Raw genomic sequence first — 72,089 nt, forward strand, 5'->3', positions numbered from 1 at the left:
GTCTGTCACTTGTTATTTTTTATCTATCTATCTATCTATCTATCTATCTATCTATCTATCTATCTATCTATCTATCTATCTGTCTGTCTGTCTGTCTGTCTGTCACTTGTTATTTTTTATCTATCTATCTATCTATCTATCTATCTATCTATCTATCTATATCTATCTATCTATCTATCTATCTATCATCTGTCTGTCTGTCTGTCCATCCGTCCATCCGTCCATCCATCCATCTATAAGAGACAAGTCTTTATCAAGCCAAGTTTTTCTTGACAATCTTAACTTATGTAGTTGTCTATCAAATTTAAATGTGCCGATGGCATAAGATTCCCAGTTAGCAACAAAAACAGTACATCAGTGCGTGACACACAAAACAGTGACAATTAACAGGGCAAGTGCAGCAGATTTAAATGAGGCATGTGAATGGACACTATTGAGAGAAAGCTGGCGGCTCTCTCAGCTCAGGGACTTACACAGTACTCTCTTGAAACCTATGGTGCACAATGCACTGTTCAGTTCCAGCAGGAAAATAAATATGTTCTGCGTTGTCCAAAAATACCATTGCCGCCTGTGAAAGAAAGCCCATTTCCAGACAGCAGGGAGACACTGAGTGCAAAATAACTAGGGACAGATTATGTTGGATATAGTAGTAGAAAAACTAACCGAGGTGTCCCCTACATAATTGCATAACCAAATACTCATCTATGTAGAATATGAGTCACATGAACATGTGTCATAGACGTATAACTGGACAACTCACCAGTGCTCAATTTTATGCTTTTTTAATTATTATTTATTACAACATTTTCAAAGTTCCAAAATGCCTGTCTGTGTTGGAGGGGAGGCCATGTTTCACCTCTCCTTATTCTTCTTGGCAGGCAGAAGGGCATAGTCCAGTGCCACCATGCAGAATTTCAGAAAGCACCTGGAGTGAAGAACTGCCCTCAGGAATTCTGTTTTCTCACACAGGCTTGCGAAGAAGCTTTTGAATCTCCCCTGACACCTGAGTTTTCTCTTCCTCTGTATAAACAAGATTGTCAGTCAAGAGAACGCCTCACGTCTTTCAAACGTTTGGCCTTTTTAATGAAAAGAGCTCTTCAGCACAGTGAAATGTCCACAGGTCCCCTAAGACTTTACTTGAAACTGTGCATGTTGTCAATGTAAGTCAACTAACATAAGCTCGATTGCTTAAAAACCTACGGACACGTTGTACCTTGCAATATTTAATATTTTGCCCACCATTGCTTTTTCTCTGAAGGGTTTGACCTTGTACTCTATTACACAAATATCGTCTGAAGCACAGACATGTTCAGTTACTGTGCCAGTGCAAATTAATGTTTTTTATCATAATTTAAAATGTTTTATTTTTATTTTTTGTATTAATGCTTTCTGAAAGTAATATGAATAAATACAAAATATTTAGTGCTTTAAAGAGGCTGTTGTTTTAAACACACCTGGTCTGATTATACTGTACATACTGATCAGTTCAGTTTGTTATTTTTACTCTTATTTTAATTAAATGTGATGTCCAAATAGTACTACACAGGGTGATAAAGGGAACCAGGGCAAATTTTAAACATACCTTTGCATCTCATTTCATATACTGTACACAGACTGCAGAATAAAAGCACAGAGGACAAAGTACTTGCACAAACTCGAAGTGGGATCCTCCTCTTTGAAGTCCAATCCAAGCAGTTCAGTTACAGTTTTTAATCACCATCCAAAGCAAATAGAAAGAATACGTCCCTCCCACTTAAACCTAAACTGAGCTTAAACACCAGTCATGCTTGACTGGTTCTCCTTGTTTAGCTCTGAAGTGTGATTGGTAAAGTAAAGATTGACAGTTGAAAAAGGTGAGAACACATGATCTTGTATAGGCCACAACAAAACCTTTCAGAAGCGTTGTGTTTAGAATGACTCAACACAAATCAAGACTGATTTTGATCTGTCATGGTTAAATATTCATTTATTAGTGTAAACTTGTATGATAGAGATTTTTTCAGCACTCTGAAGCAAAGTACATACAGTGCTCTGTTTATTATTTAGCTTATGTCTATGAGACATGGCAGACTTCTCACATTTAGAATGGTGACTGTCTTCAATGGGATACGTTGTCATGTTTCTCTAAGAGGAAAGTTTGAGAGCAACAACGGGGTGGGCCAGACTGCTGAATGAAGCCTTGTGTTTCTGCTTTCTGGCAGTGTTGCTTACTCCTGCACACTAATTAATATGATGGATGTTTGTAACCAAGAAAAACGGTACAAACATTATTCTGGCATTTTAGGAAGATATGAGAATAGGAAGCAAATCTCCACTTTAATATCTCAATTGAAAAGATATGGCGTACAACCGGGCTAAAGGCACACCTTAAGGAAAATGTGCTTTTTTCTGGTCAATATTATTTATACAGCATATGCCTTTTGAATCTATTTATACTATTTTTTTATTTGTTATTTTTATTATTAGTAGTAGTATTTATTTATTTATTTTTAGCATTTTGCTTTCTGCATATATATATAACACGTTCTTGCGCTTAAAAAAATAAAATAAATAAATAAATAAATAAAAAACCTTGACGCAACGTGACGCATGTAGTTGATGTTCATTTCTTTTATTTGACACTGCTGCGCTCTTGCGCGAGACGCTGAAAAAACAGCTGGAAGGGGCGCAACAATCAAAGAAGTCCGTCTAATGCATGTTTATGTAGAAGAAGGAAAAAACGGCTCTTTATAGGCATTTTTCCCCCCAGAAAGTTTAAATTCAGGTAGAAAAGTAGGCCTACATTTGCAATTTTGGCATAGCCTACAGAACTGGACAAAAGGCATATTGTAATGGAAATATTAAATAACGTTATATTAGATATAAATAGGAATCTGGATGGACTGTTGACATTTATGATCGTCAGGATTTGCGCATGTTTTGCCACACACGTTTTGGAGAATCTTTGTTTAGCCAAATTACATCATACATGGAAATTTTATGTGTGCCGCTTTTCTCCACCCCAGCCCCCCCCCCCCCCCCCCCCCAATCCATTCGCCCTCTCAAAAGCGCTTCTTTCTGCTTCCCACTCTTCAGCGAGACGCACCAGTGAACAGCTGGACAGCGCATAAGACCCTTTTATAGCAGCTTTAGATTGAGAGACGCTTGCTATTGGAAAGTAAACGGAGCAAAACGCATTTGTCATCCGCAATCAAGAAGGACTACGAGCGTTTCAGGTGTTCTTCAGAGTGATTCTCCATCAAACAGGTAATGTAAAAGTTTGCTTTCGGCTGTGCAATGGGATTCAATTAAATGCTATACAGAAGCTGTACCAATTTAGCATCCCCGCAGCATCTTCGGCTTATTAAGGTGTACCCAAATATTCTGCAAGCACAATGTCACTGCAGATTAAAGGTATGTAATATTATAAAATACACACTAAAAGGTTTGAAGCATCAGTCATTTTCACAAAAGGAAACGTTGACAGTTGATTGGACATAGACCTTAAAGTTATCATAGGAGCAAACTGATATTTTTGCTGATTCTAATTCAGATTCGTAAATCTGAATAATGATCACGTTATTTTCTATATCTGGACTAGTGGTTTTGTAGGAAAGGCACATTTCAGAAAGAGTTATATCTCTTAGCTTGAGGAATCTATTGAAGTGGACTGTAATATGGAAGTGGCCTACTATAAAAAGATAAATGTTATTGATTATTACACAATTGTATTACATTCTATAATGATTGTTTCACAAATTGTGTTGATCTCTGGAAGTTTTGGTCTTGGATCTCTCCAATTTGAACACAAAGTGACAACATGCAAAGATCTGTTATTTTATAGGCTATAGCAGACCTCATAAAGGAAAATCAATACAAGTTAAGCTCAATCAACAGAATTACTGGCATAATGTTGATTACCACAACAACTAATTTTGGCTCGTCCCAGTGGCGAGGCCAGAAATCTCCAGGTGGGTGGACCTTGGTGAATCAGGGTGGACCTCTATTCTGTGCCAACTTTCAAACTTCATTGTGAATATTATGAAGCATACCCCTTTCCTCAGCCGTTACGAGTCAATACTGGCTCATTTAAACCAATGTAAAACGTAGTTGCATTATTACTGGTACAAAAACAATAACTGGTAACACTTTACAATAAGGTTCCATTTGTTAACATTAGTTAACAGCATTAGTTAACTAACAATGAACAATATTTTTTAAGTATATATTAATCTTAAATTCAACATATAGTAATACATTTTTAAAATCAAAAGTTATATATGTTAACATAAGTTACTGTGCTATGAACTAACATAAACTAGCAATGAACAATTGTATTCTTAATTATTAACATTAACAAAGATTAATAAAAGCTGTAAATAATATATTGTTCATTTTTAGTTCATGATACCTAATTCATTAACTAATGTTAATGAATTATTGTAAAGTGTTACCCAATAATTAGTACTAAAATAATCATTTAAACAATGATTAAGTTTATTTTGAGTAATTTACCCTTATAGGTCATAGAGATGAGATGAAAAAATTAAATGGCCATTTTATTAAATTTAATAAAATGATATAAAAGATCAAATGCAATGAATATCATTAATACACTATTATGTGTATCTAGTTCCCTGAAGATCACATCTTTAATTTGGCTGACAAACTCTCTCCTTTGATTGTTTTGTGCTTCGTGGATCTATTGTAATGTCGCATAATATTTATTTTAAATAGTATGTAAAATGAGAGGGCTTTTTCCTCCCCTCACTTTTTTTTTCTACTGAGAAGTGCCATATTACACACAGACGTTGCCCTATACAAATGATCTTTTATATGTAAATTGGACAGACTTGACAGATTTTTACCATATTTGTTTTCATTTCCCCAATAAATACTATTTGATAAAGTCTTTACAGTAAATAGCCAATATAACATTTTTTACTATAAAAACTTTTTTAACAATTTACAGAGTTGGGGAATATTAGCTACTTTCAGAAGTAATGCTACATGATTTTGTTATTGATAACGAAAATAATTTTTCATTAAAATTGACTTTTTTCCTCACGGTCTCTTCATTTGGCTGGGAGCAGTATCAGTTACAGTTTTAAGGTACAATACTTTATTGACAAGACAAATAATTGTAGATTCATATTGCCAAAGAAAACAAAGCCAAATCCCAGACATATAGGCAATTTAGACATTTTTAATAGGGGACATTTGGTCACCCTGTTACTGTATATGCTAGTGGTTTGTGTTGCATGTTAAGTACCCAGCATGCCAAACCACAGAAATGCCATGCCATCTACAGAAACTTCTAATGCACTCCCACGTTAATGTTCAAAAACTTAAGTGTGTCAAATCCATGCACCGTAGATTAATTATCTGGATGCTGCATGGATTTGTTTACACACATGTGTGCCAAAATCTGACTCCCCGCGAGATTTGTACTCCCCGCAACCTGATTGTTCCCTATCCCTAAACCCTACCCCTACTCCCATCCCTAACCCAAACCATAGTAGCCTAAAGGCCTCACCTACACTTACCCCTAACCATACTTGGGAGTCAAAAATCGGCACGACATCACTAAATGACTTGGTGAGTTAAAGTAAATTTTTATAAACTATATTTTATAACAGGAATATGATGATTTTCAAGCATGTGAACTAGCTGGAGTGCTACAAATTAACTATTAGTGTATTCCAGCAGTTTTGACCAGCCGTCAATCTGAGTGGACCAGTACCACCCTGGCCATTATGTGGCCCTGCCCCTTGCTTGTCCCTTGCTTATTTAAAAGAAGCAAAAATCATGGTTACAGTGAGGGACTTACAATGGAAGTGTGTTGTCCATAAACACTAAAATACATATTGTATCAAAAGTATAGCCACAAAACGTAAATATAGAATTTTTAATTGCATTAATTGTATCCTTGACTCAGGCCTGTATCTTTTCATGCCTTGTAAACCTTTAGGATTATTTCCATTTGTACTTGCTTATATTGGGAGAAACACTTTTAAAGGACTTTAAAGGAAAAATTAAGATCAACACGTAAGCCATTCAGCTTGTTTCCCATGAAACCAACTTTGGCATCTGATAATATCTTATCTGACTCTTTCCTTTGCTCACTCTCTAAACACAATCCAGAACACTTTACAAAGTAACACAAACATTACGTATATTTTTAAATAGCCTAATTGTTTTTCTCTGCTTTATATACATCTTTATATACTGTATATCTACATACACTTCAAGATATTTCCTTATAAAGAAATTCAGTGCAATTATAGGGGCCTCATACATTAAAAAGGGCTTGTTTAAAGTCACAGAGTGTGTGCATGTTTGTTACACTGTCTCAGAGATATTTTTATGTTGTTTGCTATATGATTTCAACTGGACTAGGAGAGATGTGGGTGAGGGCAAACTGGATAAAGTATATGGAGTATAAAAAGCACTTATAGAAACAGTGAGTTTCCCTAGCTATGAATAAGTGGATTTTGTGTAGATAAGTCTATGTATAGGAAGAGCTGCATGCTCCGGAGCAAGGCTAATAAATAAAGCATAATTCCTAAAAGTGGATTTATGAATCTTGTATGTTTGTCCAGTGATCCAAACCTTTTGAGACCCTTTTTGCCCCACAACTCTGTGAACTGCACAGACAGTAGTTCTTTCTCTATCCATGCATGGCAGTTAATGACGAGTAAATTCCTAAACTGTCTGGTGAGTTGGAATAGATAGAACCAACACACTCTAGCATGAGAACTATACCCTTTCTGTGGTATTTTTAGGAATTTCAAATTGAATGTATCCCCCATTCACCCCCCCCCCTGTTTTGAACCTGGAAATCCACAGTTTGCTCATTTGATACAACTGCATATGTTACCTGAATCTAATCTTTTGAACAGTATACGTACAAGTCATCTTCTCACTTATTCATTGTTGCTCAATATGTCTGCAAACATGATTTTATCTTAAACTTGTAGGTGAACCATGCGGTCCTTGCTTCTCCTGAGTGTATGTATCTGCATCTCCTCAGAGATTTACACTGGTGTGTATTCGTTCTGTAAATTGCATATTGAATTTGTACTCATGAAAATAATTTCACAGTCTAACTCACCCAACTTATCTTCTTTGTCTGTTTTTGTGATGTCAAAGTGTTGTGTTAGATTTCTATTCATAGAAGTCCATGTCCTTGTATTTCCCATGCATGTGTATATCATCACAGAGCCTGAAAGCATGTTCACAGTCAGCATACCCAATGAGCTTCCTCTACAGCCTCTGATGGGTGACACAATAGTTCTACCATGCTACTTCCAGGACAACACAGTCAATGACCCCGGTGCCCCCACCATTGCCCCTTTGTCTCACCGGATAAAATGGAGTCTGGTCACCACAGAAAAGACCACAAACATTTTAGTGGCATCCGAGGGCATAGTAAACATAGAAGAAAGGTATCTGGACAGGGTCTCCATGGTGGGATACCCAATGACACCCACAGACGCCACCATTAAGATCACAGAGCTCCATTCCAATGACTCAGGAGTGTACCGCTGTGAGGTCATGCATGGGATAGAGGATAATTATGATATTGTTGATGTTCAAGTTCAAGGTACTGTTTGTGCAAAGATCCTTAAAAATATATACACACATGTTGTTCATAAATTTGAGATAAATATAGTACTTATTTTTCTTAGGTATTGTTTTTCACTATCGTGCAATCACCACACGATATACCCTCAACTTTGAGAAGGCCAAGGCAGCCTGTATTCAAAACAGTGCAGTCATCGCCACTCCAGAGCAACTCCAAGCAGCTTATGATGAGGGCTTGCACCAGTGTGATGCAGGATGGCTTTCAGATCAGTCAGTCAGGTCAGTTAACTTACATTAGCAGTTGTACTGTATATTTAGTTGATATGGTTGAAAATAGTAATGCTGATTTAAATAATAAGGCTAATTGATTCTTTGTGTAACAAAGGTACCCTATTCATGACCCTCGTGAGGCTTGCTATGGCGACAAGTATGAATTTCCAGGAGTGAGGACATATGGAGTGAAAGACGTGAATGAGACTTATGATGTGTACTGCTTTGCTGAGAAAATGACAGGTACATTCCAGTTGCATTTTTTAGATGGTGGAAAACCATTTATTTTCTCACTTGAACATATTACAATGTTTCGACTTAGCAACATTCCATTTTGTCTTACAGGAAAAGTAGTACACACAACTTCCCCTAAAAAATTCACTTTTAAGGAGGCAGAAGCTGAATGTACAAAGCAGGGTGCACAGTTGGCTACCACAGGACAGCTGTACATGGCTTGGAAGGGAGGCATGGATGTTTGTAATGCAGGCTGGTTGGCTGACAGGAGTGTCCGCTACCCCATCAACATCGCCCGACCACAGTGTGGAGGAGGCCTTCTAGGAGTGCGTACCATCTATCTTTTTCCCAATCAGACCGGCTACCCTCTCCCAGACTCCCGCTACGATGCATTTTGCTACTCTGGTAAACAAATCTGTAGATTTTACCTTTTTTTTGTATTTTTTATTTTTTTTTTTACTTTTTCTGAAAATCTTATATTTTTAATTGTTATATGTTTGAATTCATTTGTGAGAATTTGCTCATGGAACGTTTAATGATAGCTATTTGTGCTTTTTGATTAGGAATGGTATACTTACAGGTGTGCTGTTTTTTGTTTTTTCTTTCATTCAGAAAATAATGAGGAGAGTTCAGGTTTCCCTGACATATTTCCAGACATGCAGATTACTACAGAGGTGGGGAGTGGTGTCCTGAGCGTTGGCACAATCACAGACAGCTCCCAGGTCTTTTTAAAGCATGCCTCCACTGAGAGTGAACTAAAGGGGGAAGTTGTAACACATAAGCCCTCAATGACCACCAGTGTTGACTCCTCATACACTGTGCTAAATATTACCCAGCTGCCTCTTTTGCCACCTCTCAGTTCCACTGGGGTGATCACTGACATTGTGGAAGGGGTCAGTAACAGGACTGATCTTGAGTCAGAGGTTTCCCGTATGAATGAAACTGAAGCTATCATGTCTGCCACAGGTATGTGTATCACATTTGGGAATGTACTGTAAAAGTTGATGAATTTACTATGTAATGAACCTGATCTATAGACCTGGACTGCTGATGACGTCATAACATTGAAGCCACTGCGTTGCCATATTGGTATGCCAGAACATTCCAGTGCCTATTGACTTAATAGGAAAACATCTCATTTCAAAGAGTAAACGTTAGTCGTTCAACCACCACTTGTATATCTGAAATATGCCTGTAAATCCTTACAACACAAACTTCCTACGCATCTAATTGTTGTTTATTTAGAGTCGGGAAATTTTTCTGCTTCTTGAAAGCCTGAGCAAGTATATCTATAAAGTAGTTCTAACTAAGTACAGTGGCGAACATATCAAGCTGAATGTAAACAAGTTAACTGAAAATGAGGTAAGATACAGACATTTTCAGACATATATATGGTGAACATCGAAGTGTTTGTTCTGAGTCACTTTTGCGTAAATAGTTTCATTTAAAACTGCCTTTTTCACACGCATTCTCGCTTGCTCTCTCTCTCATTCTTCTTCTATTTACCCACACACAGCAGGGCTTGCAGACAGAAAGGGAGATAAGCCATGCAAAGATGGATAAAATTAAACTGATCAGCTCACACAGAAAGTATGGCATGTATCTATGACCATAGAGCATGTCAATATGAAAACAGGCATTTTAGGCAATTTAAAAATCCCAGTCTGACTTTTTTAAGGTACTAAAAAGAGGCTGTCCAGGGAAAAGGACATGTTGTCACCTTGTAACTTGCAGATATTGCGGCTTTTCCTACTTCCATTATGACTTGTTGACAGGTTTGCATTCCTTGGTGAACGTTGTGTTGCACTGATAAGCTGCACACCGGGGCAGGTGAATGGACTAACATTGCAGTCCTCAAAAATCTTCTCCATTACAGCGAATATTATCTATAACAAGCAAATTAAAAGTCAGTCACCACTGACACTAGGGAGCGAAATGCGACTGTTGTATACGGAGCCCAGAGACAGTGAAACGGTGACGTTATTGCCTATCAGTCACTGAGACTCTTTGGCAGTTGGGGAATACCAATATGACCATTGGAATTTATTGTTGCATCAGCAATCCAGTTCTATACAGTATATATATATCAGTGACTGTACAACAAGTAGCACCTTATGTGCTAGATTCTTTTGGGAATTGGAAGGAGGTCAACTCATTATGTCATGAATCTATCAGTATATTGTGAACACGAATTCAGGCACTGGCAAGGGTGTTGATCCAATGAACATTGGGATACTTATAACTTAATTATCTGCAGCACGATTAGGAGGTTGCATCCTGCTATTAATCGACAACATTGCTGTATAAATGACACTACAGTGCAATTTAATGGTAGATGTTAAAACGTGTTATTATGAAAGATAAGTGACATAAATGAAGAAATAATCTCCTTCTAAAAACTTATATTTAAAAGCTTTTTACTTTTCATGCAAATTATGGATGAAAGATATTACAAACAACATCTCATCGGTTTGACTTCATAATTTTAGACTTGTGCTTGCCTTCTAACGACATGAAAGAATTCAGATGACAACATTTCTGGTAAAGGAATGTACTGTAGTGAGCAACAATGCTCCATGGTTATTACGGTGCATTCTGGGAATTTTTAGGGAGCGAACATTTCAGTGCACTGGTAATGGGACAGAAATGGCCGACTCCCTGGCCAGTGCCCTTATTACTAAACTAGGGAGCTGAGTGAGACACCCATAATTCAAAACCTGTGTGATTATCTTTCTTCTGTGTAAGTGGAACACAAAAGTAGATATTAGGCAGAATGTCAGCCTCAGTCACCATTCACTTTCATTTCATGTTCATACAATGAAAGTGAATGGTGACTGAGACTAACATTCTGCCTAACATCTCCTGTTGTGTCCCAAAGAAGAAAAAAAAAACATTCTGGTTTGAAACAACAGAAATGTGAAATTTTTCATAAAGAAATTGACTTTGTGGTATACAGAAATGTTCTGATGGCCATTTTAAATGTTCCAATTTCACCCTAGGAGTTTGTTTTTCCTCAGTGATAGATGTTCATGATAAGTGGGATAAGTCTCTTGACACTTGCTGTCTCTTATTCTGTGCACAGGGGTGGTGTTCCATTACCGCTCAAGCTCCAGTCGTTATGCCTTTAACTTTGTGGAGGCTCAGCTTGCATGCCAGAGCATCGGTGCAGTCATTGCCAGCCCTCAGCAGCTCCTGGCTGCCTATGAGGCTGGTTACCATCAGTGTGATGCTGGCTGGCTCTTGGATCAGTCTGTCAGGTTAGATTCATTGCAGTATTGTTGCCTCACTTGTTGTTGAACTGTTCAAAATTCTTTGAATTTTTTTTGTCTGTATAACTAAAGAAAAGTATTATAAAGCCAATTATTTGTTGCTGGGCTGATGACAGATGTGACTAGTGGAATTATCCCTCTTAGACTGTTGACAAGGTGAACTTGCATTAAAAATAGGGTCAATCAATTAAAAATTGTAATTGAATTAATTACATGGTGTGCTGATCAATTAATCGAATTAATTGCATATATAAATATAAGCCCCTCAAATAACAATAATTCAATATATAATGATGAAATAATTGTAAATAGTTATATTTAAATAATTATAAATATTATAGATAGATAGATAGATAGATAGATAGATAGATAGATAGATAGATAGATAGATAGATAGATGGATAAAAAGTGGCTTTAGAATCCAATGTATTGTTTATTTGCATATTATTGAACATAAGCTAATCATTGGCCTACAATTCACAGCAATCCATTTTGCAACTGAATTTGTCAATCAGTCTGAGATTTATTTTGAGGGCTTGTCTAAGGACCCATCAATCTACACCTGCGTCAAACAGATGCTTTTGGGGCATCTCACTTTGGTTGCAACTTGTCATAAACATACCATTTTTAGGTCGCTGTGTCAAGTTAAACGTAGTTTAATACTTAGAAAATCACATCTTGAGATCCCTAAGTTTGAATTTTGAACGCGCCCTCATGTTGTGTTGTCTGCTAAAGGGTTGGTTTTTTCTCTGTATCAGCTGCATAATCGCACTGATTTAACACATTCATTTGACAGTGCTAATTAAAAAATATAACATGCAAATTATGGATATGCAGGTATCCCATTGTGTCTCCACGTGAGAAATGCTCTGGTGATTTGGAACATGTTCCTGGTGTGAGGTCTTATGGACTGCGTCCTGCTGATGAGCGCTATGATGTATACTGCTATGTGGACAAACCAAGGGGTAAGAGCCTTTTCATTAAATATTACATTTTATTTATATTGCACTTTTACAATACATATTGTTCAAAAGCAGCTTTACAGCAAATAGAAAAATAGAAAGGCAATACAATTTGACTTCAGTGTAGAACTTTGAGAGTTTCTTTTTTCCACAAACATTTCACTCTCAACTGGATTCTCTCTTGGGATACAGAATTATTCTATGTAGCTTGAACATAAGATACTTTTTAAAGTAAATATTCACACTTGTGGGTTTTTCTAGGTGAAATTTTCCATGCAAGTTCATTCGAGGGATTCACTTACGATGAAGCAGTGGCTTACTGCCAGGGCCAGAACGCCTCCCTGGCCTCCACTGGAGACCTGTATGCAGCCTGGAAGCAGGGCTTTGATAAGTGTCGTGCTGGCTGGCTTCTTGACCGCAGTGTACGTTACTCCATTAATAACCCCCGGCATCAGTGTGGTAGAGGGAAGGCTGGAGTTCACACAGTTTACTTGTTCCCCAACCAGACGGGCTCTCCTGACCTGCACACCAAATTTGATGCGTATTGCTTCAAGGGTGAATATAGCATCTGTAGTTGGATACAGGCAATAAAGCAAAGCATGCAAAGTAATGGTTGTTGTAATTTTTTATGTAAAACATGTAAAGTGGTAATTCACCTAAAAATCTATTTTTTTATTTACTCACACTCCTATATGATTTTCTCTCTTTCAATGAACACAAAAGGAGATGTCAGGGAGCATGTTAGCCTCATTTACCATTCACTTTCATTGTATAGAGAAAAAAATGCAAATTTAACTGAATGTTGACCAGTGTTGGGTAAGTTACTTAAAAAAGTAATCCACAAAATTATTACGAATTACTAACTACTTCTCTAAAATTATAATCAGATTACTTTACTGATTATTTAATTGAAAAGTAATCCCATTGCTAATTACTTTTAAATTACTTTCTAAACACTTGTCACGAACATTTTTTAGTTGTTGCTCTCAACAAATTCAAAATAATGTCTATTTTCTCCTTGTTCATTGTCGCACACCCTTCAGCTGTCACAGAAACGCAAACAGACATAAATATAAACATATGAATTCACATTTGAATTGTATTACACATTAATGCTATTTTTTTTTTGTTTATATTAGTAACCCAAGTAATGTACTTAAAAAAATTACTTTAAATGAAAGTCAGTAACCTGTAATCTGATTACAATTTAAAATGTTCTACATTACAAATACAACTTTTTGTGCCTTAAAGTAATTATATTACAGTAACTAATTACTTTGTAATCCAATTACACCCAACACTGATGGTGACTGAGATGTACATTCTGCTTAAAATCTCCTTTTGTGTTTCATGGAAAAAAGAAAGTTATAGGGCTATGGAACGAGTGAATAATGACAGAATTTTCTTTTTTTTTTGGTGAACTATCCTTTTCAGTTTGTGTATTTGTATTTTTTATATATAGTTCATCTGGATATGTCTCTAAATGAAAGCGAACCAAACTTAACTGTGACAGAAGAAGTGATAGTGAACATCACATCCTTCCCTAGTCTTTTCAGACCTGGTAATATTATGTATCTCAAGATACACTCATTGTTTAATTTTCAACACAATTGACTTATGCATGACTAGAAAGCTGACTATATTTCTGTTTTCTAAGTATTTCCCCCTATTACTCCTCCCATCCCTGTGGAACCGTCTGGATCTGGCTCTGGCTCATCCGGGGCCAGTGGCACCGATGATCTATTGAGCAGTGGAAGTGGGGATCAACCGAGTGGGTCATCAAGTTCCAGTGTAGACCTGTCAGGATCTTGGTCCAGTGGTGATGTTTCAGGGTCAGGTATCAGCGGTGATGGCTCAGCTATCCTTGTAATCTTCTCAGGAAGTGGCAAAGTTTTGTCAGGAGTTGGATCTACTTCAGGGAGATGCGAGGAGGCTGGGGAAGGAAGCACAGAGATCCTCACCTTTCCCTCAGGCCAGGGCTCAGGATCAGGGAGTGGGTCGGGGTGTAGCTCTGAGGAGAGTGCATCTACTTCAGACATTTCCAGCAGCTCAGGTGAGAGCGTCAAGATTGGAGAACTTTCCGGCATCTCCTCAGGATCAGGTTCCATTGAGGAGTCCACAGGTTTCAGTGGTTTCTCATCAGGAGTTTTTCCCTCTGGAGGCTTTAGTGGCATTTCACTGGTTGATGGCAGTGGTGTTATCATGGTGGATAGCCAGTGGGTTCCATCTTTAACAGAACAGGATTTGGGTGGAAGCCATGTGGATTTCAGCGGATCAGGGCATATCTCAGGGTCTGGGGTGAGTGGAGATTTCTCTGGAATGAGCGGTGACCACAGCGGCTCTGGAAGTGGTTTGGAGTTTTCTGGAATGACATTTTTGGGGTCAGGATTAACTGATCTCACAAAACAATCTCGTGAGGAGGAAGTGTATGGGGTTTTGTTATTCGGGTCTGGTGAAGGGAGTGGATTTACATCTGGAGGCTATACCATCGAATCAGGAGAAAGATCAGGGGCATCAGCTAGTGGTGATATCACCCTCTTCACCAATGGTGCCGTGATAGAAATGTCTAACAAGCCCTTCCAAGGCATGGAGCTGGGACGGGAGGAGGTGGAGTATAGTGGCAATGTCAGACTGTCCTCAGCGAGTGGAGATGACCAAACTGTCTATTCTAGTGGACAAGAATATGAGTGGAGCCCAGCAACTGGTAACACACCACAGTTGAACACCAGTGATGATCCCTTAGCTCTTCTATCAGCTCAAGGATCATCAGGGCTGTACAGTGATGCTGCAGTGCCTGTGCATTATTCAGAACCAGAGGGGATCATCAGTAAACATGATGCCATTACTTCTGCACCTTTACTTATCAAACCTGCCATCACTTCACAAACCCCTTCTGTCAATGAAGGCCCTTTTGTGAAAGGTAAGATTTCTGTTGCATAAACCTTAAAGGAATAATTCACCCAAAATTTTATTCACCCTCATGTTGTTTCATATTTGGCAGTTTAATTAAATTTTATCATCAAAATGGTGTCTAAACAACTGAATTCATTAAAATGCTAATTAAATGAAAATAGACCAATTCTTATTCAACATAACATTGCATTACTTTTATCAAATGAAGTGCTTTTATACAGATCCTCATAGCACAATCCAAAATAAACCACTGCCATTATTTTAGTCAAATTAAGTGCTGCGCACAGATGTGAGGTATTGCTTAAATTATAATAGTGAATACTACATAACTTTACAGTGATTATTTAATTCTGTCATATTTTTTCCCATATTAATCAAGCTTTTATTTTGGCGGAAAACATCTCCGGTTACACGTGTATCCTTGGTTCCCTGAGATGAAGGAAAAGAGACATTGCTGTAAACACTATGGGGAGTGTCCTTCTACACGACCTTGTTGAAACCCTTAAACAATCACACCAATCCTCTGATTGGCAATGGTGTCTGAGCCCCGCCCCTTCAGGTGCATAGTTGGCCTATATAAGCGGGCGCTCAGTCACCATTTCTTCAGAATTTTATGACTGAGGGACAAGAGTTTCACTCGTATTATGAAACTCTGAACTCCCTTCATCTCAGGGAGCCGAGGTTACATGTGTAAATGGAGACGTTACCTTTCGATTAATTTCACTCGACATTACTGTAAGCACTATGGGGAACGATATCCCATCACGGCGCACTACGTGACATCACACTCCCAGAGTTATAACACTAAATAGAGATATTCATAAGGAGTCACAGGCCGATGACTTATAAGTCATATTTTAGTGTATATGTATAGTCCCACGTGGTAGATGCCAAATAGTAATGAATGTAGTCTGAGGTTTATATGAACCATATAGATATACACAGTATGGTTTATTAACTCTCTCACAACATGGTTAGGAAAGTAGGCTTTATTTCTTATGGGAGTGCTTATGACTTTAGTTCTGCAGCATATAATTAGGTGGCTGTGTTGACTAGAGTTGGTTGACTATACTCACCTGCTTGAATGTAAGAAGCGCTCTATACAGAGAGGACTTGTGAGGAGATGGACACCATGTCCAGGTTATAAAATCTCACGAGCGTGTTTTGTGAGGACCATCCTGCTGCCAAACATATGTCCTGTAAGGACACACTGTATGTCCATGTCCATGACGAGGCCATGCTTCTGGTTGAATGCGCTTTGACACCAATGGTCAATTCAAGCCCTGTGATTCATAAGCGAGGGCGATTGCATCAACAATCCAGTGAGAGAGAATTGTTTGGAGATGGACATTCCTTTTGTTCATCCTCCATAACAAATAAAGAGCTGATCCGACAGCCTAAACTGACAGGTGCACTCGACATACTGTATGTATGCAATGCCCTCACCTGGCACAACATATGCATAGATTGCTCTTCATCTGCATTAAATGGTGTGGGGAAAAAGGCTTGCAAACGAACCACCTGAGCCCTGAAGGGCATTGATAAAACCTTAGGCACTTAGCCTTTTCTAGATTTAGCGGTGGCTTTTGACAGATCTGGACAAAACTCCAGGCATGAGCTGTCATTCTACAGCGCCTGCATGTCACCCACCCGTTTAAATGAGGCCAAAGCAAATAGGAGTGTGGTTTTTAAGGAAAGCACCCACAGCTCAACTGATTCCAACGGCTTGAACAGGGAGTTTGAGAGTACATTCAGCACCAGATTTAAGTCACAAGTTGGTACCATAGCAGTGCGAAAGGGGTTCAAATGCCTCACTCCCCTAAGGAACTTTATGACTAGATTATGTTTGCCTATCGAAGAGCCAGCCTCCAGGGCGTGGTATGCTGAGATAGTCGCTAAATAAACCATGAGTGTTGACAGGGTAAGACCAGCATCCAGCCGCTCTTGAAGGAATGTCAAAATCTCAGCTATGGGACAATTCACCGGGTCTTTACCATGTGAAGAACACCAATTTGCAAACGTGCCATTTAAATGCGTAGAGGCATCTCGTGGAAGGTGCTCCAGCCTGTAAAATAGTGTTCATCATTGACTGAGCCAATTCTGGCTCATTTGATGTGCTCCATTCAGGGGCCACACATGTAGGTTCCACAGCTCTGGCTGGGGATGCCAAATCATGCCTTGTGCTTGAGAGAGAAGGTCTCTCCTCAGTGGTATTTCCCATGGAGGGCCGTCTAGTATTTCTATCATCTCCGGAAACCAGGACTGATTGGGTCATTTCAGTGCAATTAACAGAAGTGTTTCCATGTCCACTTGGACTTTGCTGATGACAGAATGAAGGAGGCGCACCGGTGGAAATGCATGTGAGCCAGTGTGTCCACGCCCAGCAGGACTTGGGACATGGAGTACCAAAGGGGACAGTGGGTGTTCTCCATGGAGGTGAATACATCAACTCCCACTTTGCCGAATATTTCCTCAACACTGTCTGAGGATGAAGTCTCCATTTCCCTGATAATGCTTCCTGGCATGACAATAGATCTGCTCTGAAACTCAGACGGGCTGAGACATGTGTTGCACGTAATGAGAGGAAATGACGCCCACTCCATTGGAGGAGGCAATGCGTCAGGTTCATTAATTGTGGCGATCGGAGTCCTGCCGATTTATGTACGCCACTACTGTTGTATTGTCTGAACGAATCAGAACAGTATTCACAATGTCGGAAGAAATGTGCATGTGCCTGTGGCTCCAGGCGTGATGTGGAATGTGTCGCTTGAGCCAGTACTGTAGAGGTCTCATGTGTAACAGACTAACGGTATGACGATGTATGCTGCCGCCATAAAATCCAGCATTCTCTGAAATTACTTCAGTGGCAATGTTTTCCCAGTTTGAACTGAGACAGACACCGAAGAATGGTCTGTACGTGCTCGTTTGTGAGGTGCACACGCATGCTCACAGAATAGAAATGAACTCCTAAAAAGGAGATTTGCTGGCTGGGGAAAAGTGTCCTTTCACCCAGTTGACAATCACACCCAGATTTTTCAGATTCAGATTTCAAGTCTCTGTGTTCGCTCAGTAGTGCCTCTGATTTGACTAGTAATAACTAATAGTCAAGGTAATTAAAAACATGCACATCGTTCATTTTCAATGGGGCGAGTGTTGCATCGATACTTTTTGTGAATGTGCAGGGAGCCAGTGACAGACCGAAAGGTAGGACTTTTAATTGATACGCAGTTCCCTCGAACGCAAATCTCAAAATCTGAGTTAACGTTTTGAAGGGCGCTTCGCGAGCACGCAATTCAAGCGTCTCAAATCTAGAATTGGCCGAAGCCCGCTGTAAATGGCTGTAAACCTTCTGTGTGTCGCAGTCTGGGACAGTCTCTGTCATATTTTTTTGCTAGGAGACTGTGAATCTCTGCACGTAACACCGGCGCATCCTGTGGTCAGACCATAGATTGCAAAACGCCAGTGAAATGAGGTGGCGGCATACAAACTGAATCGTATAACGTGCTAGATCATTTTTACCACCCAGTCTGGTGTCATCTGTTAATATGGGTGCCAAAATGAAAATGCACCACTCACATCTCGCTCATGGAGGATGTGTGAACTCGCCGAAAGTCTCAGTCAGCTGCCTATGTTTTCGGATGCAGCTCTCCAAAATATGTAGTGTTATGGGGGCTCCTGGAACAGGGTTGAGAACCACAAAAAAAATTTTTTTCAATTTAAATAGATTTAGAATATCTAAAGATAAAACCTGCTCCCTTTCCTATTTAGTGTATTTCTACTATGGTTTTAATGCTTTGCTCTGTGTCTTTTTCAAAAAACTTGTTAGCTTCTGTCAACCCATGTGATCCAAACCCCTGTGGTGCCGGATCGTGTTCAGTGCAGGATGGTGTGGGCCTTTGTCATTGCCCACCTGGACTGCATGGAGAAGAGTGCCAGTTTGGTGAGTCAGACAGCATTTATTCTGCTATAAATTATCTTAAAGGGATAGTTTACCCAAAAATGAAATCATTTACTCACCCTCATGCCATCCCAGATGCGTATGTCTTTCTTTCTTCTGCTAAACACAAACAATGATTTTTTGAAGAGTATTTCAGCTCTGTTGGTCCATACAATGCAAGTGAATGGTGGCCAGAACTCTGAAGGCCCAAAATGCAAAAAGGCATAAAAGTAATCCATAAGTCTCCAGTGGTTAAATTCATGTCTTCAGAAGTGATATGATAGGTGTGGGTGAGAATCAGATCAATAATTAAATCCCTTTTTTCACTATAAATCTCTGTAAATCTCACTTTCACACTCACTACCAAATTCTTCTTATTTTGTTTTTTTAGCGATTAACATTCTTCTTGCATATTGCCACCTACTAGTTAGTGCTGGTCAAAGGTGGAGATTTATGGTATACAAGGACTTAAATATTGCTCTGTTTTTCACCCACACCTGTCATATCACTTCTAAAGATATGGATTTAACAACTGGAGTATGGATTACTTTTATGTTGTCTTTTATGTGCTTTTTGGACTTTCAAAGTTCTGGTCACCATTCACTTGCATTGTATGGACCCACAGAGCTGAACTATTCTTCTAAAAATCTTTGTTAGTGTTCAGCAGAAGAAAGAAAGTCATACACATCAGTGATGGCATGAGGGTGAGTAAATGATGAGATGGAACTCCTATACATTTTTGGATTGTAAGGTGACATAAATGTATGATAAATTTGAGAGGATGCTGCAAAACTGTTGTTTTTGTTGTCCTTTTAGGCTGATGATTTAATATGAATCAACCAACAGTCTGACTGCTTCACTGTATACATTTAATTTGTGAATAACTTTGTTCACTTCTGTTACATTTTGCCCATGCCTGATTCATGTCCTCACAATCAATTTTACAGGTTATTTGCATGCGTGCGTGGTTACTGTAATTTACATTCAGAGCCAAATGACATTTAAGTGACTGTTCACCTATGTTGTTTTTGTTCAGCTGTGCCTTTCCTGCAGTCTGGTTTAACCAGCACGCCTGCTAACTTCTGGTACATGCTCATATTCAAATTCGTCACTCTTCATATGAATCTGAACTCTTAAATTCTGCTTCTTTATTTCTGGGACTGTAAGAGTGTTTGACTCCAATACTCTGTTGTTAATTTATCTCATTTATAAGGATATGGGAGGTATGAAAACTGACCCTTGGCCAGCACTCTTACAGTAACCACAACTTTCTCTTATCTATCTTTCTATTTACCCCAGAATTCATTTAGTATATCACTAAAACTTCTCAGCTTATCAAAATCATTTGATAAGGTGTTATGATCGACTTACGATATACAAGCAGCTCCAAGAGTTCTGATTCAGTTATGCTCTCTGCTAAGCTTGGCCCACCTCAGGGCATCTTCATAGCCAGTCTTAACTGCTAAACCTTTATTTGCAGAGGTTGATGTTTGCCATTCAAACCCTTGTGCCAATGGAGCCACCTGTGTGGAGGTGGAGGACACTTTCAAATGCTTATGTCTGCCCAGCTACGAAGGAAACCGCTGTGAGATTGGTACGGGGCTTGCTTCAGCTAATTCTACTAACCGTTAAATGCAAGCTTAAAGGTGACGCAACTCTAGCTGCTGTGGTTCAGTGAAATGGGCATCCTTGGGCACATGAAAATGCCTTGGGGGCAAACAGTATTGTATGTCTTTTCTGTGTGCTTTTCAGGGATTGGAAATATTTATTCTTTTTCTGTGAGAGACTTTTGCCAGTCCATTTTTTGAAATCTGTTGTCAATGAGAGTTTTGCAGTTGAAAACTCTCAAACTCTACATCATTCAGTTGTGGTAAAGGAATCAATGACACATGTAATTTGCAGGTCATGTAAAAATCTAGAGGGAGAATACAACCCTTCATTAACTCATGGGGCTGACTTTCTGAACCAAGGGGAAAATTTTACAAAATATAAATATTGTATAAAAAATTTGTTTATATTTTACATATGACTAGTCCAAAAAAATATCCCTGTACCAGTTATGTTAGTTGTAGATGTTCTGTGGGATGTTTGCTCTTGGCCTAGATGAAGTTCAGTCATCAGTCGATTAGAATTCATGGGATTGTTGAAAACTCACATTATCTGTTAAAGGGTTAGTTCACTCAAAAATTAAAATTCTTTTATTATTTACATGCCATCTAAGATGTGTATGACTTACTTTCTTCTGCAGAACACAAACAAAGATTTATAGAAGAATATCTCAGTCCTGTAGGTCCATTCAATGCAAGTGAGTGGTGATCAGGGCTTTGAAGCTCCAAAAATGAGCCCTGCGCATGTGTCAAGCACTAGGAAGTGTAATCGAGCTTGAAATCATGATCGTGCCTAGAGCCTTCAATTGCAAGGTGTACAGTGAAAAAGTTATATTTTAGTCTGCTCTTACCCAAAACCAACTGGATCGCTTCAGAAGATTCATTAACTGGAGTCATTTGGATTAAGTTTATGCTGACTTTATCTCATTGTTGAAACTTCAAAGTTCTGGTTGCCATTCACTTACATTGTATGAACCTACAGAGCTGAGATATTTTTCTAAAAATCTTTGTGTTCAGCAAAAAAAGGAAGTCATACACATATGGGATGGCATGAGGGTAAGTAATTGATTAAGGAATTACAATTTTTGGGTGAACTATCCCTTTAAAGCTGAATTCATTAATACCTTTGCCACGTACTGTATGATGCATTTGTCGCTTGCTTAAAGAGGCCCTATTATGCTTTTTGGGATTTTGCCTTTCTTTTAGTGTGTAATATAGCTGTTTGTACATGTAAAAGTCCATGCCAAAGGTAGTTACTCTCTCCCACAGAAAACACTGCTCTTGAACTGCCTGAAACACCTGGTTTGCAGTCCAGCCATTACTTCCGTAACATAGCTACATCACTATGTAACAAATTTGCATAATGTCCGCCCCAGGAATGTGCTGCTCAGGAAGCCTCGAGAGCTGAAACTCGGTTATAGTAAGGGGTGTTATATTTCTGACACACGCTCTAAGCGGTTGACCAATCACAACAGACTGGGCCAGCTGACAAATCAGAGCAGGGGGCTTTAAAGAGACAGGAGCTACAACAGAGCGTTTCAGACAGGGGGTGAAAAGAGGTGCTGTAGCAATGTACAGTATGAGAAATATATATATATATTTTTTTTTTACATTTAAGCATGTAAACCTATTCTAGTAGACCCCCCCAAAAACATTATGAACCTGTAAATGAGCATAATATGGGCTCTTTAAAACTCTTAAGAAAGATAAAGTGACTTTATCCAAAACAATCCCTCAGACACTTCCCCATATGTATTTCTCATTTATTTCTGAAATAGCATGTACAGTCATTTTTGTGTCATTTGTGATTGTCTTTTTAATCAGTGACTATATACATTTGCAATAGTAGCTATGTTGTAAAATCCCAGAGGAAAATTACTGCTAAGAAGTTTATATTTTATCACTCAGGAGACTTAATGGAGTTCTCAATTAAATTTAAAGGGGTCATGGCATGAGGAATCACATTTTCCTTGATCTTTTGACATATAAGAGGTCATTGTACTATAAAAACATACTGTAAGTTTCAGAACTCAAAACTTCCCCCTCACTTCAAAAAGAGCATTCATTGAAACCAAGCTATCAAATGACTCATTCTCTACTTCCTCCACATTGTGATGTCACACTGTGGTAGACATTTGCATCTGACCAGCTCCTCAACAACACATCAATGCCGACTTTACCTTTAATCAATTCCATAGCACCGCTTAGTAGTGGTGAGCAGTGAATGGCAAATAGAGAGAGCAGGTCAGTCAAGAGCAGAGAGCCAATAATAACAGAGGGTGTTTACTGTCAAGTCTTAAAGGAGAAACAGCACCAAAACCAAGCGTTTCTGACAGAGGGTCAGAATGAGGGTGGAAAATGGTCATGTTTTACAAATATATGACTACGGTAATATTATAATTTAACCTCAAGGAACATTAAAAGAATTAAAAAAAAAAAAAAAAAAGGAATGTTATGACCCGTTTAAGTATCAACTTTGTCTCATGTTTCTGTTAAAATTCCTTAGAAGAAATAATGACAAATGATACAATTGTTGACATACAATAAGAGTATAGAGCTATAAAATTATAATGGGGATAGATAGCTCAGATAATTAGGTTTTGGAATAAGAATGTTTTAGTTCATATTGAAATCTCTGACTTTTGATTGCAGACTTTGGTATCAAATGATGGACATTGTTGAGATCTCTTCTAAAACTAGAGGAGACACAAGTGTGTGCCTTTTTCTCCTTTTCCTCCTGCTTTCAAAGAGAAAACAAAAAGATTTTAACAATATCTAATTTGGGGTTTTATTTCCTATGGGATATATCATCCGACTTTGCTTCAGATGTACACAGCTGTAAGGAGGGCTGGACTAAGTTTCAGGGCAACTGTTATTTGCACATGTCGGAGAGAGAGACCTGGGTGGATGCTGAGCAGCACTGTCGAGACTTAAACGCTCACCTGGTTAGCATTACCACTCCAGAGGAGCAATCCTTCTTCAACTGTGAGTGTCATTTATGTGTCCATGTGTGTATGTGTTTATGCACTTAAGTGTTTGCTGTGTTTCTGATTGCAAGTAATCCTCCTTTTATTGTAACAGCGTATGCACAAGACTATCAGTGGATTGGATTGAATGATAAAACAGTGGAAAATGACTTCCGCTGGTCAGATGGGACCCCACTGGTAAGCTTGCTGAGAAATTGTAATCTAAATAATAGAGCTAATTGGCACTAATTGAATGAAGACTTGATTTTTTTAACCTATTTTTCTGCTTAGCAATATGAGAACTGGAGGCCTAACCAGCCTGACAATTATTTCAACTCTGGTGAAGACTGTGTTGTAATGATCTGGCATGAAAATGGCCAATGGAATGACGTGCCTTGCAACTACCTCCTACCTTTCACATGCAAAACAGGACCAGGTACGCACCCCACCAAATGTAAATGAATACCTTCATTGATAGAAACTGTGATGTAATTCAGTTCAAGAAATAGTTCACCCAAAAACGAACATGCGGTTATTATTTTCTCACTGTAATGTTGTTCCAAACCCATATGATTTTCTTTCATCTGTGGAACTCAAGAAGTACATTTTTAAAGTCTTCACAGGGTTTACTTACCATACTCTAAGTGAATAGTGACTTGGATGTATCAAGCTCAAAAGAGGACAAAAAAGCTCTTAAAAAAATATGGTAAAATTCAAACCTCATTGGTCATGATGTCATGTTGCACGTTTGGTCATTAAACATGATGAGAACCAATGAGGTTTGATGTTACCAATGTAGCCATATTTGCTTTTTATTTATATATACACTGATCAGCCACAACATTAAAACAACTGACAGGTGAAGTGAAGGAAGTTGGAAGCAGGAAAATGGGCAAGCATAAGGATCTGAGCAACTTTGACAAGGGCCAAATTGTGATGGCTAGACGACTGGGTCAGAGCATCTCCAAAACAGCAGGCCTTGTGAGCTGTTCCCAGTATGCAGTGGTTAATACCTACCAAAAGAGGTCCAAGGAAGGACAACCAGTGAACTGGAGATAGGGTCATGGGCACCCAAGGCTCATTGATGCGCGTGGGGAGCGAAGGCTAGCCCATTTGTTCCAGTCCTACAGAAGAGCTACTGTAGCACAAATTGCTGAAAAACGTAATGCTGGCCATGATAGAAAGGTGTCAGAACACACAGTGCATCGCAGCTTGCTGCGTCTGGGGCTGCGTAGCCACAGACCGGTCAGAGTGCCCATGCTGACCCCGGTCCACTGCTGAAAGTGCCTACAATGGGCATGTGAGCGTCAGAACTGGACCATGGAGCAATGGAAAAAGGTGGCCTGGTCTGATGAATCACGTTTTCCTTAAGATCATGTGGACGGCCGGGTGCGTGTGTGTCATTTATCTGGGCAAGAGATGGCAGCAGGATGCACCATGGGAAGAAGGCAGGCCGGTGGAGGCAGTATGATGTTCTGGGCAATGTTCTGCTGGGAAACCTTGGGTCCTTGCATTCATGTGGATGTTCCTTTGACATGTACCACCTACCTAAAGATTGTTGCAGACTAAGTACACCCCTTCATGGCAACGGTATTCCCTGATGGCAGTGGCCTCTTTCAGCAGGATAATGCACCCTGCCACACTGCGAAAATTGTTCAAGAATGGTTTGAGGAACATGACAAAGAGTTCAAGAGTTCAGTGTGCTGGGTCAACAAGTCCGGTCCATGGGGTCCCACCTCGCAATTTATAGGACTTAAAGGATCTGCTGCTAACGTCTTGGTGCCATGTCTTGGAGTCCATGCCTCGATGGGTCAGAGCTGTTTTAGATATCAGGCAGGTGGTTTTAATGTTGTAGCTGATTGGTGTGTGTGTGTGTGTGTATATATATATTTATTGTATATTTAATATATATATTTGCTTTACTTTTTTAATGTTGTATCATGTCAGAAGACTTGGAATATAGTGCATGAGTCATATCAATTACTTTTACTGTGGTGCTTTTGGTCCTTTTTCGAGCTTGACAGACCAGAGTCACTGTTCATTGTCATAATGGCAAATAAACCTTTTTAAAAAATTTGCTTTTGTGTTCCACCAAAGATAAAAAGTAATATGGGTTTGGAGAGAAGTTGGGGGGGTAAATAATAACAGAATTTTCATTTTGAGGTGAACTATTCCTTTAAAATCCATCATTTCAATTAATAACTTATTGTCCTCTTTCAGTATCATGTGACCAACCTCCTAAAGTGGAGAATGCCAGGATGTTTGGAAACAAGAAAGAACGTTACCAGGTGAATTCCATTATCAGATACCAGTGCAACGAAAACTTCACACAGCGCCACCTTCCTGTGATCCGCTGTATGGCAGATGGACAGTGGGAGAAGCCACAAGTGGAATGCATAGCCAGTAAGCTACTCGGGCATGGCCATGAGTCTTTTAAAAGCTTAGAATTTCCCTAGAAAGACTGTCTTTAATATTTAGGGATTTTTTTATATTATAGATTTGCCAAAACAAAAGTGCAAGCAAATACTTTTAATAAAAAGCATAGAAGATATTAGTTAATAATCTAAGTTTAACGGGTTTAATACAAGTTGAGCTCAATCGACAGCATTTGTGGCATAATGTTGATTACCACAAAAATGTATTCTGACTTGCCCCTTGTTTTAAAAAAAAAAAAAAAAAAAGCACAAATCTGGGTTCCAGTGGGGCACTTACAATGGAAGTGAATGGGGCCAATCCGTAAACGTTAAAATACTCACTGTTTCTAAAGTATAGCCGCAAAACACAAACAATATTTGTGTTCACATGATTTTAGTTTAATAAAATCACTCACAAACCTTTTCTGTGTAAAGTTATTGCCAATTTTACAACTTTGTGCCATGATGATGTAATGTCAACAATCCCTTAAACTCTAAAATAACTGTAAAAATGATGATTTAAACAACTTTACAGCTCAAAAAACACATGAGTTTTAAAAGAAGAATTAATGCTTTTATAAAGTTCTAAGCTTCACATTTCTGTCTTTTAACTCTCCAAAAATTGGACCCATTCACTTCCATTGTAAGTGCCTTGTATTGAACCTGTAATATTCCTTTAATCACATTCTAATCTAACCTAATTTCCAAAGGAAATATCTATTCATATCATGTCTTTTGCAATAATGCCTTTAAACTTTATTGTTTGTACATTGTTGTATGAGGAGTACTGACATTATTTATTTTGTGTTTATAGAGATCAACACAAGGCCGCAAAAGAAATCCACAGCTCATCACTCACATAAAGCTAATAGCACAACATTGGAGAAGCGTCTTTAAGGAGATTTGATAGAGATGAGTTTTATATTTATTTTCCAAGCACCTGAATTATCCAGCATATATACCTAATTAAAAAGTGTAAGTGCCTATTTTGTATATATTGCTGCCCCCTAACACATTAGATCACCATATTTTAAATCTCAGTTCTTGGCCTTTACCCATGATGCAGTGCTACATCTCATCACTGCTGCAAAAGATGAGAGACCAAAATATCAAAGACCACCAACATTATTAAAGATGTCTGTAAATATTTGCTGAAGGCTTTTCTTTTGGACTAGCTAGTGTTATATGGTGAAAAGGCACCGAGGTGCCCAGTCCTTTCTCTATGAAGGATTTTTTGTCTGTGCCAGTAAGCAAAATTTTAATGTATGATAGAGGAGGTCATGAAATGTGAAGCATTATCTTTATCTATAGTTTTTGGAGAGGAGTTAGAACATAGAAAACTCCATAGCCATAAAAGACGTTTACAAAAATAAATTATTTAACCAGGCAGATGAAAAAAAAAAAAAACTTGCATGAGGATGTCATTCATTTATGTCTGAGTAGGACATCATAATGTGAAATGAGATCTATTTATTGATTTCTCACAACACAGCACAAAGTACATCCATCTTTGACTGGGTGTGTCCATCTTTTTTCATGTTTAGTCACAAAAGCCATATACTGTATATTTTAAACAACATTAAATCTAGGTGTCCAAATCCAGTCAGATTATGAATGTAATCCAATGGAAATGTACTTGTATGTTACATAGTATCTGTGTTTTCCCAAGACTGTGCAGGGCATAGTACTACATGGGGACCAGAATGACCCTGGATCAGATAACAGCTATTATTTTCTAATAAGCTTAATAAGAGCTCTTAGTTCATATAGAACTATTAATGACAAGTGCCTTGTAAATATTTTGCGTTTTGCCTGTTTCTGTTCTGAGACCTCTTACTTGGCACTTTTGTCTTCTCGAAAAAAAAAGTACAAGAGGCTGTGCCTCTTTCATCCCAATGGCAGAACTGTTTTTTTGTATTTTTATTTTTTTTAAGGACAATAGCTTTATTTTTCATCTGACACAGCTGAAATGACGATTGCAGTATACACTGCAGAAGAACATGCACAAACATTTCCTCATCAAGCAAATAGACATTTTAGAAAGGAATAGAAACTTGTGGCATGGAAGTCCCACCTTTTTTCATTTACTGTTGAAGGTAACTGTGTTATCCTTCATGCCATACATGACTATGCCTTTAAGACTTCCTAAATGCTGACAGTACAGTCTTGAGGTCATATTGAGGGGGACCTGGAGTTTTGGGATGAGTGACTAAGTGAACCCATCAATGAAGATCTGTTGTTGTCTTCTAAGCTGTTTTCACTTCTGTGAAATATAGTTTAAATTTAGCCAAAAAATGTCTTCAGGCAAACTTTGTGTTTGAATAATTGTATTAAAGCAAATGCAACAACTTTCCCAATAAAAAATTAAATCCATAATTTTTAACACAGGACTGATTTGTGTGTTGGCCAGTCTGGTGTCACACAGACCAAGATTCAAGAGCAACATTTGTAATAGCAGTACAGAGCACTTGTATTCAGAGAGGTTACTTACAGTATACAGGTAATGGAAATAAAACGGTTTTAACCTCACCCAGCCCAGTCTAGAAATGTATTATGAATAAATAAGATTCCTTTAAAAAATTACAGTTGATAATGTTTGCTTAATTGGGTGGAGTGGAAAGACTGAATGGCCTTGTGACTGAATGGACCCTTTTAGGCCACTTCTGATGTCCTCACCTATTTCTCCCCAGTTGCCTAGAGAGCCTGGTTGTGTATAGCCAGGAAGCTCATACCTACAGTAGAGCCCTCCTGTGGTCGATTTAAAGCATGACATTGACACTTTGGTGTGCAACTGTAACTAACAAGTGTAAAAAAAAAAAAAAAACAACAAAACAAATGACACTCTGATTTATACAATAATACACCATACTGACAATTTTTTTACTCATCAACAGCCAACAAAGAAATCAACATATTTCATTTTGATAATATGTTGATGTAAAAAACTCTACTATGTCATAATGCATGCATGTAATTATGTTAACTGTAGTAAAATATAGTAAGAAAACAGAAAAATGTTTGCTGTGACTGAAATTTTGATAAAATTTTTATTTTTTTTTTGATAACTGACAGTTTAATTGTCTCAGGTCATAGGATCAAACATACAATATTAAAATGTGCTATAAAAAATGTTGATCTCTTATGCACAGCTTCCTTTTCTGTGAGTATTTGGGTTTAATTAGCCATTTTTTGGGGACAAAAGTGTTCCCAGAAGTTGAATGAATCTAACTAAATAAAAAATGATAAGTAAATAATGTTTTTTATTTATTTATTTATTTATTTATTATTATTATTATTATGATTATTATTATAAATAGAGGGTTTGGGTTTGTCTGTAGTAAGTATAATTAGCATATATAGTCTGTGTGTGTGTGTGTGTACAGTGCATCCGGAAAGTATTCACAGCGCTTCACTTTTTCCACATTTTGTTATGTTACAGCCTTATTCCAAAATGGATTAAATTCATTATTTTCCTCAAAATTCTACAAACAATACCCCATAATGACAATGTGAAAGAAGTTTGTTTGAAATCTTTGCAAATTTATTAAAAATAAAAAACAAAACAAAAATCACATGTACATAAGTATTCACAGCCTTTGCCATGACACTCAAAATTGAGCTCAGGTGCATCCTGTTTCCACTGATCATCCTTGAGATGTTTCTACAACTTGATTGGAGTCCACCTGTGGTAAATTCAGTTGATTGGACATGATTTGGAAAGGCACACACCAGTCTATATAAGGTCCCACAGTTAACAGTGCATGTCAGAGCACAAACCAATCCATAAAGTCCAAGGAATTGTCTGTAGACCTCCGAGACAGGATTGTATCGAGGCACAGATCTGGGGAAGGGTACAGAAAAATTTCTTCAGCATTGAAGGTCCCAATGAGCACAGTGGCCTCCATCATCCGTAAATGGGAGAAGTTTGGAACCACCAGGACTCTTCCTAGAGCTGGCCGCCTGGCCAAACTGAGTGATCGGGGGAGAAGGGCCTTAGTCAGGGAGGTGACCAAGAACCTGATGGTCACTCTGACAGAGCTCCAGCGTTTCTCTGTGGAGAGAGGAGAACCTTCCAGAAGAACAACCATCTCTGCAGCACTCCACCAATCAGGCCTGTATGGTAGAGTGGCCAGACGGAAGCCACTTCTCAGTAAAAGGCACATGACAGCCCGCCTGGAGTTTGCCAAAAGGCACCTGAAGGACTCTCAGACCATGAGAAACAAAGATTGAACTCTTTGGCCTGAATGGCAAGCGTCATGTCTGGAGGAAACCAAGCACCGCTCATCACCTGGCCAATACCATCCCTACAGTGAAGCATGGTGGTGGCAGCTTTTTTTTTTTTTTAAATTCGCAAAGATTTCAAACAAACTTTCACGTTGTCATTATGGGGTATTGTTTGTAGAATTGAGGAAAATAATGAATTTAATCCATTTTGGAATAAGGCTGTAACATAACAAAAAGTGAAGCGCTGTGAATACTTTCCGGATGCGTGTGTGCGCGTGTGTACACACACAACAGAAATCTATGGTATGTCCTTATTTGATAAGTTTTGTGTCTCGCAGCTGTATCTATAAAACACACCTGAGAAATCAGTGAGATTAGGAAATGTTAAATGAACTTGAGGAACAAAAAGACGATACAAAGGTCATTCCTACTGGCTATGCCTGGAACTCCTCGATGTACAGTATAGCTGTATAAGTTGTGTCCTCACAAAACAATATATGTGCTGCCTTGCAGAACTCACTTTGGAATGAAGATAAACATCATTGTAAAATACATAAAGAAGAGTGGCTTCAAGGAATATTCCAGGTTCAATACAAGTTGAGCTCAATCAACAGCATTTGTGGCATAATGTTGATTACCACAGAAACTAAGTTAAACTCGTCCCTCCTTTTCATTGTAAAAAGCAAAAATCAAGGTAACAGTGTCATCTGTCACAGTGTCAGTGTCATTCTCTTACAATGGAATTGAATGGGGCCAATTTTTGGAAGGTTTAAAAGGCAGAAATGTGAAGCTTTAATTTTATGAAAGCACTTTTGTTTATTTTTCTGTTAAAACTTGTGTATTATTTGAGCTGTAAAGTTGTTTAAATTGTTTTACGATCATTTACGACATTATGTCATCATGGCAACGAAGTTGTAAAATTGGATAAAACATCACACAGAAAAGGTTAGTAAGCATGCATATTGTTTGTCTTGTGGCTATACATTTGAAACAGTGAGTATTTTAATATTTACGGTTTGGCCCCATTCACTTCCCTTGTAAGTGCCTCACTATAACACAGGTTTTTGCTTTTTACAAAGAAAAGGAGGGACAAGTCTAAATTAATTTTTGTGGTAATCAACATTATACCACAAATGGTGTTGATTGAGCTTAACTTGTATTGAACACAAAATATTCCTTTATAAGTTCCCTTTTGAAAAGTCTATTATTGAAAACTAGAAAGAAACATAATAATCAAGGAATTCAATGAATGAATGAGATAAATATCCACAGGAGTCTCCGATCCCATTGTAATTATTTTTAGATAAGTGTACCAGTAATAGTAAAAAGTGATGTGGAAACAAATGGTTCTTGTCATTGCACCATGTCATATGAACTCATTACATGTTTTAATGTACTGAAAACTAGAATCATGATTTATATGACCAGCTGTAGTAACAGTTAACCAAACATCCAGTTTAATCAAGAGCACTTGTGACCAGTATTAGGTTCTAGTTCTATAGTATTGAGGTTCCAGTCAGTGAAAAGTCATACATCACAGTCCCTATGTGATTAACTTTAGCTGGCACTGTAGCAATACACTCCATGCTTTTGGCTTGAAGAAGGGAATCCAAAGCTACGAACACCAGGCTCTGTAGGGCCACAATTTGGTCGTGGATTAATAATGGGATAGCGTATACTTCCATCAGCAAGCCAACCAGCATCGCACCGGTCTAACCTCATGAACTTCCAAGCTGCATACAAATGACCCACTTTGGCTATTAAGGCTCCATCCTCAATGCAGGCCTGCACTGCTTCAGTGAAATTGAGCTTTTGAGGGTGTTGAAGGTAATACACTTTCCCTAAAAAAGAAAAGTAGTGAGTCTAGAAGGCATATACTCAAATGCAAATGATCTCACATAAAATAAATATGATGTTTTTAATAGGAAGTGATTTATGTCATGGAAATGATCTATGAATAGTAAAAAGAACAGATGTTCACCCCTGAGAATGGAGGAGAAACAGAACACATCATAATGGTTCAGGCGCCGGTGTCTTGAACCGTAGCTGCGAATACCAGGGGTCAAGTCAAGACCTCCACAAGCCTGCCGTGGTTGAGTGATGGGGTAATGCACTGTCCCATCTGCCAGCCAGCCGGCATTGCACCAGTCTAGTCCCTCTTGCCAGCCTGAGACCAACTGTTTGAATGTGGCCACAGCTGAGTCTTGTCCTTCACATGCCTTTTGGGCTTCAGTAAATGTGAGACGGTAGTGGCCAAAAGGAGGCTGATAGGGATACACCACACCTGAAACACATCCAGTCAGATTAAGATCAAATAAAACCCATAGCCTTGATCTGTGATGATTTACCTATTGAGTCTAGGAAGAACGTGACCTAATGTAAGATGTGCGCCAACCTCTTAATTCCAGATCTACCGTTGTACTTTCGTCTTCAAGACCATCAATGACTTCACAACGGTATTGTCCGCTGTCATTCAGGTTCACATGAGTGATGATCAAGGAGATATCTCCAGGAGCTTCCTGCTGAAGAAAGACCCGATCCTTAAAGTCCCTAAAGCTACGCTGGCGGTCACCAATGGCAACCAGAACATCTGATTCCTGTGCCTCAGGGGATGGGAACCAAGACCACTTTACCCTGACCTGGCGAGGGCCGCTCACAGGTGGTTCATACCAGTACCAGCAGGGAAGAGTAACATTACTTCCACTCATGGCAAACACAGAGTGCACTTCAGATGAAACCTTGAGTTTTACACCAGTGAACCAGTGAACTGCCATCAGAAAAGACATAACGTTAAAGTATGCTACTAAGTTGGTTAGAGCTGTGCAAAAGTGCCATTAGATCGTACCATCTCCAATATTTTCTCTCAAGATGTCTTGATAGAAGAATCCATTGGAGAATTTGATTTCTGCTGGACAAGTGAGCAGCACATGCAGGAGGATTAACAGTAGGGGCTGTAGAACTGCCATTTGGAATAGTGTTTTTCTGTATGAGGGTCATGAATATAAGTAGTTTATAGTAAAAATCACAATAAAAAAAGAGAAGAAAAAAGATGCCTCTACTTACACTCCTCTGCAGTTATTTGATTAAGTTCACACTCAAATTGTATTTTTTGAAATTGTAAGACGTTGATTCAACAACAGGAAAAAAGTTTACACGATTTCTCTGTTGGACCCGCCGGTGGGTCCAAAGGGAGGCGCTGTATTGCAAAAAAAAAAAGAAAAGAAAAGAAAAGAAAAAGGTTTACGCTTAAAACGTTAAAGTCTCCATATACATAAGTCAGGCATGTGAGGTATCATTTGAAAGCTTAGAATCTGAACTTTTCAGAGTATCACTTCTGCATTTATGTTACTTAACATAACAAAATAAGGCCACAAAACATTCACCTTGAAAATTAGCACCCTCTAGAGGTAACAGGGTAGACATATTTAGTTGAAAATAAAAGTCCTTCACATAGCACCTAAAGGGACAAGTCAATTGAAAGCTCTCATTCTCAGGAATGTGACTGTACAGTTTATTTTGTTGCCCTAATACCACAGTTCGAAAGATTTTCAAAAGAATCACAAAGTGAAATATAATTTCTGTAATCATCAAATACATTTCACATTTGGCAGACGCTTTTATCCAAAGCGACTTACAGTGCACTTAATACAGGGAAAATCCCCCTGGAGCAACCTGGATTTAAGTGCCTTGCTCAAGGACACAATGGTGATGGCTGTGGGGATTGAACCAGCAACCTTCTGATTACCAGTTATGTGCTTTAGCCCACTACGCCACCACCACTCATGCCACTGCTCACCAAATACAAACGTCTCTTTTATGCACCGATCACTGCTGCTGTAAGCCCCAAATTTATATCTGCTTTTACCTTCTTTTTTTTTAACCTTTATTAGATTTCTAATAAGACATTTTTTACTTGTCTGTGAGCTTGCTTGGCTGAATAATCTAATGTTATATATCTTAGATTTCCAGAAAAAATATGCAATCCAGCATGGAAAAGCAGGCTAAACAAATCATCTGAAAAATATGTTTTCGACTATTGATGATTAAATGTTATACATTCACAAAGGGGAAGATCTCAGCTTTCTAATGACTTAGATTGAGCTTCTAGTCCACTCAGACGCCGAGATATTAGATGAAACAATGAGGTTGGTGCATGAACTAAAAATTAGATTGAATGTCTATGGACGAGCACATCTGTGAGGGCTAAAATGTATTCAAGTGCCACCTACATTTCAGATCTGCATTTTGTGACTGAAGGTGAAGGTGAATTTCTAGTGCTTGCTGCCATCTAGTGGAATGAAATAAGACTTTTCAGTGAGAGAGTGAACAGAACCGGAAATTATATGTTTATAAAGTTAGGACAAATTTTTTGCAAAAATACTTTATCATAAGATTATAAACGCATACAATATTTATGAATACTTTGAGTCTTTTTTTTATTTATTTGGGTATTTCTGCAAAAGTTAGATGTGTGAATGGTGAGACTTTAAATTTGAGTGTGGAAAATTGAGGGCAGCAGCCAAAGAGTTTAAGGGTCAGACAAAATGCAAAGAAACATGCAAGTGTTTATTGGAGTTGCACTTGCACTGAGGATGTACCTGTATGTTATTTTAGAATATTGGTTATAATGTAAAAACATGACAAAGTTTAGTAGATTAATTATGTTATCTCATATTTGTTCATTCCAACACCACAAAATAACCAAAGTAATCATAGCTATCCACCAAAATACCATAGTTCGTTATCAAAATATGGTTTTAAGCATGTCACTTGAATTTTCAGTCACGAAAAAGATTTCTAATAGTCAAGAAACTCCATTTAAAAGTAATCTTTCTATTACCTAACTTTTATTAAATAATATGAAATTATCATTATTCTTGTCATTGGTGTCATCAATGCTAAAAGGTTGTATTTTGAAAAAACAAAAAGTTTTGGTAAAGAACTTCCAAAGTCAAAGTTTGAGGAAGAAGAGGCTGCACAAATGTGCATTTTCATGATGTTTCCCACCATGTTGAAAAAGTTATTAATTTACATTTTAACTGTATATTATTTTTATTTTTTTACATTTTTTAAAAAATATGTCATTGGTATTGCATTGTTTAATGTCCATGTTAAAGAGATATTTATTGAAAAAAATTTGATTTAATGGTATGATTTATTGATTTTATTCTGATCAGTGGTGTATGTTTTGTGATGCTATTGACACCATCTTAGAAAATTCCTCTTTTAAGAGAATTTGTCACTGGTGTTATCGTCACTGCTGTTAAAACACTTGCTTCATTTGTAAAACAAAATTAAATGATAAAATAACCATCAAGTTATCCTTTATGAATACAAATAATGTCAATATGTTAAAAAATGTTTACCCTCAGATTTTATGGGCAAAAACTGAACTTAACTGAAATGTAAATACTTTGTAGTTGTAATTATTTTTATTTATTTATTTATTAATTTATTTTTATAGAATGACCCACTTATTACAATTATTGTCACTGCCTACAACTAAAACAATCATTACAAACTATTATCGGTGGATAAAACCAGGTTTGCAGTTTTGTGGTATTGTTCACTATTGAACTGGTTTGTACTGTAATAACAGTAATAAGGAAAAGGAAAAAAAAAAAGGTGTTGGCAAAGGTTTTATCAACAAATTGTACATATCTTTTCTTCATTATTTTATAAATAAGTTATTCTTGACAAGTATATATATATATATATATATATATATATATATATATATATATATATATATATATATATATATATATATATAAAGCAAATTAAATAACAAATCATGGTATTTACTCACATAGTTGTTGCTCTGTCTGCTGTCCTTCTGAATCCCAATGTTTGAGAACACTGTAAATGTCAAGTCAAGGCAGAGGATCTGAAGGACTGGCTGTGACAGCAGCTCAGGGGTCTCATTTGCTTTTAGCTCTGTTGGTCATCTCACACAACCACAATTACAATCACAAGTCTCTTTATAAAGGCAAACAAAGCTTTTGTTTGCCTTTATGAAGATTATTTAACATTTAACAGATTATTTTACATTTTCTATCATAATTTCCACTGTCAAACAGACAATGGCAAACAAATGATAAGTTTACATTTTATTTAGAATAATCTGATACATTTATTGCCTACATACCTTAACATGAAGAGAGAAGATAAAAGGCCAGGCAGGAATGCTAGTAAGTGGTGTAAACAGCATGGGTCTGAGCGGTAGGGTGTCATTTGTATAATAAGATATTTGCTAAGAAGAATGTCATGGACCTGTGTTTTAACCAATTTTCAGTTGTTCACATTTGTATTTTAATTCTAACAACAAAAAGATACTATTTGAGGAGCCTCAATGGAGTTACATATGCATGAACAACTAAGTACAACTAAAAGAAAACTAATTAGGAAATTCGCTGGTTAGCTCTACGAATCTCTAATTTCTTCCTGCCAATATATACTGGTCCAAATTCCCTCTGTCAGGTTTTCCTGAAAAGATTTTAACAGACTGTGTAACCCGCTAGTCTCACATACATTTTCTCTTCTTTCTCGCATCTCTGACTTTTTTTATTTCAAATGCAAGAAGCAGCAAACATAAAACTTGTTTATTAATGACATTGTTAACAACTTTTGTTTTACAAAACATACAAAATACTCAATATTTGCACAATTGTAAATTTTTATTCAAACCTGGTTGTTTATAAAGACTCAAATAAAAATGTATGACATGGAGGAGCTGTAGTGCAAACTAGTCAATTAAATTCATTAGAGCAACTCTACCACATACTGTTCTAGTTTAACTTGTAGTTAACTGAGGGACCCATGTATATACATGTACCACAGACAGTAAGGAATGTTGCAGAAAACATTTGTAAACATACTTTTTTCAGGAAAAAAGAAGAAAAAAAGGAGTAAAATACTATTGTTAAGCTGTTACCCACTTTCTTAAAAGTTTACATTTTTGGATTATGAATCAGTGCTGCACACGTGCTAGAAGGCAAAATAAGGTCAAATAGTGGACACCCAGAGAAGTGTGCTATATTTAAGTCAGGTTGAAAAGTTATGTTGCTTCATGGAAAGGTTTTGCTTACCTTGTTGACAGTAAAATATACTTATGAGTTTCATGGTATTCATTCATTTTGAAATACAGCAATGGTCAGTGATTGTGAGATTAACGTTTTAGTCAAGCATTAAAGGAACATTTTCTCATCATTTACTCACCCTCATGCCATGCCAGATGTGTATGACTTTCTTTATTCTGCAGAACACAAACAAATATTTTTAAAAGAATATTTCAGCTCTGTAAGTCCTTTCAATGCAAGTGAATGGTGACCAGTTCTTTTAAGGTCCAAAAAGCACATAAAGGCAGCATAAAAGTACTCCTAAAGACTCCAGTGATTAAATCCATGTATTCAGAAGCGATATGATAGGTGTGAGTGAGAAACAGATTAATATTTAAGTCCTTTAGAAGTCTCCACTTCATTTTCACTTCTACGTTCTTCTTTTGTTCTTGGAGATTCGCATTCTTCATGCATATCGCCATCTATTGGTCAGGGAGGAGAATTTATAGTAAATATGGACTAATATATTGATCTGTTTCTCACCCACACCTATCATATCGCTTCTGAAGACATGTATTTAACCACTGGATTCAGGTACTATTTAGCAAAGATGGGCCACTTCTATTTAAATGAATGGGAGAAATTGAAACACCCAATGGTAAACAGTTGTAGAAAGGAAGTCCCGCCTTCAAGTAAAAGAGCCAATCACCTTTTAGAAACAGACATCGCCTGTCAATCAACTCGATAACGCGCGTGCGCATTAGCTAAACAAGCTGTGAAAAATTCATTTTTTAAGTGTAATCTGAGGTAAAGAAGCACAATTTATCATTCCAGTGTTGTCAGATTTTATTGATTTGCTGATTTGAATTATGTAATTTGATCGTAATCTTGACCAACTGTTTATGAGATTTCGGTGTTTCCCCAGTCAAGTATATAGGAGGTGCACTGTCCTGACTGGAAATAGCCTCCTGAGAGCATTCCAAAGACGGCAGACAGTTGACTGACTTGCTAGAAAGGCTTTGCTGGAGTCTTAAAGATTACTTTTATGCTGCCTTTATGTGCTTTTTGGACCTTCAAAGTTCTGGCCACCATTCACTTGCATTGTATGGACCTACAGAGCTGAGATATTCTTTAGAAAATTGAAAAACGTCATACACACCTGGGATGGCATGAGGGTGAGTAAATGAGAGAATTTAAATTTTTGGGCGAACTATCCCTTTAAAGTATTGAAAAACTTTTGAATAAGTCTTGTTTTTGCTTTCAGGTTTATGTTGTTTTAAAATTTGAAATATTTGTAGATTTTTTCATTCATGATAATTTTATAATATCATCAACTTCTTATCATTACAAATGATCATGACAACATATAATGACAAAATTATTATTAACACAATTCAGACAAATGGACACAAATACTATAATGTAGTCCTACGTTAATTTGAACATTGTGCCATAAAGCTTATAAAATTCGATCACTTCATTTGTTGTTATTTATAAAAAAGTACCTTAAGATCATACCATCAATAAAATAAAATACTGAGCAATTCAAATGAAGCTTATGTATAATGAAAAAAAATCACCCTTTTACAACCCACTTCAGGTAAACCTAGTGTGCAGCCTTCAGCAGGGTCCCTAATCATCACAGCCCAGCAGCTCCATGCGAAGAGTTATCCGCTCATGCCACTCCCAGGGAAGAAACCGTACAAATTGGGCAAAGAAGGATGACTCAAACAAGTTCTTTTTGTGTGTGTTGTTGTCAGTGTTGCCTTGGAAAATCTGCAGAACAATCATTCAAAAACAGTCATTTTTTTTGATTGACAGAATGTACTACTGCACCCTACACAGTGCATTAATGCTGCCTTCATGTGCTATTGGAACTATCCTAATTATGAATGCGTCGCATTCAAGTGCTTTGTTTTAAAAAAGAACAGCATGACGACGCCAGGTTCATTCATACATATTTCTTGAGGAACTTTTATTTTGACACCATAATACTCAGTTAGCCTGCTGACGATTATTGAATTCTGGGCAAATACAAGCTATTTTCACGGTGTAAAAATTTACAACATGTATCAAATAGTTGCTGATATACATAAATGAATATGACCAAAATGGCAAGTACTATCAATTAGCTGTGTTTAGATAAATGAATAAAACCTGCCATTCACTACAGAAACTGTAATCTCCTTCAGCCATGTTGAAAGTTGACGTCTCCTCCAAACTGGGAAACTCGGGTATCAAAATTATCTCTGAGTTTCCCAGTTGTAATTACGACTTGAGGCGTCGATCATGTGCAACTTCCGAGTGGGAAACTCGTATTTGCGATAATTCTGATAGCATGTGAAGGCAGCATAATACTACACAAAGAGTAACTGAGGGGGACGGGAACTACAAGCACCCTTTATTATATAAATATAAAGAAGGACATGAAACAATATACATGATACCAAGAAATAAATTCACAAGTTATATTTAAAATCAGTTGCGGATTTAGGCATGGGTGACATGGGCAGCCGCCCAGGGACCGGTGTCAAGACAAGTGGGCACCCTGAACTCCACCAGCCATCTCATTTACAATCACCAACACCACCGCCCCCCCCCCCACACAACTTTGGGGAATGCTGAAGCAGTTTCGCCCAGGGCGCCATACAAGCTAGAACCGCTACTGTTTAAAATAGAGATGTTATTGCTGTAACCTTATCTGTATTCGTTATTTGATCCTTCACAATGCTCCATGACTGCCCATCATCACTGTACGCAATCTTAAAGGCCGACACAAACTGCACAATGCCAAAGTCTTTTGCTCCCTGAGTGATAATGCCAGTGATCCTTTTAGGTTTCTCCAAATCCAGCTGTAGAGAAAAATAATACATTAAACATCAGAAACAAACTTCAAACTAGTCTTTAGTTACCTGCAATATAATTGATGTGAAATCTATCAAATACATTATTGTTAGTTAGTTATTTAGATGACTTAGTTATTTAGAAGGTTTCTCTGTAAGATATAAACCCTTCACTTTACATTATATCTCACTTTAAATTTTCTAAAATGTCTAAAAAACATTTGTCAAACCTTTTAAATAAACAGAAGGGAAATAACACTGATGTCAGAATAAAATAAAAGCTTTGTGTAAAATATGCATGACATCTCTATTCCATTTTTTCAGAAAAGTAACAAGTCTGACCTGGAACCACTCTGAGCGGTTGTTGCTAGCTGCTGTCCAAGCGTTAGTCTTGCCTTGTTTGTCCAGGCGAGCATAGTGGGGGTGCCAGGTAAAGGCATCTATACCCCAGGTGCGGTAAGCACTAGATGCTGAAAGCTGTCCGTCAGTGATGAGACGTGACTTCATGCCCAGTGGATCGGTGCAACCAATTGCGCTGGAGTACACTGTCATGTTAGGACAAATAAGAATGCTAAATTGCCAAGAATGAGAAAAAAATGTGTTTTTCAATTTTTATTGATTGATTTATTTTTTTGTGAATAAATTTGCCTCAGAAAAGAAAAAATCCAAATAGTGATTCATAGTTAGAATTGCAATTACCATTTAGCTCACAGCCCACAAGTTCCATCCGGAGAGTACATGCTTTATGGCACACCACAGGAATGACGCGAATATACTGGGCCACAATGGGAGGGTCAAATATGTTTTTCGTGGTTCCATCATTATCTGTATTACCCACAAACACCTGAAAAAATAGAGTCAATGGAGAAATTAGTAGCTTCAAGCACCTAAAGAACATTTGAGTTGGTCACTATTGATAATGTTCACAATGTTTCTTACTCTGTCTTTTCTTTGGCCATCTGCTCTGTACATTGTGTAGATTTTGCCATCGAAGCTGGATGCCACCTTGAAAGCCTTGACAAACTCAGCCGTCCCCATGCAACTGGCTCCTTGGGTGATGATTCCAGTGAGATGCATCTTTTTCTGCATATCAATCTAAAATGAAAAAATAAGGGAAAGTGTGAATATCTTTTCTAATACCAGATGTACACAAAAAGAAACTGAATTATTTAGTTGCATCTAATTAATTCAATCAAAGTGTCTGGAATCACAACAGATAATATTCAGACCCATGGTATGGAAAATAAAACCAGTGGACTATTTGGCTAACCTCAATCCAGGGGTTTTTGTCTTGGGGTGCAGAGCTCCAGGCATTGACAGGTCCCTGGTTGTTGAGGCGGGCAAGCTCAGGTCCCCAGTGCTGAAGCCCTAGAATACCAGAGTGAAAAGAGGAAGCAGAGATCTGGGACTCTCCAATTCCCCCTTCCTCCATTCCCAATAGAGATGTACAGTCTGCACCATAAAAAAATATGATGGTCATTTAATAAGGTGTAAGGTCTTGCAGTCTGTTTTATATTCTCCTACTTAAAGGTGCACTCAGTAATTTTTCATTTAAAAACTTACCCCTAACGAAATGAATAGTACTCTTGAAAAGTATTTAAAAAAATAATGTCCACTCACATGAGATGAAGACTCAACCTTATTAAAGCTGTAATTCTACATGGAGAGGTTCTCCAAATGGGAGTTGCCATGTTGAATTAAAATGACAAGCCGAATAATACTCACTTTATCTCAGTAAACCTCTGTTGTTTGACATTTTCACTCCATTATACTGTACATTATGACAGACTGTGAATAGTGCATTACTTCAATAGCATCAGTAACCAAAAACGATTGATTTTACATGATGCTGCATCCAAGCCACTAGGTGTCAGTATAAGTCCAAGACGACTGCAATGCACGTTATAAACAAAACATTACTGAGTGCACCTTTAATGTTGTATAGCATATTTCCACCAAGTTTATTACAGGCCTTAAAGTTGACATGAAATCAAAATTGACCCTATTTATTTAATTAATGCATGTTACTGGTCTTATTGTGAATGATTCATCCATACACATTTGCTATTTTATAAAACAAAAATTTGACCCCGTAATCTTTCATTAAAATTATATATGCTGTATGACTGACTCTTCTCTACTGATGTATGCAAAGCCACGCAGCAGTTAAGCCAAGTTTTTAGCCAGTTTTAACCCTGTCCCTTTAAGAGCCTTTCATGTAAACAAACCCCGTGTCAAAGCAGCTAATGCAGAGATGAAGAGATGTTTCGGCTGGTTCCCTCTCAAAACAGCGTTCTCAAACCCAAACTACCTTGGTTACAGGCCTGCTGGCTTGTATTGACATTTTGAAGGTGGAGGAATAATAAAAGCAAATTTGTGGTTGTGTTCGAGAAATTTCAAGCCTGAATACTTCCAGAGATGATCACTTCTGAGTGGGCTTCTGAGCGAGTCTGATGCTGCAAAAGTGGCTGGAGTTTATTCATATTTTTTAATGCAGGCATCTTTTGGAGGTATTATGGGATGTACAGCACAAGTATGTGTTATTTTTTCCCTTTATATTTTTTCCTGTATTGTTATTCAAATGTTGAAATAGTGTGATCTTTTACTCGCTTGTTTCTCATTCATCTGCATTGGACTTGCACAACGGCTCCAGACTCGTAGTGAGCAAAGACAGCGATGTGCTGTGTGTTTTTATGGGCTGGTAATGTTTTATTGTTGTCAGTTCGATCATCGTTTGGTTCTTAAGTCAGTGGAAAAGCAGGCCGGTATTGCAGCACAGTGGAAAGGGTGTATGTGCGTGTCTGTTTGTTGAATGCAAACTCGCATTCAGGTCAGCCTTCATTACGGTATGCAACGCCCACTTTTCACAATCCAATCAAAAATCAATTAATAAAATCAACTACATTTTTTCTTGTTCTATAAGCCATTTCACTCGGAAATACGTCACAATACGTAAGTTGGTCACAATTTCCATTTCACGCCAACTTTAAATGTATTTAAAGACCCAATGAAAAAAGGTCCGACAAGCCAAGTTTTCTTTCATGTTTTGATGTATTTCCTATTGAAACAGGAATTTGGGACAGGACATGTTGAAAACAGCACAAAAGCCACAGGCAACAGGAAATAAGCCATAAAACTCCAATTCTAATTTTATGGTGTCTTTAAAGTACCTTGAAATTTTTTTACCATATATACATGACACCAAGAAATAAATTCACAAGTTATATTTAAAATCAGTGGCGGATTTATGCATGGGTGACATGGGCAGCCGCCCAGGGACCGGTGTCAAGACAAGTGGGCACCCTGAACTCCACCAGCCATCTCATTTACAATCACAAAGACAAGACAGACAAGGTTCGGCAACAGGGCACCCTTGCAGTTGACAGAACACTATGGGACTCAAGAATAACAAAGGCAATATCAAACATGCTAGGGAGAGATCAGAAATCAAAAACAGATACTCACGTAGCTGGCATTGCTTTCCAACATATGGAGAAGGGCACTGGCAGGTGTAGTCTCCAACCAGATCACGGCAGAGGCCTTCATTTTTACAAGGCTGGTTTGCACAGTCATCCACATCTGAGTAAAAACACCAAAAATAATACAGAAATCTCAAAATGACTATAATGCAACTTTAATATAAGGTAAGTTGGGCATGCCATAATCTGTGGCTAAAGCATACTTCCAAATAACCATGTTGTCTTCAAACAGTGGCATTGACCAAAGTCAGTTTGGTATTGAATGAAAAATATGATTGTATTAATGCTCTGCAGAAAAAGGGAGTAGAGTTGTAACTGGAGCTTAAGTATGTATATTTCAAAGTGTGTCTTTTGACAGATTTTAAGATGTTTGAGAGTTGAGAAATGGCAATGCACATATGTGAGCTCAAACACATATTGCTCACAGACTTCTGGAGGTCACAACCTCTGATAAATGCAGACCGGAGGAGTGCAGTGAAACATCTGCAAAATGACAAAATTATAAATAAGGATGTACAAAACTCAAACTTAGCATTTCACTCCCTGGTTCCACTGTGCCACTGTATCTATCATTATGTGGATCATTACTGGAGTAGTGTCTGCTAGGTGCACATTATGACATTGGACTATATTCCATAGTAAATACACACATGCACAAGCTGAAGCACAATGCAAGATGTTACCCCTTGTCTACTTCCATCATCTAGCCTTATTGAGGTTTTTTAAAATCTCCACTAAGGGGTAAACTTCTCTTTTTTAAAGTGTGGAGCAATCCATATCATTCGTTGATCAAATATACTGTGTATGACAAGCAATGTAAAAACTTTCAGAGTATACAGTAAGTATGCACAATTTTAAGAAAAATGTGTAATAATGACAGATGCATTTACATTTTCACTGTATATATTAATCAGTGGGCTGATGTTTACCACAAAGATTGGTACAAGTACAAATTATTACAGAAATAATCCTTATTCCTGCTGCTTCATGCAGAAACCCAGTGTTTCTCCTATTTCTTGAGGTCTAAACATGACACAGAAAGGTTGTAGACTAAAAGACCAACACAACATTTACGTCACCAATAACAGAAGATGTTTTGCCCCTAAACTGTAAAGAGGATTGAAGAAAACATTATTCTACTCAAAGCCCAGATACAAAAGCACACATACAGTACAGCGCACAAACACGCGCATGCATGCACATAAACAAACACACCTTTGCACATATGCACAGATAACCAGACAAGGCTGAGAGTTATTATTGAAGTACTATCCATCATCACCACCTTTTTCCTGACTTCTCCATGGGTGGCACCATTACGGCGAGCTACATCCTCTCGGAAGCTCCACACTTCCACTTAGTTGTTGTTATTGTACGCTAGAGCTAGACAAACATTACTGGTGATGCCGATCATCGGAGGCTTTTTTATTTTTTCTCTCCCCTTTTCTCCCCAATTTGGAATGCCCAGTTCTCTATGTCCTCGTGGTGGCGTAGTGACTCACCTCAATCCGGGTGGTGGAGGAAGAATCTCAGTTGCCTCTGCGTCTAAGACCGTCAATCCATGCATCTTTTCACATGGCTTGTTGAGCGCGTTACCGCGGAGACCTAGCGCGCGTAAAGGCTCACGCTATTCTCCGCGGCATCCACGCACAACTCACCACGTGCCCCACTGAGAGCGAGAACCAAATTATAGTGACCACAAGGAGGTTAACCCAACGTTGCTTAGGAACAACCACACCGTCTTTTTCCAGAGCAGCCTGTATTTCTCCTGAGATTACCTGTGGGTTTTTCTTTGTATCCCGAACAATTCTTCTGGCAGTTGTGGCTGAAATCTTTCTTGGTCTACCTGACCTTGGCTTGGTATCAAGAGATCCTTGAATTTTCCACTTCTTAATAAGTGATTGAACAGTACTGACTGGCATTTTCAAGGCTTTGGATATCGTTTTATATCCTTTTCCATCTTTATAAAGATCCATTACCATGTTTCACAGGTCTTTTGACAGTTCTTTTCTGCTCCCCATGGCTCAGTATCTAGCCTGCTCAGTGCATCCACGTGAGAGCTAACAAACACATTGACTATTTATACACAGACACTAATTGCAATTTAAAAAGCCACAGGTGTGGGAAATTAACCTTTAATTGCCATTTAAACCTGTGTGTCACCTTGTGTGTCTGTAACAAGGCCAAACATTCAAGGGTATGTAAACTTTTGATCAGGGCCATTTGGGTGATTTGTGTTACCATTATGATTTAAAAAGGAGCCAAACAACTATGTGATGATAAATGGCTTCATATGATCACTATCCTTAAATACATTTTTTTGCATGATCAGTCCTATTTTCAAAATCAATGCCAAAGTTTCACAATTTCTGCCAGGGTATGCACACTTTGAGCACAACTGTATAATGTTTAGTTGTAGTGCTTTCAATATAGCAAAGGGTGAATATAATTTAGAAATCACTCCTTTTTTGTTTTTATTACCATTTTTCATACTGTCCCAACTTTTTCTGAATTGGGGTTGTATCTATCTATCGTAGGTATGTACTGCATGTATATATCGTTGACTGTCTTAGCTGACAAACAGCGGTTTCCAGTCTACCAATCGCTGTGGGTGATTTAAAAGAGTGCGCTCATAAAATGTGATGTCATCCATAGCAACTAGGTCAACTCCACCTTACTTTTATCTTAAGATTTCCTTAGTAAAACTTGTTCTTCGTAGTTTTGTGAATAGGTTTTAAGCAAAAACTCCTAGCTAGTAACTCTTTGGAGAACTCCTAGTGGTAAGATAAAAATCTTTGTACTGTAATTACGGGCCCAGAATCGAATAGGGAAATCTGTATCAATACCTAGCCCTAATACAGAATTATGAGTAAGAGCCAAATGTAATCAACCTATGCTGGTTTGGATGTTACGTCCCATCCCGAATGATTACAATGGCTTTTAAACATCTGTCCACTGTGCTGGACATCATGCATTAAAGGGTTAAAATCATACAGGAAAAGGGACTTGTATGGACTGGAAAAGCTGAATAAATCCTATTTAAAAGTCACTGGTTACAGCTCTCTCTAATCACTACTGACCGCTCAACATCCTAGCTGTCTCTGTTGTTTACAGCAGTGCCATTGTACTGAATGTACATTTCTAAGCTTTAGCCCAATGAAACAAAGTATGGCAGAAAAGATACAGCATGCTGTGGTCCTGCAGCCACAAAAATCGTTTTAACATGAATTAACCACCAAGTGCGTCACAGGTTATAGTATTGCATAACTGGACATGAACACAATGTGTGTGCTTGTTCAATTTTAAAAATTAATTTCATTTAAACTAAAGACTTTAGGTTTTCAATCACGATTGTCATGGTGTTTTCTTAACAGTGGCATTGACAGTAAAAAAGCTTTTTCTAAATCTAAAATTAGTAAAAAAATAAAATAAAAAAAACTTACTGATCTGGCAGTGCACACCCTCGAACCCAGGTTGGCATTTGCACACATACTCGCTAAAAACATCTCCTCTTCTAGAGTTAGTGATCACCTCACATGTGCCATAGTTTTTACATGGGTTTGGGTTACACGGACCTGAAGCAACAACAAAAAAAAAGTATAAGTTCTGATGTGAATCTCACAATATCTAAAAGGGTAAGGACAAGTAAACAACAGATCAAGGAACATATCTGACCGCTCTCTGTGGCATTGCAGGTATCTCCAACAAATCCCTCAGCACAGATGCAGAAGAAGGGATCTTGTCCGATGCCAGTCACACACGTCCCTCCGTTATGACACAGGTTCGCCTTGCAGTAATCTCCTATGGAGGCACGCATAAGCATGGAATGGAATTAGCTCTTATGTTCTAATTCGGGAAGGGACTGAGTGGTCCTGCATATTAAACTGTGAAAGGTAAAAAGAATTAAACAGAGAAGAAATGCTTTTCATTCCTCTAAACAGGATCAGAAGAGTACAAAAGATAAGTTATGTGAGCAGCATAACCAATGTGGATGTTGAGTTTTTAAATACAGATGGACACTTCAAGTGTAGGACAAATTGCATGCTATTTCTAGAAAAGCATAGATGAAAAAGGGCTGTATAACCATTATTGGACAAGTATGAGTGCGACCCATCAGAACTTGGCCATCACAGTAATAAACATCAAAACAGTAGCCTAATTAAATGCTGATTGCATTCTGTTTAGAAAGCATCAACATTCATTTTTATTAGCATAAAAAAAAAGGCATGAACAGAATGCAAGAATGTGGAATGCTCTTAGGCACATGTTCCAAAGTGACAAGTTACACAACACGTCTGCCGAGAAGCTGGGAGATTTGTGCCATGTTTACTCCCTGAGCTCATTAAGATTACACATGGAGGCTAGGACAGTACTTCTTGGAATAATACTGAGCAAGAAATCAAAATTATACTATATATTACGAACACTTTCTTATCAAATGATGCACAGGTTTACATCCCAGCATCATGTGGTTGTTGTGAGTTTATTATCCAAAGTAGTGTAAATCTCCTTCCACCTGTCCTCACAATAGACCAGACATCTCTGTGTCATCTGGGCAGTTTACACTTATTGATATCCACTCTACATTTAATTACATTAATGCATTTATCTGGGTTGCATTTATCAGAATTATTTGAATAAATGAATAAGACAAATGGAAATAGTTACCAATATGTTAATTTAATATGAGATAAGACAGATGGCTCGTTACTATATTAAAACCAAGTCTGTCTCTGACATATGGCCAGTAAGACATTATTTTAGAGTAGTACTAAGATGGAATGAGGACAAAAGAAATGCATAAGCCTAAATCTGAGAAATGTTCATTAACCACAAAAAACAAGCTCCTTCCCACAATAACAAACATGCACTCATGCACATGAAGTTGAAAATATTCTTGCCTTCCATTTGCTTTATTATCTGTCACTAATACCAAAGATAAAAAAAAGTACTTACAGCTATTGCCAAAAGATAGAATAAACAAAACTAGTATTAAATAACTAATTTTAAGCACAAACTATTATAACTGCAGTGAAGCAGAGGCACTCAATGCATTCAGCAAGGTTCAGCAAAAAAAATAAAATAAAAAAGAATACAATAAATAAACAGCCATTGAAAAATGTACTTTTAGATTGTAAGAGTATTACTCACCATTCACATAACAAATGCAGCAAATTATTAAGCTGACAAAAACTATTTTACAGGAACAAGTCAGACTCGAAGACTTCATACTGGTACTTTACTGATTCTTAATTCCCAGAGCGTTTTCTTTTACTGCAAGCTCTCCTGACATCATCATCCTCAAACGTGTAGCTGCGAGACGCCAGACGCTCAAGCACCGGGGGCGCGCACTGCTCACGTGCATGGCTCAGCTATTTCAGGAGTTGTACTTGGCATACACTATGGAAGCCCATTTCCGCCACATAGAAAAAATCAAATTTATGAGATAAAATGTCATTATGTTGAAATAAAAAGTCATATGAGATACAAAGTCAATTTTGAGACTGAAAGTCTTTATGTTGAAATAAAATATCAACACTGGGATCAGATAAAAAAGTAATTATGAGATGCTAAGTCATAATTAGCCTATGAGATAAAAGTAAAAATTATTAGATAAAAAGTCATAATTATGAGATAAAATGTTATTGAAATAAAAAGTAAAAATTATGAGATGCAAAGCCATAATTTTTAGATCAAAAATCATAATTAAGATAAAAAAGTTTTAATTGTGAGATAAAAAGTCATTGTTGAAATAAAGTCAAATTTTGAGATAAAAAGTCAAAATTATGAGATAAATCATAATTATGAGATTGAAAAGTCAAAATGTGTATATAAAAGGTCAGAATTATGAGATAAAAAGTCAAAATTTGGACAAGTAAACAACAGATCAAGGAACATATCTGACCGCTCTCTGTGGCATTGCAGGTATCTCCAACAAATCCCTCAGCACAGATGCAGAAGAAGGGATCTTGTCCGATGCCAGTCACACACGTCCCTCCGTTATGACACAGGTTCGCCTTGCAGTAATCTCCTATGGAGGCACGCATAAGCATGGAATGGAATTAGCTCTTATGTTCTAATTCTGGAAAGGACTGAGTGGTCCTGCATATTAAACTGTGAAAGGTAAAAAGAATTAAACAGAGAAGAAATGCTTTTCATTCCTCTAAACAGGATCAGAAGAGTACAAAAGATAAGTTATGTGAGCAGCATAACCAATGTGGATGATGAGTTTTTAAATACAGATGGACACTTCAAGTGTAGGACAAATTGCATGCTATTTCTGGAAAAGCATAGATGAAAAAGGGCTGTATAACCAAATTATGAAATAAAATGTCGCCTCAAAATTAATATTTAGTATTTAATTATGATTTAGTATTTCATAATTCACTGATTCTTGAAATAAGGGACAAAACATGCCCTACATAGAAAAGTCCTATTTATGTTAAAAATCAAGAAATTCATAATAATAGAAATACTGAAAAAGTTAAATCTAAAGGAAATGTGTATACTCGGGGCATTTATTAGTTACATTTTTTAAGTAATTTCATTATATATTTTTTAAATGCATACTTTATACTTGGAAGCACTTGTAACTTAACCTGTCCTCAGTAAGTGGTCAAAATATTAAACCACCAAAGTATTTAAAAATGCAACAAATTCATTAATATATATACCAACTGAAAGGTAAGGATCTGTAAGATATCAAACAATACGTGAAGTAAAATTTAAATTATTTTTTCCATAAAAACTGCCTATAAAGGTTGTGTCCTCACTTTGTCAGATTGTTTTAAACAATCCTGAAAAAAATCAGACAATGTCATTCGTCAGCGATGAGTACCCCTTTCCCACTTCCTGCTCATGGTGGATGCAACAGTAGGACACATGGTCTGGTAATTTTAATATATTTCAAACAAACAATGTTTAAGTCTCTGCGGTCACAGCTTCAACATGGCAACACCATCTCCCCATTGTGATAATTTCTGTTAAGACTTGTGGAATAATTTTGGCATTTAAGTTTAGGTTATAGATGGAGCTTCAACTGAGGAAAAAAACAAAATGGCTAAGATGGAAAAATATTTAATTTTGTCAATTCCGTCAGAATTTTCAGAATAGTGTGAAAACATAAAAAAAAATATATAGAATGTATTTTATCCCTTAACTCCTTTACTGAACACCATTATTATATAATTAAAGACTTGACACTGTTGTGGCAGATTGTGCTCGATCATTGTAAACACCAGCTCTGACACGCCCATGAGGACTTGCCACACATTTGCACAGCAGCTTATGGACAGCAGGCTTATGGACAGCAGGCTTATTAATTCATATAAAACAACCTCTATCACATTCCTTGTGAGAAGGTTGTGTATTTCCGCTCATAACACCGGCGCATCTTTGGACGGAACCATGGAAGACAGAACACCATTGAAGCGGGGCGGCCGACATGCAAATTGGATTGTATAATCATGTTCGATCATTCTTTAGCACCTAGTTGGAATGCCAGTAAGAGCTCGCCACACGTCCGCATAATGGGACAGAGGGCAATTTGTTATGTTTATAACATGATATAATGTGCCGCTCACCATTGGGAAGCGGTTACGCATAATGTGAGGCTTTGAAGAAAGAAAACTCTTTATTGAAAAAGTGTGAGTGTCTGGTGCATGTGCAACGAGCACTGTAATCTTTTTGCAATCTTTGTAATTCTTTACAAGATATAATGCACCGCTCACCATTGGGAAGCAGTTGTGCAAAATATGTGGGCTTTAAAGTGGGAAAGCCCTTTATTGAAAAAGTGTGAGCGTCTCACGCGAGCGCTGTACATATTTTACAATCTTTGTATGTTCATACATGATATAATGCGGCACTTACCATTGTGAAGCTGTTGTGCATAATGTGCAAACTTTACTGCATGTGATTAGTGTGAGCAGTGGGGAAGAGGGGAACAGTATTGTGTGTCAGGAGCACTTTGCTGTGCTGGGGGGGGGTCCCATTGGCTCGGGGCTTTCACTGAGGCGGCTGCTTTCGTTTGGGCCACGGCTTGCGTGGCTTTACCAGCAGCTTGGCGGTGACATTTGGTGGCGCTGAGGCAGCGGGTGTGGGGTTTTTAGCCGGACCTTGGACCGAGACAGAGCTGCAGCGAGCCAGTTGTGATGAAGTACTGCTCCGTTTTGGCATAAAATGTCTCATAGCCTGTGATTGTTGCTGAGTCGTGACATAGTGCTCAGCAATTCTATTAACAGAGCCTCCGAAAAGGCTGGCTGGATAAACCGGAGCATCAAATAGTGCGGCTTTTCCCGCGTCACGTATTTCCATGAGGGTCAGCCAAAAACACCAGGTTGCTCATTGGCTTGCCAATGGCCTGTGCAGTGACTTTCTCTTTGAACATATCTGGATCGTAGCCTTGCTCGTCCATTTGTTTGAGGAGCTTAGCTTGAAAAACATGGAGCACCGTCATCGCGTGGTGTGCTGATCCAGTTTGGCCCGCCGCTTTGTATGCTCTTCCAGCCAGTGTCGACGTTAGTCGACACTGCTTAGAAAGATAAACGGGGTGTGAGTTCCACACCCTGCTACTCACCGGGTAGAGATGTGCCGCTACCGCCTCTTTCGGGGGGGGTGGGGGTAGTTGAGCATTACCGTTTTCTTCCCCATGATCCACATTAGAGAGGATGTAATCGCTGTGTGGGCGAGCTGAATAGGGCACACACCAGGATTTTGATAGTTCATTATGTATTTCAGGGAAGCACGGGGCAGATCTATGGGACGCGGTCGCTTGACAGCGTCCGGACTGCATGAACCATTCATCAAGGTGAGATTGTGTAGGTTCCTCTGGAGGAGATCACTCAATATCGAGCTCTTTAACCACCCTTGAAAGGATGCAAAGCATCTGCTTGTCAGTGACGCATATGCACTCCTCGCTCTCGCTGGGGGAAGGGGCAGTAGCATCATCAACTGACCACTCGCCTGATGCGGCGAGAGACATGACATCATCATCATCATCTCCAGCGTCTGAAACGGCAAATGAGACAAGGCCTTGATCTCCTGCGGAGGGCCGGAGCTCGTCACACACATAATGTATCGGCATAGATGCGTTACATTGAGATTGAGGGGCTCGCGGGGCATGTGCCGGCACGAGGACCACCTCAAATTCATCCTGCGGCCACACTATGCCTCCTCATGTGATCCCTCGGGTGTCACAGAAGAGGCGGGTGGGAGGGGCGCGGGAGGCTGTATCATCCCTCAGAACAAGGGCGATTCGCGAGCGAAGCGTCTTGAGACTCATGCCCTCACAGTGAGGGCAGTCTGTCTCCATGAGATCTGTCTCTGTGTGGGCGCGGCCCAGAGAGTGAATGCAGCTCTCATGTTGATCTGACGGCGGGATGTGCCTCTCGCACAAGGAACACTTACAGAACGACATCTTTAAAAAGATGCGAACACGTTAGTGACTCTTTTATACACACAACATAACAATATACAATTGCTTATAAGGATACATAACTCCTGCCAAAGCGCTATGGGGAATCAAGATGCTGAAGCTGCCCGTTCACCAGCGAAGCATGATGTTGTGATGTTAGCCGGAGCGCTGCAGGGGAGCGGAGAGTCTTCTCGTGTAGTCGACAGCGAAGGAGTAGAGGGTTTCTAGATGAAAGATGAATCGCTGTCTTGAAGGAAGAAAATTCTGAGGAATGGTGTTTGCGCACCTGCTTTTATAGTGGACAGCTTCGCGCCTAAAAGGGCAGGGCTCTAACACCATAGCCAATATTAGAATACTGGCGTTATTGCAGAGAGGTTTCATCTAGGTCATGTGGAAGGCACTCCCCATATGCGTTAGCAAACGCAATGCCAAGAGTACTGAGTCATAAGGGAACCTGAGCTCTGAGGTAGTGCAGAGGGCTCGACTCAACACGTATTCGATATCTCGGCACACGGACACCATAAAACGAATGCATTTAATATTAATTCTACTGAGAATCATCTCATTTAAATAGCTGGGGAAGAAGTACAACTTCTCAAACTGTTAGATATCCCTGACATTATATACAGCACTGATAAGGTAAAGAGGAGACAACACCATGCATCAACTTCAATTATAAAGCTTTTTAAAATGCACATCATCACCCTTACTAAAATGTATTAGTATGTAAAGTGTTTATTCTATAAAAAAGTTATAGTTTCATATTAAATCTATTAGGAGGAATCTGTTTAACTTAATTTTTATATTATTTTAAGTATGTACATGGGTTTAGGCTATTAGTTTTTTCCATATCAAATACAAGTTTTTTGTTTTTTTTTAGAAAGACTGGCTATATTGACTAAACTAAGGTAACGATGAGGAGCCATCCATTATGTTTATTGCCCTGTTATTAGGCTACCAATGACAATAAAACAGTGGAAGAACTATAACAGGCTAAACATTCATAAGGGCAAGTTCAAATTGTGGAAATGAAGGGGTTAAAAATCTGGACCTCCATGAATTTTGGATAAATTATAGACAAAGTTTTCCTCCTGTCCTAACAAACTGGCCCTCTTTACCTTTAGATATTTCAAAATATGACTTACTATAAATTATTAAGAGTCTGATGAAAGGAAAACAATATTTCAAAAGGACACTATTTTTTATTTTTATTTTTTTTTTTACTGGAAACATAGTCCCAGCAAAGTAAATTGGCCCACTCTTACATAGGTATACCATCTGAATATTATAACTAGCCCTACAAAAATAAGGTCTTATTTATATTAAGTTAATTTAGTTTGATTTCCCAAAGCATTTTGAAGTAAAATAAAAAAAAAAAAAAAAGGAAAATTCAAAAAGTTCCAGATTACCACTGTAAACATGAAATGCAGTTTAGTAATTCTGTTAATTAGTAATTAATTGCAATTATGTAACCAACCAACTTTGAGCTTGTCGGTGAGCTTGGTACCTCAGCCATCACTGAAGACCAATTTTGGACCCAAGAAAAACCCTGGTTGTGCCATAGTGTATGGATGTTTTAAAATTGTGAATGGTAGGTAAATAGTCAAAAAAATATAAAATGAAAAATAAAAAATAAAAATAATATTTTTGCCTTGTAGGGTTGGATGAGGTCTTGTTTTGGTGTTAGAAATTAAAGATAGAAGTCCTACTAGTATCAGTTACACGCAGTATATGTCCAGGGACACATTAAGGTGTCACGGGCACAGGGCCCCCTGGGCTTGAACGATGATTTGCCTTTTCATCAATGCGGCCCTGGCATGACATCAACATCTCACTCCAGCCTGGTATCCAAAGTTGGCAACCCTGAAATAGTTAAGAATTGATGTAATATTGAACATGAGCAGAAATATAGGAGTACTTACAAACAATTGCTCTGTACTTTCTACAGTCCAATCCTAAATAAATAGAAAGACATCAGCATGACAAATAATGGTTAGCCTGACTAATATATAGATTTTTTCTGTTCTGTTAAAACTATTATTCACAAATGAATGAACCATGTACAACGGTAACCATAGTTTCTGCCAAAATACCAAAGTTGCTGCAATTATTTTTACCAGGCCTACTATGATGCTTCAAACTGTGTAAAAAGCATTCAGAATCATTCTATTATTTCCTGACTAAATGGTAACTGCCAGTTATTTTATTTTATTAACCATAGCTGTAGTAATTATGGTATTTTATGTTTTTTTTTTTTTATGGTTGCCATGGTATATTTTTGTAGTGGTTACAAAATATAAAAATATATTTTTTCTTTATTTCTACAATTTGAGAGTCTGCATATTTAAATATTTATGGTTAATTGTTTTGTTTGTTTGTTTGTTTTTTAGTCTGAAAGTTTATTTACTTTATCGAGGCAGTCAGAACACTCCCTGCCTGGTATATTTGAAATACCACTATGAACTAATTGACAGTTTGGACAAACTAGTCTTACTATTCTTCTGGTGACATAAGAATCACTTAAGTTAAGTTAAGGTAAGTTTTGCTGTTCCCATCCTTGGTGACCTTGACTTCGATCATCCTGACCTTTCCATCACTGTCAGGGAATACCTTTGTGACAAGAGCCATAGGCCAGTCATTTCTCTTGACCTGAGCTTCCTTGATGAGGACTAAATCTCCTTCTTTGACACTGGGCTGGTCCTGCCATTTGCAGTGATTCTGAAAACTGACTTGACACTCACGTTGCCACCTTTCCCAGAAGGTATTGGCCAAATGTTGCACTTGCTTTCATTTCTGGTGGCAAAGATCCTTTTCAAACATCCCCGGAGGAGAAGGCAAGACACTAAACTTCTGAGTCAAAGTTGTTGCTGGAGTCAGTAGGGTGGGAGAGTCTGGATCACTTGAGATGGGTGCAAGAGGCCTTACATTTATAATTGCAGAAACCTTTGCCAAGAGTGTTGACAGCATTTCATGAGTGAGGTGAGAGTAACTGGTTTGAAGTAGTATGTAGTCTAGTATCCGATGTGCAATGCCAATAAGTCTCTCCCAAGCTCCTCCCATATGAGATGCGTGAGGGGGATTAAAGTTCCAGTGACATCCTTTGCCACTCAGCTAGTTCCTTAAGCTAGGCTCCTCTGCGAACATTTTCAGCTCCATACAAGCACCCTTGAAGTTTGTGCCACAATATGATTTGATTTGTTTCACTGGACCTTTGTAGAGCGTTGATAAAACTGGATGCGTCAAGGGACTCAATTAACTCAAAGTGCACTGCTCGAATACTCAAACAGGTATATATAACTGTCCATCATTTGCTGTTTGCTAAGCTACCTCGAGTGCAGGGGAGGCGACCATCCAGGGCCCAAAGACATCAAGACCGACATGAGTAAAGGGTGGATCAGTTCTAAGCCAGTCTGGTGGGAGATCTTCCATCTTTTGTTCAACAACTCTTCCTCTGTGTCTCTCACAGATAATGCATTTATGAATCACAATGTGAATGTGTTTCTTTGGTCCAATAATCTAAAACCCTCACTTCTGATAGCACCTTCAGTAAACAGGCAACCTTGGTGTTTGACACGTTCGTGAAAGTGTCTTGTGAGCAGAAGAGCTATTTGGCTTTTCCCTGAAATGATAATAGGATGTTTTCTCTTTGTTCTATAGTAGCATGTGTGAGTCAACCGCCTACACTTAATAGTTCTTCTTGGTCAATGAAGGGATTCAGCTTTATCAGTCTGCTTGTTTTTGGGACTTCTTTTCCCTTGGAAATGCAAGCAAACTCATCAGAGTATCTCTCTTGTTGGACACATTGAATGACCACAACTTTTGCCTGTGACAGTTTGTCTACTGTGTGTGCTTTTTCACAGAAATGCCACTGTTTACAGGTACTTTTCTCATCTGTTTTATTAAGTTTGAATGATTATATGATGTGGGTTAAGTTTGCTATAGCTCGTAAGAGAGTTTTCCGGGTTGAAAACCGTTCAAAGCAGTGAGAGCCAAGCTTAACAGTAAAGGCATGGGGTGTCAGATTTGTACAGTTAGAACGCACTTCAACATCCAAGTCTGGATCAATTAGGCTATATGGTGGTTCATCCTTTAGAAAGTCTCTATCAGGGTGGGAGAGAAAGGTAGGCCCAGAAAGCCAGGTAGTGTCTTTCAAATCTGAGGCAGGCACCGAATGCGTTGCATAATCAGCTGGGTTTTTACTAGTTACGACATAATGCCACTGTTCTGGCCTGGTCGAACCTCTAATCCGCTGGACTCTGTTACTAACATATATGTAAAAGTGTCTGTTTTGGTTATGAATGTACCCCATACCACTTTACTGTTAGAACAGAACTGCACAGAGTTTGGGGTAAGATCCAACTAATTTTTTTGAGTTCTGCAATTTCTACAGCCAGGACTGCTGCTCCTAACTCTAAACGTGGTATGGTGTGTGCAGACAGAGGAGCAAACTTAGCTCTGCCTAGGATGAACCCCACATTACATGTGCCATCGCCATCTATCACTCTCAGATAGGCTACAGCAACAATTGCTTTTGTGGAGGCGTCTGAAAAAATATGTACTTCTGTCCTTTGTGCCAAAGAGGGGGAAAATTTTGAGTACACTCTGGAAGTTTCAAACTGAGCTAGATCCTGCAAGGAGTGTTTCCAAGCCTCTCATTCACCTAGAGGAGAGGAGCATCCCAGTCTTTTGTACCTGCTGTCAAGTCACAGAGAAGGAACTTTCCTTGTATTTTGACAGGTGCTGCCAACCCAAGAAGGTCGAAGACACTGTTGACAGTTTCCAAGACACCCCTATGCGTAAAGGGCTTCTCTTCTGTATCAACACGAAAAGTGAAAGTGTCTGTTTTAAGATTCCAGCTCAGCCCAAGACTCCTTTGAATAGATGATGTATCTACTTCCAGGTCCTTGAGGTCTTTCACAAGATCTTCAACTGGGAAGGCATTCATCACAGCAGGACTGCTGGATGCTATTTTATGAAGTCTCAAGTTGGAACTTGACAGTATCTCTTGAGTTCTTTTCAACAGATCAACTGCTTCTTTGACTGTGGACATCGCCATCATCCACGCAGAAGTCACACTCAACAAAAGCTCATGAATCTTTCCCAAACTCAGCTTCTCCATATTGAGCAGCACGATGGAGTCCATAGATTGCAACTGCTGGTGATGAACTATTTCCAAATACATGGACTTTCATCCTATACTCAGTCACATCTTTGGAGAGATCATTGTTCTCAAACCACAAGAAGAGGAGAAAGTTGCAGTGATCCTCCCTTACCACAAAGCTATGGAACATCTGTTCAATATCAGCAGTAATTGCCACTGCTTCTTGTCTGAAATGCAGCAAAACACCCAGCAATGTGTTATTTAGGTCAGGCCCGAAGATAAACACCTGATTCAAAGACAGTCCTTTGTACTGGGCACTAGAATAAAAGACAACTCTTATTTGACCTGGCGTACAGGGTGGTAGACACCGAATATAGGCAAGTACTAGACTTCCTCATTCTCTTCAGAGGTGCCCCCCAGGTGTTGGAGCTGTCCATGAACATTTCTTTGTCCATTAATTCTATAAACATTCTGTCTTCAGTAGATGGGGATACCTTGTCATCATCTTGCGCATGGTAAAAGATAGTACTACCCAGCATGTGCTCGGAGCCGATGGATGGGTAGTAATGACAGAGTTGTGTTACAAAAGCAGATGTTATCTTGCTCTTCAAATCAATATCCATAATCATCTGTTGTCTCTTACCAAGGAGGTCATTGTCTTTTCACTATTCTGCCCTTGCTGCAATTAAATTGCACTTCAAAAGATGGTTAAACATGTTGTGGTTTGAAGGAAAGCCGAAGCCAAAGAATTCCTTTTTGCTTTTTTCTTTGAAACTCCAGTCCCACAATGTCAGTTTGTGAAACTACAATACAACACAAAAGACTACATTCAGTACATAAGTATCCTGACATCTGCTTTTGTAACACAACTCTGTGGCAAATATAAGATGGCTGCCATGACCTCTAACCTCAATCTCATAACACAGTTCAACCTTCTTCTTCTTCTTCTTCTTCTTCTTCTTTGAGGTTTTATGGCAGCTAGCATCCAAATATGTTGCATTACTGCCATCTTCATTTTTATTTTCCCTCAGTGTCCATTCATTTTAAAGTAAACTTTCCAGTCCAGTCGTCCTTAAAAAACGAAATAAACACTTCCTTCCTTGCTCACTGTCTCCACATTCTAGTATACTTTTAATGTTGTCCTCTATCCGCCCTATTTTCCGTACCTGTGTCAACATTTCTTGCCTTTCATGTGTATATTTCCTGCATGACAAAAGGATATGCTCAACTGTCTCATCTTCATGGCATTGATCGCAAAGACCCATTGGACATTTTCCTATGATGTGAAGTGTACTGTTAAGGTTACTATGCCCAGTTCTCAGCCTGCTTATTATTACTTGCTCTTTCCATTTTGTTCCCCTACTTCTTAACATACTGACTCTGTTTTGGATTAAATGTCTCCCTATAATTGCGTTATCCCAGTGTTGCTGCTATTGTTGATTTACCTTTCTCCACACTATGCCTTTCCCTCTGATTTGGATAATTTAATATTGACTTCAATTATTCCTTTTTTGATTGCTTCTTTTGCCAGTTTATCTGCTCTCTCATTTCCCAAGATACCTGAATGTGCTGGGACCCACATGAATGTGACATTTTCCCCTTGCCTGACCATTCTTGCATTAGCAAACAGGATTTCATAAAGTAGATCCTGGTGGCTTCTGGCTGTATCTGTCTTAATGCTTGCAAGGGCAGACACAGAATCACTACACATCAGTACATTACTGCAATTAACCTGCTCAATCCATTCTAATGCCATCAACATAGCATACAATTCAACAGTGTACACATTCAAACAATCAGATGTTCTCTTGTTAAATCCCAATTGGTATCTAGGCACAGCAACTGCAGATCCTGTTGCATCTTTTTGCAGATCCTTTGATCCATCTGTAAATATCTGAACACTGTTTTTATATTTACTATCCCTATACCTATAGTATTTGCTGGTTAAATTGGCAGTCTTATTACTGTGTTTAATCTTGAGTAGTTCCAGATCTACACACAGACTTTCTAATACCCAGACAGGTCTAACATGCCACATTACAGTTGTGTAAACTCTTTATCATATACTCCAATGTCTTTTGCCATTTGATCACCTGTCCAACCAAAACTTTCTTTTTGTGCCTTCTCCTTCCCCCAGCATGTCTGCAGCACCCTTTTTGTTGGATGCCTATCTCCATGCCCCTTTAAGTTGACCCGTTAGTTGGCCGCAAACTGTTTCTGACATTTCACCTGCTTCAACTTGTGCACACATTGTGAACATTCTGCTCCTAAACACACTCTTTAAGCCCGAGCTTTCTTAATATCCAGTTGTTCTAGCACAGAATCTGCTGCTGATCCATATACAATACTTCCATATTCTAATTTTGATCTTATTAGAGCTACATAAATGTATTTCAGAAATACAATACTAACTCCTCACTCCAATCCTGCAAGACACCTCATAACATTTATCAGTTATTTACATTTATTAACTACTTGTCTAGTATGCTCTCTCCATGTTAATCTCATATCAATTTACACTCCCAAAAAATGAAAACTCTCTCCAAGTTATTTCCATACAGTTTCAAATTACATTCCCGGACTTTCTTTCTTGTGAAAAACATAGCTTTGTTGTTTTCTCCTGAAAATTTAAATCCCCATTTTGTTCCCCACTTCTCAACTTGATTTAATTAATTAATTTTTCACACATTATATGTTTGCACATATACAGTGAAATTATTTTTTTTTTTTCACATATCCCAGCTAAGTTGGGGTCAGAGTGCGGGGTCAGCCATGATACAGCACCCCTGGAGCAGATAGGGTCAAGGGCCTTGCTCAAGGGCCCAACAGTGGCATCTTGGCAGTGCTGGGGCTTGAACCCCCAATCTTCTGATCAGTAACCCAGAGCCTTAACCGTTCAATATTTCTTCCTCTTTTCCACAACACCCCGTCATCTGCAAACAGTGATCTCCCCATATCCATTGGAATATTTACAAATATATAATTTATCATAATGGAAAATAAAGTTGGACTTACTACACTCCCTTGAGGCATCCCATTTTCTACAGCATATTGACTTGATAACTCTAATGCTATCTTCACCTGAATAGTTCTTCCATCTAAAAAGTCCAAAACCCAACTGAACATTTTCCCTTTGATTCCCATTAAGTGCAGTTTGATTAGAAGCCCCTCCTTCCACAACATATCATAGGCTTTCTCAACATCAAAGAACACTGCTACCACTGTTTCTTTATTTACTTGGACTTTCCTTATTTCGTCCTCTAAACATATCAGCGGATCCATAGTGTTCCTTCCTTTCCTGAATCCGCTTTAATAAGTAGCCACCATACCTATACTCTCAAAGAATGCATTAACCTCTCATTTATCATTCGTTCCATTAATTTACAGATGTGTGATGTCAAGGCAATTGGCCTGTAGTTTCCGGGCCTACTGGCATCTTTTTCAGGTTTCCTTATTGGGATAAATATCGCCTCTTTCCAGCTTCCTGGTAATTTTACCTCATCCCACACTTTGTTATACAGCATCAATAGTTTCTCCAAGCTTTCTACACTTAGATGTTTTAACATGCTATAACATATTTCATCTTTGCCAGGTGCGGTCTTTCCTGTCTTATCCAGTGCCCTTCTTAATTCTCCCACATTGAAAGGCACATCTTGTTCACCATCACTATTACCTTTTCTACACAATGCCTCCATGTTTTCAGATTTTGGTCTCTCTCTGCCACTTCTTCCTTCTTCAAACAGATTGTTGGAACTATTCAATATAACAAAAGTGTTTGCCATCATCTTTACCTTTTCTTTGTTTGTTACTGCAGTCTCATTTCCGTCAATCAGAACGGAATAATTCCACTCCCTTCTGTCCCCTCCCATCATTTTAATCATCCCCCACACCTCCCCTATCTGAGCTGTACTTCCGATTGAATCACAGTACTTCCTCCAGTATGTCCTTTTTGCTTGCCTTATTGTTCTCCTTATTACTGCCTGGGCTTGCTTGTATTGAATCATATGTTGAAAATTATGAGTTCTTTTGACTAGTTTAAACACCTTATTTCTATTTCTCACTGCTTCCTTACATTTGTCATCCCACCATGGCACTAATTTCTTCTTTATATTACCTTTACTCTTAATAATATATTCTAATGCAGCTGCTATTATGCCTTGCTTTATTTTATTGTCAAGTGCTTATATGTTCATTTCGTCATTAACCTGAATTAGATATCTATCACTTTCTTCCAAACATTTTCTCCCAATTAGCTTTTTCAAGTTCCATTTCCCACCTGTGCCCTCTGTGGTCAGTGAGGTAGCAATATTTATCTTGCACCAGACTGGGTAATGATCATTCCCTATAGTTCCGTCTTGATACACTGTCCAATCACATACTGATGCAATGGTGTTTGATACAAATCAAGCACAGATTCTTTTCCTGTATTAACATCTATTCTTGTATTACTGCCATCATTTAAACAAACTAAATTCTTCTTGTCTAGTAACTCCTCTATTATCTGACCATTAACGTCTGTTCTGTCACTCCCCCATAACATGTTGTGCCCATTAAAATCACCACACCACACAATGTTACTAATATTCTGCCCTTCTATCTACTCTAACTTCCTTAATTCTAGTCTTTTGCATGGGTTATAATAATTCACAATCACCAACTCTTTCCTTTCAGCCCATACTTTCACTACCACATATTGTTCACTTCCTACACCTTAAATTCTGTAAGGAATGCCTTGCTTTACAAAAGTAGCACATCTTCCTCCTCCTCCCACTCTTCTATCTTGCCTTACTGCCACATAACCATATAAAACTAAATCCAAGTTAGGTTTTCACCAGGACTCTTGAATACACACAATGTCTGGTTTTTATGTCCTATTAACTATAAACTGCTTGAAGTTTTATCCATTAGCAATCAGGCTTCTCGCATTCCACTGAAGAATTAAAATCATTAGTACTATCAACCCACACATGTCGTCTCTTGACTTGAATGTATCCTGAGTTCATCATTTACTTCTTCCCATTTTAAACCTATCATATCCAAATTATGTTCTGCTGCTTTCACAATAACCTGAATCCTCTCTGTTTTAGATATGATCTCATGTTGCATTTATCACTCCTGCTATAAAGGTCACTAGTTTCTTCTTCTCTATCTGTGCCTTCTTATATTGCTGCTCTTTTGTTGTTACTTGTTCTTTGTTACCTCCTCCACCTTATTCTTTTTTTCTCTGTCCTGTCATCATAGCTGCCTCAGCATGTGAGACTTTTTCCTTCATCCTTATTTGTTGCTCCTCCACCTCTTTTTTCAACACTTCACATCCAAAATAAGATGCGCTGTGATTACCTCCACAATTTCAACACTTTGGATTCATCCCTCTCTGCATTTCCCATATTAATGTTCCCAACCACACCTAGCACATCTTCTCTTTCCTCTGCACACTTTGGCCACATGCCCGAACTCCTGACAATTGAAACACTTCATAGGTTTTGGTGAGTATTCTCTTATACTATACCTTAAAAAACCAAAATATACCTTGTTTGAAAGCACCTTTTCCTCAAATTTTATCAAAATGGACTCCGTTTCCCTTTTTTCTACTCCCCTTGTCATTCTTTTCACACTCTTCACTGTATTATTCCTCTCCCTCAAGTTCTCCTCTAGTTCCTTCATATTAACACTAAGGGGAACCCCAGAAACCACCCCCTTGCAACCATTGTTCCTCTTTTCCCTAAGTCTTACAACCCTAAACACTTTGATTTTCCCAACACTACTCATTTTCTTTGCCTTCTCCACTTCAGTATTGCATCCTATTAGTAAGTTTCCATCTCCTAATACTCTCGCATGCTTCACATCCCCAACCTGCCCTCAAATGGTTTTTGTAAATTTAAGCGGATCGATTTTCTTTACTCCCCCTTCCCCCTCAAATCTTAACACTACATTCAGCAATCCTGCCTTTGGGTTCTTCTCATCCTCTCTTCCCTCACTTTCCAACTCACCTATGCAAGATGCCTCTTTATCTCTTTCTCTTACGACTTTTTACCTTCAAGGCTTTACTTCCTCTCACCTCTTCCCACTTACTTTCCCCCACCCCATCTTCCTCACTAAACTCCATGCTATTGTTGTCTCCATCCATCTCCTTCCCTGCCATTCTGCCTGAGTTTGCAAGGAACAGTGTAAAAATATTTTTCCGGACCTATACAGGCCATTGGTTGATATTCCTACTTAAAGTTCCACACAATACTCAATCTTACTGTTATCAAGTCCCGATGTCCATAACTCCACAGTCACACACCTAAGTGTGCGTCGTTGAAAGTCGTTTAATCCGTTAATCTCCGGTGGTTTCAACACAGTTCAACCAATCAGAAAGACTTAAGTTAAATTGCTTTATCTAGGCAGTCAGAACACTATATCACAATTGTTTTAGACGTAAAAAAATTAATAAATTAACGGATATGGCAAATACCATATTGCATGGTTTTTGTATGTGTGGGTCCAAAGTAAACACAAAATTTCTAATTTGGGTCCTGGGACGAGAAAGTTTAAGAACCCCTGACTTAGCTTCTCATAATTTCGAGGTTTTTTTATCTCGAAATAGGCTTCCATATTTACCAGACTGTTTTATTCGTAAAAGTATATGCACAGTGAATTAGTTTGGGCAGCCACTTGAACTAACATTTGAAAAAACACAGTTTATTCATCATTATGTTTTGTTGATAACATTCACTGTTCTTTGCATTTATTAGGGTTCTCTTATAGCAAGTAAAGAAAATAATTTTTTTCTTCTTTCTTTTCTTTCTTTCTTTTTTTTTTAAATAGTACAAGGGATATATACAGCAAAGCCAAATACAACATAAGTAAACAGGTGAATAAATGGACAAAAAATAAAAAAATAAATAAAATGAAATAAAATAAAGCACATGAATAAAGTTACCAATACAAAACAACAAAAACAAATAAATAAAATTACATATATTCTGTATATATATTCCATACATTTATATAGTGCTTTTCTAGGTACTCAAAGCGCTTTACATAGTATAGGTGGAATCTTCTCTACCACCACCAGTGTACAGCATCCACATAAAGTGATGTAGCTAATTCAGGGATGGGGATTATTAGGAGACCATGATAGATAAGGGCCAATGGAGAGAATTTAGCCAGGACATCAGGGTACATCCTACTCTTTGAGAACTGACCTGGGATTTTTAATGACCACAGAGAGTCAGGACCTCAGTTTAACGTCTCATCCGAATGATGGTGGCTTTTTACAGTATAGTGTCCCCATCACTATGCTGGGGTATTAGGACCCACATGGACCGCAGGATGAGCACAACGTGTAAATGACTTGTGTTTGTGGCATAAATATTTTCCAGAAATAAAACGATATACACTGTTCCTATTTTTTTTTTTGTGCTCACACTTTTGGCACGAATTTCTCACTGAAAAGTGTTTTGCAAGTGCAAGGGGGAAGGCGGGTCTACCTGCTTCTAGTCACCAATCAAATGAGGTTTTCCTTGACCAGTTTACTCTGACCTGATTGGTTTAAAAACGTGACAGACAGTTTCTTCTTCGTAAGACTCAGTGTCGTTCTTCTGGGTATCTCTCCTCTCTTAAATATTAAACTGAAATATTAATACAAACACATATACCTTTTATTGTGAGAGTAAAGTTGAGCTGACAAATTTATTGATATAATTATGATTCTCAATCTGGTGTTCAAATGTTTCTTCCTTGTTGCTGTTCATTATTTTAATTATATTTACTTTTAATTATCATTGGCAAGGCATTTTGATGAATAGATGGAATTAGCTGGTATCATAGAACTCATGCTAGAGAACAAATTAATAAAGTAAACCATATAAAATGAAACTCTCTGAACAGATAGATAAATAGAGTTTACTCATATCTTTTTCTTTTCTAGAATTAGTTCTGATACCAGGAATTTCCATCCATCCATCCACCCATTTGCCTTGCCAATGATAATTAATTGTAAATATAATTAAATCGTCTATGTATTAATATTTCAGTTTAATATTTAAGAGAGGAGAGATACCCAGAGGAACGACGCTGAGCCTTAAAAGCCGCCTTTTCACTGTCTCATTCGCATACGACTGTCGTATTTCTTCCCCTAGTGACAGTCGTTATGAACTGTCATTTTGCTCGCAATGGATTTTGTTCATTGAAGGAGAAGCTACCTAAGGTTTACCTCAGAATTACATTACTGTGTGTGATTTTGTTGAGCAGATGAATGAATTCAATAAAATTCAGGATTAATATTCACTCACTATTTATTATTAATAGTATTATTATTATTTTTTCTCCCCTTTTCTCCCCAATTTGGCATGCCCAATTCCCAATGTACTCCAAGTCCTTGTGGTGGCGTAGTGACTCGCCTCAATCCGACGAATCTCAGTTGCCTCCGCGTCTGAGGCCGTCAATCCACACATCTATCATGTGGTTTGTTGAGCGCGTTACCGTGGAGACGTAGAGCGTGTGTGGAGGCTTCACGCTATTCTCCTCGGCATCCACGCACAACTCACCCCACGCCCCAATGAGCGCGAGAACCACATTATAGTGACCACGAGGAGGTTACCCCATGTGACTCTACCCACCCTAGCAACCGGGCCAATTTGGTTGCTTAGGAGCCCTGGCTGGAGTCACTCAGCACACCCTGGATTCGAACTCACGACTCCAGGGGTGGTAGTCGGCGTCTTGCATTAATAGTATTATTTATCATTATTACTGTTTTTATAGTTAATATTATGATAATTAACAGCAACAGCATCATAATTCAGCAAATATGAATCAGAAATTCATAGATGTGATTTTAAATATGTAGGTCTTGAGTGTGCAGAAATAAATGACACCTGTAGGCTACACATTTAATCACACGTTTACAGTAATCCCAAAATCATTTCTGACATTATGAATTGGCCAAAAGAAAAGTAGCAGGCGTTTAGAAAAAAGTTTAGGACAAAATCTATTGATATTTCTCACTGATAGTTTTGCATGAATACATCACTTCCGGTCGGGCGGTCGAATACGGTCTAGTCGCACGAGTTGAAATATGAGGTGTGTTCAACTTCATGCAACGCTGCACAGACCGATCGGCGCTAGACTTGAAGCAGTGCATGTCGGTTAGAAATTTTGTCCGACTTGAACCGGCGCCACCGCCGCGTCACCGTTACATATGCCATCGAAGTACCGCGAGAGCGATTCGAGGGCAGCCGACTGCTGCAGCTGCACGAGCTCTGATGACGACACAACTCATTCACGACTGGAATGTCTCACAACGTGACAACAGTTACACGTGTTTCATGGGCTGCATTTGCAATTGCATAATCCACATACTACTTTTAATACTGCTACGTAAGTCTATGGCAGAAATAAGAGACGTGTGGTAGTATGCCATTACCATGGTGTTTATTCTGACACCTCCTGTTCGGCGAAAACTCTCACAACTCCGTGATTTTATAACAGTGCATCATGTTTATATCATGCAATATTATGTTTGTCATAGTAATATCATGTTTATTCATAAAAAATTAAATGATTAAAAATACTGACTCCTTTATTGATATTAAAATAATACAGGCTTTTAGTGGACTTTCTTTTTAAACACACAGCAGACAATGAATTAAGCAGCACATAACCTTTTCAAATGAACAATATTTATGGTTACTTTATGTAAAATTCAAACATCTGTCTATCTGAATTCCACTTCATCTGCAATAACGAAAGCAAACATTGCGTGATCTGTGACTGATGGCGGTTCAGAAGAGGACGAGAAGCGCAAGTGACCGGCTCAAAACGGATCCAAAAATGTCGCATACGGAGACGGTCGGAACAACACGCAGCACCCATGTGACGCTCCATAAAAAAATACAAAATAAAAAATAAATAAAAAAAATAAAAAAAATAAAATAAAAAAATTAAAAAAAAAGACTCTCCATTGGAAATGAATTACATCCGGTCTATTGTCTGTAGTGAAAAAGCGGAAGAAGCTGTCACGTTTTTAAACCAATCAGGTCAGAGTAAACTGGTCAAGGAAAACCTCATTTGATCGCGCTTGCAAAACTCTTTTCAGTGAGAAATTTGTGCCAAAAGTGTGAGCGCAACAAAAGAGAAAACGGAAAAGTGTATATTGGATTATTTCTGGAAAATATTTATGCCACAAACACAAGTCATTTACACGTTTGCAGTAGTTTATTTTACAAATACAGACTGGTTCTACGCGGTGAATCCGTTTTGCTCTTCATGACACCCTTTCTTTGCTTGCATATCGCTGATTACAGGTTTGCAATGTTTTTGGCCGTTTAGACAAAAAAAAAACTGTGCCAAAAGTGTAAGCGTGAAAAATACAGAATACAGACCACATTTACTTTGTGTTAATATGAAATTGCAAATTCACAACACATTAATTATACTTAAGACGCTTGCAACTTGATTTGCTCCTTTACGAAATGTTCTGCGCGCATGCGATTAATTTTTAGGCTTGCAACTTGATTTGTGCCTTTACGAAACGTTCTGCGTGCATGCGATTTATTTTTAAGCTTGCAACTTGATTTGCGCCTTTACGAAACGTTCTGCGCACATGCGATACATTTTTAGGCTTGCAACTTGATTTGCGCCTTTCCGAAACGTTCTGCGCGCATGCGATTTATTTTTACGCTTGCAACTTGATTTGCGCCTTTACGAAACGTTCTGCGCGCATGCGATTTATTTTTACGCTTGCAACTTGATTTGCGCCTTTACGAAACGTTCTGCGCGCATGCGATTTATTTTTACGCTTGCAACTTGATTTGCGCCTTTACGAAACGTTCTGCGCACATGCGATACATTTTTAGGCTTGCAACTTGATTTGCGCCTTTCCGAAACGTTCTGCGCGCATGCGATTTATTTTTACGCTTGCAACTTGATTTGCGCCTCTACGAAACGTTCTGCGCGCATGCGATTTATTTTTACGCTTGCAACTTGATTTGCGCCTCTACGAAACGTTCTTACCAGGAAAGCTCTGCGCATTTAGGCACAATTTTACCTTAATAGTGAGATTTACTTGGGTAGAATGAGAGCGTGAGACAGAGCCTGAAAGTGTGTCTCACGCCAAATACGTGAGAGTTGCCAACTGTTGGGTAAATATCATATTCACACATGTAAATGTCAAAAACGTAAGCCCTCCTTTAATTTAATTCTCTGTGATTTTGTGAAAATATTTCAGAGTTTCAAAAACTTTAAAATACCAAATAGAAAGACTGAAGCTCTATCTTCATCTATGTCTAGTTGTCTTGTTTAATGTCTTTATTCAGTATCCCACCCCGCCTTGTTCCTTGTCCTTGCTTCTTTTTGTTTGTTTTGTTTTTGCTTATGTATATCCTTTTTGTGTTCATTCTGGTAGCTGTGTCTTACGTGATAAATGTCCCATGTCTTCTTGTGATGTATAATTGCAATAAAAAATAATAAAATAAAATAAAACAGTGTGTGAACCTCGCATGCGACTCTCGCGAGACTTTATGTAACCGGGATTCACTTCCTCGTTGGCCACATGGTTAAACATGTGACGTTTTATGTAGCCTAGGATTTGTTACTTCTGCATCCCTTCCAACATTTCATTAAAAACAGCTCTACCTGGATGATGAAGGTCACAGCCTAATTTTAACATTAAACACCCAAGGTGTCTGCTGCTAATATGACATTGGAAAATGTGCACAATGTCAGAATTCAATACTATATTTTAACTAATAATTTTAGGCGCTAAGTCATACATGGTCAATAAAGAGTGGGCGGGCAGTCCTTGTAGGCGTGTTTGTGTTAAAGTTGAAGTGAGTCGAAAAAGACAATCCAGGGAAACAAAACGACACTATTCTGTACCTGGATTTCTCGTGTAATTTAATCAGTGTAATTCAATGAAGAGGTCTTTCCTGGAGAACTGATTTATATGTAAGAAGACGGCAGTCGGACATAAATAAATACGGCATGATGGACGTAAATAACAGTCCTCCGGGTTTGCCTTACCCACGCTATAAGCAAATAGACACCTGTAGATAACAAATCTATATCGAATTGATCAGATCTAGATTTGTATTCAGCAGTACTCGATTCAAATATGTTGCTGTTCATATACGTGTATACTGTTGCCGCACGTGATGTGAAATATGGAGGGAATGTGGCCACATTATCGGATCTGTAGCCACCGTTATGCAACTAGAGGAGAGCTGCAGCTTTTGTGTACAGAAACTAGATAATTGTTAAAATAACCGAAATTTCTTCACAAATATGTAATAAGCCTGCATGACTGGAATTTGAGCTTGGTATGGTGTAAAATAGTCTTCATCCATGTTGTGTTCAGAGATATCCATTGCTTCATAATTCCTAAAGTTAATATGTAAATAGTCCTTTTATTAGGTGCTTGTTCCAATGTAACAGCTGGTAAAATGGTACATAGCAATCATTTAGCTCACGAGTAAGCTTTCAGTGAATTACAGGACATTAATAATATAATAATATTGGTAGCTTTTTTCAATCATCTCTTGTATTCTCTACTGAAGAGTATTATTCTATTACAGAATTGTTAGTGGTGACCAAGTATGGCAGAAGCTCATCAGGCTGTGGCCTTCCAGTTCACCGTCACCCCTGATGGCATTAACCTACATCTCAGTCATGAAGCTCTTCGGCAGGTCTACCTGTCTGGTCTTCACTCCTGGAAGAAGAGATTTGTCCGGTTTAAGGTACTGAGATTGTGTCTCCTACATTTTTTTATTAAAAAAAAAAATAAAAATATTTTAAGTATTCGCTAGGATTTTCAACATGATTTGTAGATATAAACAAGTATATCGTTATTATAAACAGGTCTTAGATAATAAGATTGTTTTTCACTGTGCCCACAGAATGGAGTTTTGAATGGGGTTTACCCAGGCAGCGCACCCGGGTTCATGCTGGTGTTGGCGGGGTACATGGGAAGAGCTCATTACTTAAAAGTGGATCCTTCCTTAGGCCTGCTTGTCAAACTTGGCAAACATGTCCCAATCAGGTATGTCTGTATAATAAAACATTGTTACACCATAACAAATAGTGTTAGCTTAATGACAAATAACGAAATATGCTGCCCAGTTCAACCTCACATCATGTTGTTTTTATAATAGTGTACCGGTATATACAGTGGCAAGAAAAAATATGTGAACCCTTTGGAATTACCTGCATTTCAATTTGTCTTTAAATCTGGTTTGATCTTCATTTAAGTTACTGTAATGAACTAACACAATCTGTTTTAACTAATAACACTAACATATTGTATTGTTCTTGTACATATTGAATACATCATTCAAACATTCACAGTATAGGTTGGAAAAAGTATGTCAACCCCTAGGCTAATGACATCAACAAAAGCTAATTAGAGTCTGGAGTTGTGAATTAGAGCTACTTTGACTTATAAAAAGCACTCAAACATTTTGAGTTTACTATTCACAAAAAGCATTTGCTGACGTGGACCATGCCTCACAAAAGAGATCTCAGAAGACCTTTGATCAAGAATTATTGCTTTGCATAAAGCTGGAAAGGGTTACAAATTTATACTGAAGAGCTTAGATATTCATCTGTCCACAGTTAGACAAATTGTCTGTAAATGGAGATGATTTAGTACTGTAGCTACTCTCACTAGAAGTGGCCATCTAGCCAAGATGACTCAAAGGGCATAACGCAGAATGCTCAGTGAGTTAAAAAGAACCCGAGAGTGACAGCTAAAGACTTGCAGGAATCACTGGAACTGGTTAACATATCTGTTCATGAGTCCACAAAAACTTAAACAGGCATTGTGACCAGGGCAGGACACCACGAAAGAAGCTGC

The 72,089-nt window shown here is 38.2% G+C and overlaps 4 protein-coding genes across 8 annotated transcripts in view; 2 read left to right on the top strand and 2 right to left on the bottom strand.

The window, feature by feature from the left end:
* The first annotated feature begins 3,101 nt into the window (after positions 1-3,101).
* On the top strand, positions 3,102-27,753 carry LOC127415591 (aggrecan core protein-like). 2 transcript variants are annotated; one of them, XM_051654363.1, is made up of 18 exons: positions 3,102-3,246; positions 6,960-7,024; positions 7,202-7,585; positions 7,671-7,845; positions 7,952-8,079; positions 8,182-8,475; positions 8,683-9,036; positions 11,153-11,327; positions 12,177-12,304; positions 12,563-12,856; positions 13,764-13,862; positions 13,959-15,221; positions 19,041-19,154; positions 23,585-23,743; positions 23,840-23,922; positions 24,016-24,160; positions 25,945-26,127; positions 26,953-27,753. In XM_051654363.1, the coding sequence occupies exons 2-18, from the start codon at positions 6,967-6,969 to the stop codon at positions 27,033-27,035; spliced, it is 4,119 nt and encodes a 1,372-aa protein (XP_051510323.1). In that variant the 5' UTR covers positions 3,102-3,246; positions 6,960-6,966; the 3' UTR covers positions 27,036-27,753. The 2 variants fall into 2 exon arrangements, with proteins under 2 accessions (XP_051510323.1, XP_051510327.1); XM_051654367.1 differs by lacking the exons at positions 23,585-23,743; positions 23,840-23,922; positions 24,016-24,160; positions 25,945-26,127; positions 26,953-27,753 and adding an exon at positions 20,632-21,225.
* A 4,166-nt stretch (positions 27,754-31,919) lies between these two features.
* On the bottom strand, positions 31,920-33,328 carry LOC127410334 (hyaluronan and proteoglycan link protein 3-like). Of its 2 annotated transcripts, none has more exons than XM_051645541.1 (4): positions 33,208-33,328; positions 32,758-33,129; positions 32,344-32,646; positions 31,920-32,203 (listed from the first exon to the last, which is right to left on the bottom strand). In XM_051645541.1, the coding sequence occupies exons 1-4, from the start codon at positions 33,326-33,328 to the stop codon at positions 31,920-31,922; spliced, it is 1,080 nt and encodes a 359-aa protein (XP_051501501.1). The 2 variants fall into 2 exon arrangements, with proteins under 2 accessions (XP_051501501.1, XP_051501509.1); XM_051645549.1 differs by having other exon boundaries at positions 32,758-33,116; positions 33,198-33,328.
* A 3,700-nt stretch (positions 33,329-37,028) lies between these two features.
* LOC127409785 (lactadherin-like) lies at positions 37,029-49,795 on the bottom strand. Of its 2 annotated transcripts, XM_051644608.1 has the most exons (11): positions 49,648-49,742; positions 48,894-49,142; positions 47,418-47,543; positions 47,186-47,317; positions 43,729-43,842; positions 41,534-41,715; positions 41,203-41,358; positions 40,963-41,107; positions 40,606-40,808; positions 40,117-40,272; positions 37,029-39,196 (listed from the first exon to the last, which is right to left on the bottom strand). In XM_051644608.1, the coding sequence occupies exons 2-11, from the start codon at positions 48,970-48,972 to the stop codon at positions 39,053-39,055; spliced, it is 1,437 nt and encodes a 478-aa protein (XP_051500568.1). In that variant the 5' UTR covers positions 48,973-49,142; positions 49,648-49,742; the 3' UTR covers positions 37,029-39,052. The 2 variants fall into 2 exon arrangements, with proteins under 2 accessions (XP_051500568.1, XP_051500577.1); XM_051644617.1 differs by lacking the exons at positions 47,418-47,543; positions 48,894-49,142 and having other exon boundaries at positions 49,648-49,795.
* A 19,999-nt stretch (positions 49,796-69,794) lies between these two features.
* The window catches only part of LOC127454732 (carnitine O-palmitoyltransferase 1, liver isoform-like), a 15,815-nt gene continuing 13,520 nt past the window's right edge, over positions 69,795-72,089 (top strand). The window contains exons 1-3 of one of the 2 annotated variants that reach the window (XM_051722113.1): positions 69,795-69,887; positions 70,813-70,974; positions 71,134-71,276. In XM_051722113.1, the coding sequence (XP_051578073.1) occupies positions 70,834-70,974; positions 71,134-71,276 (284 nt within the window). In that variant the 5' untranslated portion in view covers positions 69,795-69,887; positions 70,813-70,833. Of the gene's footprint in view, positions 69,888-70,056; positions 70,187-70,812; positions 70,975-71,133; positions 71,277-72,089 lie in introns of those variants that run through there. The other variant, XM_051722105.1, reaches the window with a different exon arrangement.

This window comes from Myxocyprinus asiaticus, chromosome 2 (assembly GCF_019703515.2).
Source record: "Myxocyprinus asiaticus isolate MX2 ecotype Aquarium Trade chromosome 2, UBuf_Myxa_2, whole genome shotgun sequence".
NCBI lineage: Eukaryota > Metazoa > Chordata > Actinopteri > Cypriniformes > Catostomidae > Myxocyprinus > Myxocyprinus asiaticus.

Bases quoted from the DNA above. Each gene is read 5' to 3' on its own strand.
- LOC127409785 (XM_051644608.1), bottom strand. From the start codon at position 48,972: ATGAAGTCTTCGAGTCTGACTTGTTCCTGTAAAATAGTTTTTGTCAGC. The intron at 47,318-47,417 runs GTCAGATATGTT...TTGTTGCTTCAG, and splicing joins CTGCAATGCCACAGAGAGCG to GTCCGTGTAACCCAAACCCA. The intron at 41,359-41,533 runs GTTAGCCAAATA...TTTTCATTTTAG, and splicing joins ACAAAAACCCCTGGATTGAG to ATTGATATGCAGAAAAAGAT.
- LOC127410334 (XM_051645541.1), bottom strand. From the start codon at position 33,328: ATGGCAGTTCTACAGCCCCTACTGTTAATCCTCCTGCATGTGCTGCTC. The intron at 33,130-33,207 runs GTACGATCTAAT...TTCTGATGGCAG, and splicing joins GAGAGAAAATATTGGAGATG to TTCACTGGTTCACTGGTGTA. The intron at 32,204-32,343 runs GTGAACATCTGT...TTTCTTTTTTAG, and splicing joins TTTCTCCTCCATTCTCAGGG to GGAAAGTGTATTACCTTCAA.
- LOC127415591 (XM_051654363.1), top strand. From the start codon at position 6,967: ATGCGGTCCTTGCTTCTCCTGAGTGTATGTATCTGCATCTCCTCAGAG. The intron at 11,328-12,176 runs GTTAGATTCATT...ATGGATATGCAG, and splicing joins CTCTTGGATCAGTCTGTCAG to GTATCCCATTGTGTCTCCAC. The intron at 13,863-13,958 runs GTAATATTATGT...CTGTTTTCTAAG, and splicing joins CCCTAGTCTTTTCAGACCTG to TATTTCCCCCTATTACTCCT.